This window comes from Rutidosis leptorrhynchoides, chromosome 2 (genome assembly GCF_046630445.1).
Source record: "Rutidosis leptorrhynchoides isolate AG116_Rl617_1_P2 chromosome 2, CSIRO_AGI_Rlap_v1, whole genome shotgun sequence".
Classification (NCBI taxonomy): Eukaryota; Viridiplantae; Streptophyta; class Magnoliopsida; order Asterales; family Asteraceae; genus Rutidosis; species Rutidosis leptorrhynchoides.
The window spans coordinates 358,692,177-358,764,265 of NC_092334.1; the positions used below are offsets into that span (position 1 = coordinate 358,692,177).

General features: G+C 32.3%; 4 protein-coding genes across 7 annotated transcripts in view; all 4 read right to left on the minus strand.

Annotated features, from left to right (window-relative positions):
* Window positions 1–1,501, minus strand: part of LOC139894442 (DEAD-box ATP-dependent RNA helicase 14-like) — a 6,390-nt gene extending 4,889 nt beyond the window's left edge. Inside the window, exons 1-2 of the mRNA XM_071877735.1 lie at window positions 1,459–1,501; window positions 557–910 (exon numbers count right to left, since the gene is read on the minus strand). Coding sequence (XP_071733836.1) covers window positions 557–886 — 330 coding nt within the window. The 5' untranslated portion in view covers window positions 887–910; window positions 1,459–1,501. The remainder of the gene's footprint in view (window positions 1–556; window positions 911–1,458) is intronic.
* An 18,543-nt stretch (window positions 1,502–20,044) lies between these two features.
* On the minus strand, window positions 20,045–24,108 carry LOC139891993 (pentatricopeptide repeat-containing protein At2g34400-like). Of its 3 annotated transcripts, none has more exons than XM_071875015.1 (5): window positions 23,191–24,108; window positions 22,148–23,111; window positions 21,881–22,003; window positions 21,515–21,752; window positions 20,045–20,484 (listed from the first exon to the last, which is right to left on the minus strand). In XM_071875015.1, the coding sequence occupies exons 1-3, from the start codon at window positions 24,075–24,077 to the stop codon at window positions 21,974–21,976; spliced, it is 1,881 nt and encodes a 626-aa protein (XP_071731116.1). In that variant the 5' UTR covers window positions 24,078–24,108; the 3' UTR covers window positions 20,045–20,484; window positions 21,515–21,752; window positions 21,881–21,973. The 3 variants fall into 3 exon arrangements, with proteins under 3 accessions (XP_071731116.1, XP_071731115.1, XP_071731117.1); XM_071875016.1 differs by having other exon boundaries at window positions 20,091–20,124; window positions 20,215–20,484; window positions 21,515–22,003; XM_071875014.1 differs by having other exon boundaries at window positions 21,515–22,003.
* A 1,720-nt stretch (window positions 24,109–25,828) lies between these two features.
* On the minus strand, window positions 25,829–33,804 carry LOC139891994 (mitochondrial outer membrane import complex protein METAXIN-like). The gene is made up of 6 exons (XM_071875017.1): window positions 33,648–33,804; window positions 27,848–28,182; window positions 27,197–27,273; window positions 27,006–27,066; window positions 26,645–26,798; window positions 25,829–26,246 (listed from the first exon to the last, which is right to left on the minus strand). Exons 1-6 carry the CDS (start codon window positions 33,802–33,804, stop codon window positions 26,065–26,067), a joined length of 966 nt encoding a protein of 321 aa, XP_071731118.1. The 3' UTR covers window positions 25,829–26,064.
* Window positions 33,805–42,936: 9,132 nt separating this feature from the next.
* LOC139891995 (shaggy-related protein kinase epsilon-like) lies at window positions 42,937–49,229 on the minus strand. 2 transcript variants are annotated; one of them, XM_071875018.1, is made up of 13 exons: window positions 49,037–49,229; window positions 46,427–46,597; window positions 46,234–46,326; window positions 46,007–46,066; window positions 45,632–45,904; window positions 45,455–45,526; window positions 45,315–45,371; window positions 44,553–44,693; window positions 44,411–44,461; window positions 44,208–44,303; window positions 44,039–44,122; window positions 43,390–43,492; window positions 42,937–43,267 (listed from the first exon to the last, which is right to left on the minus strand). In XM_071875018.1, the coding sequence occupies exons 2-13, from the start codon at window positions 46,544–46,546 to the stop codon at window positions 43,185–43,187; spliced, it is 1,233 nt and encodes a 410-aa protein (XP_071731119.1). In that variant the 5' UTR covers window positions 46,547–46,597; window positions 49,037–49,229; the 3' UTR covers window positions 42,937–43,184. The 2 variants fall into 2 exon arrangements, with proteins under 2 accessions (XP_071731119.1, XP_071731120.1); XM_071875019.1 differs by having other exon boundaries at window positions 46,427–46,611.
* Between the last annotated feature and the right edge of the window lie 22,860 nt (window positions 49,230–72,089).

A 72,089-nucleotide genomic window follows, 5' to 3' on the forward strand; every position in this document is an offset into this window, starting at 1 on the left:
ATAAAGTAATCAAATGGTAACTTAACATTATTTTCATAAAAATCCATATACAGTTCCTAGCTCGAAATACCGAGACTTGAGCTAATCACAAATTAATGTTCTTAACCGTATTCTACTTCCTTTTATTTAATTCAACCTTAGAGGCATTGTGCTATTATGCTTTGTGCTTAACAAAAATTAACTCAACCATCTGAAATGTGAATACCTGATACATCCCTAACTTTTCCTATTCTTTTGTAGTTGCAAATACAAAAATATAATGTACAAACACATATGACATGCAAATTGAAATTATATACACAAAAATCAAAAATTAAGTAGAGAAGCATTATATTATATAGCACGTTAACTGAGCATGAAGTACAAAAACAGAGTATCTAGCTAAATTGGAAACTAGTCAATTATATTAGCACACATTGGCATGATAACATAAAAACTTATCATTAAACTAAAAAATTATGATTAAACAAGAATGATTTTGATCAAACAAATGCAATAGAAGAGAACAAAAAAGAAACAATAGTGTAACAGAAAAAAGAGAGGTTAAAACACATACTTCATGACATCTTGTTCCAGAAGAATACTTAGATCCACCATTGTTGCTTCTACCATATCTATCGTCATCATCATTAAACCCATTCTCTTGTTGAGAAGTATGTTCAACCAAAACTGCAGAACTTATACCACCAGAAGAGGACTTTTTCGGTTGAGCAGAACCCTTAGGCCCCTCCGGCCGCTCATATTGCGTAACATTCGTATCCGGATTCCAATAATAAAGATACCCAGTCTTACCATCAACTAATCCTTTCCATGGTTTAGGAAGAGTAGGATCCTCTGGCGCATAACGAGGAGCCGCAGTCGTAGTTTCAGTAGCAGTAGCAACCATATCTACAAATCAATATCAAGCAACCTACACCAAATCAATTACATATTTATATATCTCAGTATTAAATTAAGCTCGTTATAAGTAACTAACCATGAATTCGTACCCTAATTAATACAAAATCAAACAAACTGTAATATAAAGTTTATATGAACTCATATATATGGAAGACATCGTACACGTTGTGTGAATCATGCATATAAAACCTTAATTAGCAAGTTACTGATGTGCATAATTAACCGACTTCAAATTAGAGTTTATTGAAAGCAACCTACACCAAATAAATTACATATTTAAATCTCAGTATTAAATTAAGCTCGTTATAAGTAACTAACCATTAATTCGTAACCTAATTAATACAAAATCAAACAAATTGTAATATATAGCTTATTGTGTGAATCATGCATCATGCATATAGAACCTTAATTAGCAAGTTACTGATTTGTATAATGAACCGAGTTCGAGTTAGGGTTTATTGAAATTGAAATATATGTAAACAAATACATCAGATCTGGTGCGTAATTAGGAACCCTAACTAACAATTAGAATGAAATAGAATTAAAGATGAATAATACCTGACGGCGAATAGAATCGAAATGAACAGATGTGATAATTAGGGAGTGTTAAAATTAGGTTAAAGTTTTCCTCTCTTGTTTTGGATGTATGAAAATACGTAGCGTAAGGAAGAGAGGAAAACACGCTTCGACCGGAAGCGTAGAGGAAAGAATCTAGAAAGGGAAGGTAAGATATTTATAGCCATAGGTTAAGGTCAAGACATCAAATCTCATAAGTTGATTAGCGTAATAACTAATGTAAAAGTATTGTACATTGTACAGTTAAATGCAAAAGTATTAATAAATTAATAAATTAATAATAATAATAATAATAATAATTATTATTATTATTATTATTATTATTATTATTATTATTATTTATCTGTTTTTTAATCAATATCTAATCCATCTCTACACTTGTGCCTTTTTAATTATTATTATTATTATTATTATTATTATTATTATTATTATTATTATTATTATATTATTATTATTATTATTATAAACTTAAAAGTATTAAAACTTACAAAAAATTAGTGGGGAGCCTAGAGACAATCTGGGCCCCCACACCTCTAGCAATAGCAAAACCTATCCTAGTAAAAATATGAGCAGCAGCATCGGCACCAATATCTTGCGCCATCGAACTCTTCTGAACCCGCTTTAGCAAAGAAACAGCATCCTTTTCTAATTCCCCAAGGGAAGAAAATGAGAAAGGAATGAAACCATAACCAATCGTCTGACAGCTAGATTCGTACTTGACCCGCTTCCGACGAGCAGCATCAACCACAGCACGTTCAGGGACAAAGTCATAAAGCCCAGACAATGTCAAAGGAGAAGACCCTGTCAAGTCAACACAAACATCGCGACCACAATCCCAGGAATAAAGTAACACATCTGCAGGTCTGAGGGCCCTATCGTTCCCTACAGACAACCCAATGTCAACCTCCTTTCTCGCTGAAATCCCAGATCGATAACAAACATCAACAAGGGAATCCCGAACAACATTATGTCGATGCTTAATACCCACCATACCAGCACAAGACACCGCGTGATCCCCGAAAATATCCCCAGTAAAAACCCTTGAACAGGCAGAGCATGCCGTCGAGATAGAGAACAAAGGAACACCCAACCGGTAGCACAACACACATCGGTAAGTCTTTGCGTTCATCGTCTGACCCAACCCCAAAATAGGGACTGCCCTTAGCCAAGCAGAGGTGTGATCACCCTGCTGCGATTTCCATAAGGCCGATTGTCGGGGAGATAACGAAAAAGTGGATTCTGCAGAAGCGGTAACCTTTGTGAAATAAACATCTGCCAATTTCTTCATGAGTATTGGGGCAGCGACCTCACTCGGATTACCTAAAATATCAAACCCAACTGTTTTATTAAACAGACCCAATGCATCTTCAAAAGCACGACCAAGACCAACAATACTCGCATGACGTAGTAGCTTGGTCTGCAATCCAGCAGACTGTAATCGAGAAGCCAGAAAAGCATAATGACGAACATCTCCCGCAGAATAAACACCAAGCCCTCCAAATGCAAATGGCAAGGTGGCAAGCCGCCACTGCCAATCACCAAACCCAGGCCCTGAAGCAGTAACAATACGCTCCAAGGAAGATCGAAGGGCTCCATCGAAAGCGCATTGAGCCGCCTCAACTATACTAGGAGGACAAGTACGCAAGGAAAAGTAGAGTTTAGAAACTCCCGTACATGCCCTAAGCAACAACAACTCACACTGAGGATCATCAAGCTTAGCAACCTTATCCATAAGCGCAATGGACTTGGTCACCCTTTGCATCACCAGTTCACTACTAAAACCAGGATCGGAACTTGCGGGGGCCCCAAGCAACTTAACACCATTTAAAGGCCGAGCAATATTAGGAGGAAAGACACCTACTTGCCTGCTGCGAGGGTCCTCCGTAGGCCAGAAAATTTCTGTTTTTTCAACGTTGAGATGCAGCCCAAAACGAGGCTCATCCTCCATAATCAAATGCAAAACCTTCCCCACCACCAAAGTGTCCCCAATAATAGTACCATCATCCAAATACCACGCCTGAAGACAAACCTCAAAATTATCTCTGATTTTAGAAACCAAGGGTTGTAGGACCATAGCAAAAAGCAGCGGACCAAGGGGATCACCCTGTTGCACCCCCTGAGAAGACCATAATGTGTGGTTCCCATAATACAATCTGGCTGGATTAGAGTAGCAAAATTCAACCCACCGAGAAAGGCTCGGACAAAGGCGGCGAACTTCACGTAACATGACCTTACGATCAACTAGATTGAAGGCATTTTGAAAATCAACTAATAACATAGAGAGACCAACATCAGAGCCACGATCCTCAATCAGCCGATTCACAGCATGAAGAATAGCCTCACCACCTGAAGAAACACCAACACCAAACTGAAGACCATCGAAGTAACTTCCCAAAGACTGGCCAACCATAGCAGCGCCAACCTTCGAAACAAGACGTCGCCAAACAGTACCCACAGCTATAGGACGAAGACCACCGCCGGGCTTGACAAGCGGTGTGAGGGGAGCACTAGAAAAAGTTTATGATTTGATTTTTTGTTGTAATTAAGATATATTTGCGAATCGTTTATTTTATGTTTTATTAAATGCGCTATTTTTTTCAATGAGCTATTTTAAAGTAAAGAAAATTTGTTATAGAGAGTAAATATTACGAAGTAAATTAGTTGCTATTTAATAATTATTTTATTGTTATTTAGAATAAGAGACAATATTTTTTAAACAAATAAAAATAATAAGATGGACAATTTTTTTTTTTGAAACAGATAGAGTATTTGAAATAATTAACCGGTAATTCATTGTCACATTGTTATTATTTATTATTTATTATACATTTAATAGAAAAGCTAAATGATTTTATTAAAGTCCTTTGGCTATTACATCAAAAGCCCAAAGTAATACACTCGAGATAATTTGTGACGACCCGGGAATTTTCGACCAAATTTAAACTTAATCTTTATATGAATTCGACACGATAAGTAAAGTTTGTAATGTTGAGTCTTAAAACTTTTGAAACTGTTTACATGAATTCATTTGACATGTGACTATTACCGACGATTCACGAACAATTGTGTATATATATATATATATATATATATATATATATATATATATATATATATATATATATATATATATACATGTGAAAGATAGGTATATATTTTAAAATTAATAAAGTATATTTTAACTAATAAGAATTAAAAATGTAAAATAATAAATAGAATAATTAAGATGTTATTAAAATAAATATATAAATAGATATAGGAATTCTATACGCAATTAATATAATATGAATGTTGTTATATATATAAAATATAAATGTTAAATATCCAAAATATGTTATTATATAGAATAAGTAATACATAAGTAATAAAATGTAAAGGTAATATATTATATGTAATTATTAAATATCATGTGATTAATAAACTACAACATTAATATATTAAATTACAAATTAAAATATAATGTCATATTAATAGTATCATATTCACTTTCATTATTAATATTAGTAATAATATTAATGTTAATATTAATATATGGTTATTTGATATTATATATAGAATTGATACATCAAATTTGTTATATCATTATAATTAGTAATAAAATTATAATTTTAAGTTATTATTTTTATTACTAAAAACTATCATTTTTATTTAAAAGTATTATTATCGTTATATTCTATTATTTTTTTTACCATTATTTTTATTGTTATTAGTATTATAGGATTTGATATTATTATTAATTAATAATAATATTATTATTATTAAGGTAATTATTAAATATTAAAATCTATTATAAAATATAAATATAGATATATACATCGCGTACCAGTTGTATTTTCCACTATTAGATATATATTTTTTTGTTACTTCTCTACCCGTGAAGCTCTCTGTCGACTTCCGTCCATAACAAAACAAAATTTTTTTTAATTATTGCTGCTAAGTCATACAATCCATTGGGTATTCATTCACTAACTGCATCTCGATTAAACATCATAAGAAAACAGAAAGATTAAAAAGAAATTCATTCGTCTCCTGTTCTTGTTAAATTTTTTACAAAAATTCGTTTTCGAAACAATCATCAAAATCTAATAATACAGGAGTGTTAGGAATCCTCCATTGAAGATTTCTGCAAAATTTCAATTCTTAATTCGCAATATCAAAGTCGAATTTACGAGTCAAACTCTTGTTTCAAAAAGTCAAATCGTATGGACAATAATCAAATTAGAATTATAGCTGCTATTTCTGATTAAATTGATGATTGGAATAGATTCTAGGATTGATTTGAAAGTTATTTCGTGTTTTAACATTTGTCTAATACGATCGCGTAATGGAAATCAATTTTTTTTTCTCTGCTATTAATTGTTATCATCGAGTATTTACCGTTTCTATGTTATATCAATTAATTAATGAGGTTAGGAATTGAGATGTTAGTCGATTGGGTTTGGGAAAGGAAGGAAGAAGATGAAGTCTGGAAGTATACGGGTTAAGTATAAACGGAGAGAGAGTTAAAACAGAAAAACAGACATGGTCCGATGGTTGAGGGTGCTAGTGTGTAGGAGGAGGTCGCGGGTTCGAGTCTCGTCCCGGGCAGTCTAAATTTTTTTAATACTACCAAGGTATAATTTGATATTATTATTATTATTATTATTATTATTTTTATTATTATGATTATTATTGTTATCACTATGATTATTATTATTATTATTATCATTGTTAAAAGTATTACTAACAAATATTATTATTATTATTATTATTATAAGTATTACTAGTGTTAGTATTATTAATATCCTATAGGATTAATATTAGTATTATAATTGTTAAGATTATTATTACTAAAATAGGTATTATGATAGAAAGTTCACTTATTATTATTAGGATTACAAGTACAAATATGATTTCTAATGTTGTTATTAATATAAATGTTATCGTTTAAAAATGTAATTTTATTATTTTAACTACTAGTATAAGTATTATCATAATTAGGATTATCATTATTATCATTACTATAAAAATAACGCAAACTAGTTTTATTATCAATAATATTAGTATTAGTATCCTTTTATAATTATTAGTATTATTATTATTATTATTATTATTATTATTATTTATCAAAATTTATAATATTAATAAAATTATCATATAGATTGTTATTAGTAACAATATTACTATAACAGTATTTCCTATATAAGAGTATACTTAATACACTACCATAACATTACATATAATCATATACATTAAGATTATTTATATAAATATTTACATATAACAAATTATGGATTTTTAATATATTATTAATCATATGTATATATATAACTATATAAATGTTAACTATTTTAATTATATACACGAATTAGAATATATATATATATATAATATAACATAAGTTATAATATATGAAATTGTTCAATTACGATTATATGTTTTAATATAAATATACAAATGATATAGGTTCGTGAATCCAAGGCCAACCCTGCATTGTTCAATGTCGTCATATGTATTTTTACTACAAAATACAGTATAGTGAGTTTCATTTACTCCCTTTTTAAATGCTTTTGCAATATATATTTTTGGGACTGAGAATACATGCGCTGCTTTTATAATTGTTTTACGAAATAGATACAAGTACGTGAAATTACATTCTATGGTTGAATTATCGAAATCGAATATGCCCCTTCTTATTAAGTCTGGTAATCTAAGAATTAGGGAACAGACACCCTAATTGACGCGAATCCTAAAGATAGATCTATCGGGCCCAAAAAGCCCGATCCAAAGTACCGGATGCTTTAGTACTTCGAAATTTATATCATGTCCGAAGGGGGATCCCGGAATGATGGGAATATTCTTATATGCATCTAGTTAATGTCGGTTACCAGGTGTTCAATCCATATGAATGATTATTTTTGTCTCTATGTATGGGACGTATATTTATGAGAAATAAAAATCTTGTGGTCTATTAAAATGATGAAATGATTATTTATGTTAAACTAATGAACTCACCAACCTTTTGGTTGACACTTTAAAGCATGTTTATTCTCAGGTACGAAAGAAATCTTCCGCTGTGCATTTGCTCATCTTAGAGATATTACTTGGAGTCATTCATGACATATTTCAAAAAATGTTGCATTCGAGTCGTTGAGTTCATCAAGATTATTATTAAGTCAATTATAGTAAGATATATTACGAAATGGTATGCATGTTGTCAACTTTCGATGTAATGAAAGATTGTCTTTTCAAAAACGAATGCAATGTTTGTAAAATGTATCATATAGAGGTCAAATACCTCGCGATGTAATCAACTGTTGTGAATCGTTTATAATCGATATAGACTTCGTCCGGATGGATTAGGACGGGTGTGATGACCCAGAAATTTCGACTAAATTTAAACTTAATCTTTGTATGATTAACATTTCTGACACGATAAGCAAAGTCTGTAAAACTTAATCTCAAAATTTTTGAATTACTTTTATATATTTAAATACCCTTCTGTTGTTTTCGACGATTCGCGAACAATTATATGTAAATAGATACATATATACTATAACATGAAAAGGTAACAATGTATTAATTGTTTGATACCGTACATTAAACTTATTGGTTTAAATATCTATTTGAATGTATATGATAAGTTGAAATATTTATTATTAAAATTTATTTATAAATAACTTCCAATGTGTATTTAAAACTGATTTATGTATATTAAAAAGATATATACATATATATAATAAACGATAGTAACATTCGTTTATTGATTCAATTGATATTTAGATAAGTTAACTAAAGCGTTTAAGATGAACCAGTTAAACACTAATTTGCTACAGTGTTTTCAAATTGCCACATTACTCAAAATGCTACAGTGTTTTCGAAAATCACTATTTGCTACAGTAAAATTTGACTTTGCTACAGTGAATTGCTACAGTAAACACTATTTCAAAATGAAAATGTATATATTATATATATATTAACAAATAGCGAGACGATGATTTATAGAAGTAAATGACCAAAACATTTGAAAGTTTAAGTTATACTATGAGTGGTATAGTTTATGAATAATTTAAGGCTATATTTTGACAAAGGTACGTGACACGAAACGTAAAATGTAAGTGTTCTAAAGGTACGAAAGGACATTCGAAAAACCGGAACCGGGACATAAGTCGAGTGATGACGTACGACTTATCGGAACAAAAATTACAAGTCAACTATGCACGTGAATTTAATATAATATATAATTAATTATATAAATTATATATATTATATTTATATTAATTTAATATTATGTCGACAAACAAGAAAACAAAAATTTGTGAGCTGGAATCTGAGGCCATGCGATCGCATGGCCACAAGCCTATAAATCCATGCGATCGCATGGAGGCAAAAGTCTGGCCTGATGCTATAAAATGGCATTTTGCTCGACACATTAACACACACACATACATATTACTCCGTATTTATTTTTTTTTTATTATTATTATTATTATTATTATTATTATTATTATTATTATTATTATTATTAATCTTATTATTATTATTAATTAGTATTATACATAAAATACTACGACGAGGTTATGAGCTTGTCACTTTCAAAATGGTTTCCAAGCGAGCTAGAGCTAAGAAAATTATGGGTTATTGCCAAAAAAATTATGGGTAATGTTCGGGGATATTTTTGTGAATCAAACCTCGTGTTTATCATCTCCGATGCGTCTACGTGCTTTCCTACAATATTGTATATCAATATTAAACAGTGAGTTTCATAAGATCCCTTTTACTCTCTACATTTTTGGGCTGAGAATACATGCAAATGCTTTATTAACCGATATACAATATTTATATGCGTGAGTTTCATAGGATCCCTTTTACTCTCTACATTTTTGGGCTGAGAATACATGCAAATGCTTTATTAACCGATATACAATATTTATATGCGTGAGTTTCATTGATCCCTTTTTAATTGCTTTTGCAATATATTTTTGGGCTGAGAATACATGCACTTTATTTTAAACGCAATGGATACAAGTACATACTAAATTCTACACTGAGTTTGAACCGAAAATCCCTTAGCTTTGGTAACTAGTAACTGCCAGTTATAAGAACTGGTGGGCGCGAGTAGTAGTATATGGATCCATAGGGCTTGATATCCCCGTCCGAGCTAGAGCACTAGCCTTTTAACGGACGTATGCTATTTGAGAAGCGTACACGTTGGTTTGCGTGTATTATTAAGATGATTATACAAAGGGTACAAATTATATAAACGTTAAAGTTTAGTTACCAGGGTGCTCAATTTTGTAGAACCGATTGATAAACGTTTCGGATGAAACAACTGAAATCTTGTGATCCACCTTTTATGTAAAACCTATTGATAAACGTTTTGAATAAAACAACTGAACTTTTGTAATCCACATTGATATACGGATTATGTGTAATATTAAAACTATGAACTCACCAACCTTTGTGTTGACACTTGAAGCATGTTTATTCTCAGGATTCTAGAAGTCTTCCGCTGTTTGCTTATACGTGATACAAGATATGTGCTTGGAGTCATACATGCTATATACAAGAAACTTGCATTCACCAAACCATTACCATGTATCTTATTTTGACTGTATTGTCAACAGATGTATTATTGTAAACCATTTAAATGGTGATTGTCTATACGTAGGAATCATCAGATGTTAAAAACCTGGAATTTATATATTCATTTATGAAATACCTTTTCAAACGAATACAATGTTACAAAATGTATCACATAGGGGTCAAATACCTCGCAATGAAATCAATGAATGACGTGTTCGTCCATATGGATTTGGAGCAATCGTCACAACGGGTCATCACAGTTGGTATCAGAGCAGTGGTCTTAGCAAACCAGGTCTTACATTAGAGTGTCTAACTAGTAGTAGTTTAGATGCATTAGTGAGTCTGGACTTCGACCGTGTCTGCATGTCAAAAGTTTTACTTATCATTTAGTGTCAAAAATTATTTTGCTTATCATCCTTAAAGTCTAGACACGTCTTACTGCCTCTATTGCATAGACAGTGTATAGATAAATTCATATCTTAGCGTATATGTTATTGTTACCTTTGTCTGACAGCTTCCGTAGATTCCTCCGTAACTTATAGGATTTTAGTATTATATATGCATATGTAAATTATGTATTACAGGGTACTAATCTACATCCTATAATCTATTTCTTATCAAAAAGTCCTTCATCTAATCGTACGATATGAATCCCTCAACCAGTTCGAATTCCTCGGATTCCGACAGCTATTCCGATATGGAGTTTCACCTATCAGCGTCACCGGAATGAATCAACCAATCAGTCATCCCCAATTCATCTGATGGGTTCGTAGTCGACTTAAGCAATGGAGATGCGAAAAAGGCGATCTCTTCCACCAACCGAATTTACCTCTTGGCATAGAACCTGAAGCACTTACCGGTGAACCAGTCCGAAATATCATTTTCACCCTCATTTTTTGAATATCTCATCATGATTACATAATATCTCAGATTATAAACCTTATTTATTCGCTCGTTCCAACCGACAACCATCCCGGAATAATAAAAGAAGTCAACAAACTTCGCGCTCGAAAAATAAATTTGGAGAATATGGTGCAAAATTTACCAGCTTCAGCAACATCACCGGCACCAATAGTACCATCATTAACAGCACCAGCACCATAAACAATCCATGCCTCAATATCACCATCTGTACTACAAGTATGATCTTCGTTCTACGTATCGTTCTACCTCATTTATCTTCGTTCGACATGGCGAATAAGTAATCTCTAAATTTTTAGAGATTATTTATTCTAGTTCCAACCAAAAACTAAATGAGTTCAATATCATGTTAACTCATTAAATCCATGATTACATCTGAAGAATATATATATATATATATATATATGTTTTCATAAAGATTGTAATTAAAAATTCTTTTGTACAAAATGTTAATGATGAAAATATTTTTAACAGGTAGGTAATACCCGAGGAATATTTAGATTTCACATTAATAAGTTACACTGTATATTCTTCGAATCTGATTCAACAGTCATTTACTATCTTATTTACATCCACATATATACATATCCGTTCATCGCAGAATAACCAATTTCATTCAATTTCATATTTAAATTTTGACCTATCAGAATCCAACAAGTGGCATAATGAAGAAATAATGGACACAATAAAAATTGATTAGAAACAGACTAACTAACAATATGAAATTTTGTTAAGAAACCACGCTAACAAGATCCTAGCTAACTGTTAATTCTGTATCACATTTTATTTTATCGCAATTTATTTATATCAGTTTATATTCTCGCAATTTTATTTATCGTTATTTAATTTCTGTTATTTACTTTATGCATTTTATTTATCGTCATTTAATTTCTGTATTTATTTTACGCACTTTAAATATCGAGACACGTATACAAGGTTTTGACATATCATATCGACGCATTTATATATATTATTTGGAATAACCATAGACACTCTATATGCAGTAATGATTGAGTTCTCTATACAGGGTTGAGGTTGATTCTACAATAATATATATAATTTGAGTTGTGATCGAGTCTGAGACGTATACGGGTCACGACACGTATTAATTAATTCGAATATTGTATATTAAACTATATATGAATTATTAGACTGTTACTGTGGACTATCGACTGTGGACTAATAACATTGGACAATTAAAATGAATTAAAATATTGATTATAACATATGAAACTAAACATTCTTCAAGTTTGCCACTTGAATTCATCTTAAACTTCATTTATATCTCGACGATTACAATATGCGTTCAAATCTTTCATGATTCTTGAAACCTCTCAATTAAGAAACAACTGAGAAGATGAACCAACCGCACTTCATCTGCAAAAGAAAGATTTATGCATATAGTTATGCACCTGAAAATACTCGAAACCTGAGTAAACGTTTAACGCGTATCTGTGCTAGTTCCTTTGGCATTGTTAATACCGAAAATAACTTGCAATCCCTTTTCAAAATTAGCAAATTTTGTCACAGCTTCAGCAAGACAACTTCGACTTTCATTCGGATTAACCTTACTATAACCTTGATATATATATGTGTGTGTTTTTTTTTATTGTTACCGGGAAACCTTTTATATTCTATCATATTACCAGCAGACGTACCAACAACCTCGTTGCTCCTTGGCTTAAATCTCTCTGATAAATCATTATATTTATTCATTGAAACCCTATCATATACTCATCCGCATCTTGTAACGAGAACTGCCATACCAATTACCGGGAATCAGTAATCAGTACTTTGAAAACTCACAGCATATCTACATCAACAGTTATATATATATAACATTTATCTCTTAGAATTATGATCTTTCATTCGGAAATTCTGAAAAGCACACAGTCTGCGAGTTAATGCTCTGAATTTTAAAAAGTTGAATGAAGCAACAAAAACTGTAAACGACCTTAATCGTCGGAAGTTTAATGATAAAGAATAGTATGTTGGAAAATCTCAGAAAATTTGGAACTGGAAAACGGATTGAGCTAACCACGAAGGAGACCAAAGACAAATACAAGGACCAAACTCTGTATTTAAAGAATCTGATGATTCTGTTTTTGATGAAATCTTTAGCGAATACCTTGCTTCTGAATCTAAATCCTTACGGATAAATCTTCTTCATCATCCATCGATATTAGAAATTCCAAGATATCATCGTATCTTTCATTATAAATATCCTCCATATTTCTGAAGATATTTTCATAACTGTTCTTATCTGAAATCATTAATCTCTTCGTGTCATCAGTGTTACGTCATATAGAAACTATTAGTTTCTATATTCTGTAAACTTTCGAGCTTAAAATATGAATGTTATTGAAGTAATGTTAGGAACTGATGCATGAGTTAGTATAATATAATGACACTTGATCAACGTGATTATATTACAGTAGGTCATGCTGAGTTTCTAATGGAACATGATGATTCACAGATCATAACGTCATCATGTGCCATGTTACATAACTCTTTCATTCTGCTTAACTTCAGAACTATTAAGAGAATATATTCTTGATAGTTCTATTCTCAGCGATTCGGGTAATTTGACAAATCAAAATCGTGCTATTACGTTCTTTCTTGTTTAGAACATTAAGTTCATTCGAAACTCCATACTTACGAATTCTGGACCATTCGAAACTCCATACTTACGAATTCTGGACCATTACTCGCTTTACTAGAGGTCGAGAGGATAATAAAAAGGCAAAGAGCTCTAAAATATAAGAGAAAATATAAAACCCAATAGCAACACGGAGGTTACAAACTGTGGATATTAATACGAATAGCAATATAAAGACACGGTAGAATTAAGAATAGTATCATCCCAAAGTAATAATAGAAGGAAACAGATTTTTCTAATAGAAGATTGAAAAGATGGATGATAGAAATGATAATTAGGAAAATATCAAGAATTAGAACTATATTAAGCATTTTCACAATCTTTTGGATGTATGAACTAAGAAAGAAAGTATAGAAATGGTGAGAATAATGGAACGGAAGAGCTTAATTTATAATGGAAATATCAGACAGTGTAATCGAGGCAGATCACCGTATTTAATTATAGAGATCTTAAATTTCTTACTCACCGAAGGATCAAATCTTTTTGATTTCGAAGATTTTCTATAAATCCCTTGAATTTCGAAATTCAACCAAGACGACGTCAAAAGTTAAGACGAACCTTATTTTCTATATTCAACCCTGACTCTGTCAAAAGTTAAGACGAATCTTTACTTTTCCTATTTCAATCTTTTGTGATAGCTTCACTCGCACGTTTCGAGTAATCAAATTGTTTTATCCATATTACTCAATGATGATAAAACTCTATTTACCAACTCAATTTTCGTCATGAAAACATTTTTATTGTTAACCATGACCACCTCACTCAAATTTCGGGACGAAATTTCTTTAACGGGTAGGTACTGTGACGACCCGGGAATTTTCGACCAAATTTAAACTTAATCTTTATATGAATTCGACACGATAAGTAAAGTTTGTAATGTTGAGTCTTAAAACTTTTGAAACTGTTTACATGAATTCATTTGACCTGTGACTATTACCGACGATTAACGAACAATTGTGTAATATATATATATATATATATATATATATATATATATATATATATATATATATATATATATATATATACATATATATATATACACATATATATATACATATATATATACATATATATATATATATATATATATATATATATATATATATATATATATATATATATATATATATATATATATATATATATATATATATACATGTGAAAGATAGGTATATATTTTAAAATTAATAAAGTATATTTTAACCAATAAGAATTAAAAATGTAAAATAATAAATAGAATAATTAAGATGTTATTAAAATAAATATATAAATAGATATAGGAAGTCTATACGCAATTAATATAATATGAATGTTGTTATATATATAAAATATAAATGTTAAATATCTAAAATATGTTATTATATAGAATAAGTAATACATAAGTAATAAAATGTAAAGGTAATATATTATATGTAATTATTAAATATCATGTGATTAATAAACTACAACATTAATATATTTAATTACAAATTAAAATATAATGTCATATTAATAGTATCATATTCACTTTCATTATTAATATTAGTATTAATATTAATGTTAATATTAATATATGGTTATTTGATATTATATATAGAATTGATACATCAAATTTGTTATATCATTATAATTAGTAATAAAGTTATAATTTTAAGTTATTATTATTATTACTAAAAACTATCATTTTTATTTAAAAGTATTATTATCGTTATATTCTATTATTTTTTTTACCATTATTTTTATTGTTATTAGTATTATAGGATTTGATATTATTATTAATTATTAATAATATTATTATTATTAAGGTAATTATTAAATATTAAAATCTATTATAAAATATAAATATAGATATATACACCGCGTACCAGTTGTATTTTTCACTATTAGATATATTTTTTTTTTGTTACTTCTCTACCCGTGAAGCTCTCTGTCGACTTCCTTCCACAACAAAACAAATTTTTTTTTTAATTATTGCTGCTAAGTCATACAATCCATTGGGTATTCATTAACTAACTGCATCTCGATTAAACATCATAAGAAAATAGAAAGATTAAAAAGAAATTCATTCGTCTCCTGTTCTTGTTAAATTTTTTACAAAAATTCGTTTTCGAAACAATCATCAAAATCTAATAATACATAAGTGTTAGGAATCCTCCATTGAAGATTTCTGCAAAATTTCAATTCTTAATTCACAATATCAAAGTCGAATTTACGAGTCAAACTCTTGTTTCAAAAAGTCAAATCGTATGAACAATAATCAAATTCGAATTCTAGCTGCTATTTCTGATTAAATTGATGATTGGAATAGATTCTAGGATTGATTTGAAAGTTATTTCGTGTTTTAACATTTGTCTAATACGATCGCGTAATGGAAATCAATTTTTTTTTCTCTGCTGTTAATTGTTATCATCGAGTATTTACCGTTTCTATGTTATATCAATTAATTAATGAGGTTAGGAATTGAGATGTTAGTCGATTGGGTTTGGGAAAGGAAGGAAGAAGATGAAGTCAGGAAGTATACGGGTTAAGTATAAACGGAAAGAGAGTTAAAACAGAAAAACAGACATGGTCCGATGGTTGAGGGTGCTATTGTGTAGGAGGAGGTCGCGGGTTCGAGTCTCGTCCCAGGCAGTCTAATTTTTTTTAATACTACCAAGGTATAATTTGATATTATTATTATTATTATTTTTATTATTATTATGATTATTATTGTTATCACTATGATTATTATTATTATTATTATTATTATTATTGTTAAAAGTATTACTAACAGATATTATTATTATTATTATTATTATTATAAGTATTACTAGTGTTAGTATTATTAATATCCTATAGGATTAATATTAGTATTATAATTGTTAAGATTATTATTACTAAAATAGGTATTATGATAGAAAGTTCACTTATTATTATTAGGATTACAAGTACAAATATGATTTCTAATGTTGTTATTAATATAAATGTTATCGTTTAAAAATGTAATTTTATTATTTTAACTACTAGTATAAGTATTATCATAATTAGGATTATCATTATTATCATTACTATAAAAATAACGCAAACTAGTTTTATTATCATTAATATTAGTATTAGTATCCTTTTATTATTATTATTATTATTATTATTATTATTATTATTATTATTATTATTATTATTATTATTATTTTTTTATCAAAACTTATAATATTAATAAAATTATCAAATAGATTGTTATTAGTAACAATATTACTATAACAGTATTTCCTATATAAGAGTATACTTAATACACTGCCATAACATTACATATAATCATATACATTAAGATTATTTATATAAATATTTACATATAACAAATTATGGATTTTTAATATATTATTAATCATATGTATATATATAACTATATAAATGTTAACTATTTTAATTATATACACGCATTAGAATATATATATATATATATATATATATATATATATATATATATATATATATATATATATATATATATATATATATATATATATATATATATAACATAAGTTATAATATATGAAATTATTCAATTACGATTATATGTTTTAATATAAATATACAAATGATATAGGTTCGTGAATCCAAGGCCAACCCTGCATTGTTCAATGTCGTCATATGTATTTTTACTACAAAATACATTATAGTGAGTTTCATTTGCTCCCCTTTTAAATGCTTTTGCAATATATATTTTTGGGACTGAGAGTACATGCGCTGCTTTTATAATTGTTTTACGAAATAGACATAAGTACGTGAAATTACATTCTATGGTTGAATTATCGAAATCGAATACGCCCCTTCTTATTAAGTCTGGTAATCTAAGAATTAGGGAACAGACACCCTAATTGACGCGAATCCTAAAGATAGATCTATCGGGCCCAACAAGCCCCATCCAAAGTACCAGATGCTTTAGTACTTCGAAATTTATATCATGTCCGAAGGAGGATCCCGGAATGATGGGGATATTCTTATATGCATCTAGTTAATGTCGGTTACCAGGTGTCAATCCATATGAATGATTATTTTTGTCTCTATGTATGGGACGTATATTTATGAGAAATAAAAATCTTGTGGTCTATTAAAATGATGAAATGATTATTTATGTTAAACTAATGAACTCACCAACCTTTTGGTTGACACTTTAAAGCATGTTTATTCTCAGGTACGAAAGAAATCTTCCGCTGTGCATTTGCTCATCTTAGAGATATTACTTGAAGTCATTCATGACATATTTCAAAAAACGTTGCATTCGAGTCGTTGAGTTCATCAAGATTATTACTAAGTCAATTATAGTAAGATATATTACGAAATGGTATGCATGTTGTCAACTTTCGATGTAATGAAAGATTGTCTTTTCAAAAACGAATGCAATGTTTGTAAAATGTATCATATAGAGGTCAAATACCTCGCGATGTAATCAACTGTTGTGAATCGTTTATAATCCATATGGACTTCATCGGATGGATTAGGACGGGTCATCACACAATTAATTAGAACCATCAAAAACCCGCGACTTGGTAAGTTGGTAACCACCTGAAAACACTTTAAACAACCTCAAAACCGACAAACTTAATCCACCTAACATTGCCAAGCCGAAACCACTCAAAACACAAACCAAAACAGTTGGATCTATCTAGGAACACCGACCAAATCCACATTAAATCATCAACCGAAGCCAATCACCCAGCCCATTTATAAAAACCGAGCTAACTACTTGAAGCCAACAAATCACCACGTAAAATCCATCAATGATAAGCCACTACCATAATGATTTGAAATCACTCACCAAACCAGCCTAAACAACCCAAAACGATTGAAACATTTCAATGCGAATCTATAATTATTTGCGGCTTTGTATGCTGGTCGTGAGTATCCGTTGGAACGACTTAGTTAATATGTACTTCCTCCGTCTCATCTTAACTGTCACTGTTGACTTTTCAAAGTCTTTCTTGGTCAACTTTGAACGTAAATATTTTTAATTGTGCTTTATAATATTTGATGAAAATTATATGAATGAATTGAGTTTTCAATGTGTTTTCATTCCATATAATGTTTATCAAATATTATATAACACAAATAAAAATATTTACGGTCAAAGTTGACAAAGAAAGTCTTTGAAAAGTCAACATTGGACACTTAAGATGGGACGGAGGGAATATCTTTTCTAAACCAGCGGGTTTGCCGCAGCTCGTAGGTATCCAGGGTTGCGATGGGTAAAAAGAATCATGACGGGCAAGTTTCGAGCATAAAGGATTAGTGCTTGTCGCCCGCGAGTGTTGACCCCGAGATATCCTGGACAAGTTTGAACGAAGAAATTTGTAAAATCTTAATGAAAATGCACAAAAAATGATTTGCGAGTTTGTTTGTGCAAGAAAAAGTTAAAACTGGTGACCCCGCCGTCTTATAGCTAACATGAGAGGGGAAAAAAATCACATAATTCATGGTTAGGCCACATGCAATGGTTCATGATTTTAACACAACTTTTATCCGCCATATCAGTGCCACATCAGCACAAACACTTTAACATTCCTTTCACATTCCTTTCACTAAACCCTCACCATTATACACTCCATTTCAAGCTTTAATCAATTTAAAATTATTATTTAAATACAATACATAAATATAAATAACATTTTTTTACATAAAATAAAAACATTACATTATTAAAAATAAAACATTACATTCGTTTGTTAAAATTGGACTTCGTTTGAGTTACCGAACGAGGTACGTAAGATTTCAGATAATAGTTAAATACCCGTGTGTTATCGGGTAAAGATTTTATCATTTATCTAAGTTAGCAAATATCAAAATTCTTTTATTTTTTCCCTGACTCGTTAGTCCCCTTCTCCCTCTCTGGTTCACGACCCAAAACACTCACACACATCCAAGAACCCTAGTTTTCAAATTGATGAAGATGATGATGAATTTAAGCTTTGCATTTCAGATTTCTTGCAACTCTAACATCTAGCAACAAGGATCGTTTCCCTAATTTCTTACAACAAAGTTTCGTTTTGGTTAAGCTTTGTTTCCCTAATTTCTTACAACTCTAAAATCTAGCGACAAGCTTTTCAAATTGATGAAGATGATGATGAATTTAAGATGATGATGAAAACCCGTTGCAAATTAAAAAAAAAAAAAAAAAAAAAATCTGTCACAAAGGGGGCCACCAAAGGACCGTTACCCTCGTTGCAGGCCAAACTGGCGGACCCGCTCACGATTTGTTGCCAACGGTGGTGAATGGGTGGCGGATCGTTACTGATGTGAGTGGCGGACCATTGCATCCGGCCTTAAAGGATCATGTGGCATAGATTTAACCCATGACATCAGCATTATTCTCCATGTCCCACAAGGGTTGTAACCTGTTTTATGCAATATATCGTTCGATTACAACATCCTTCCAAATTGATAAAACGTTTGCTAATCATTGTCACATATGAAAAATGCAATCTAAACCAAGAACATTATCAACTGTATAGAACTAGCTAGGTACTCAAAATCCAGGTAGATCTGACCTACAATATAAAACCATGAATGAATACATGATATACTTTTTTATATATGACACTAAAAAAACTATTATTTCAATGCATTCATGCTAATACCGCGTCACTGGCTGAATTGTCATATCTTGCCATCGTCATTATTCTTCATCTAGAAATTGTATTCCCATTTTGGCCAAGCAAAGGATTAAGTAACCAAGATGTTATTATTTCTAATTTCCCTTGTGTCTACCATAGTTGTCCATCTTCAAAGTTCTTCAGACCATTAATGGAAGCACAACTATATCTGTCTAAATTATCAACTATTCATTTGTTGAATAACTTCAAATGATGCATCAGATTGTTTTCTTAAGCTGATTCTCTCTCTTGTTACTGCAAAATAACCAAATTATATTAGTTTGGAGTAACATTATATTTATAATTAAATAACTTGTAATAACGATCTATTAACCATCAAGCACTAATTGTAATACATATATATTCCAGAACACCAACTTCTTTCGTATGCTTGTAAAAGGAAATAGTCGAACGATTAAAAAAAAAAAAAACTCTCAAAAGCAAATGTGTCGAAAGTCACCTATCCCGAATGCACAAAACCTTCTTATTATTAAAGTTAAATGATCTAAACCCAACCTAGTTGATATAAAAGTGAACATTAATGAAAAATTCAACAAAAGCAAGGGAAATAAAATCTTCTAATAAAATACTGTAATAATTAGTGAATGTACTTTATGGTATATTATGTTGGGATCGAACCCGCACACATATCACTTTCGAGATCGATCCCCATCACATTAAGAACCACACAACCATGTATAAGTAAATAATAAATCGACACAACATAAAAGTAATACACAAACAACATTTTACGTGGAAAACCTCTCAAGGGAGAGTAAAAACCACGGGACCAGCGGCCACTTAAATTCAACTATATACGAACAATATTACAAGAATGAACGCTCATTACAACACTCTTGAATATTATCACGTACCTCTCAACAACTCTCACAACGGTTGATTACAATAACGGAATTCGCTCCCATCGTTATTGAATCACCGAGACCACCAAACGGGACGGAGTTAGATGACTCTCATAAACTCTCTATTTTTATCTCTACCTCTTCCACCTTTCTTCTTACACAATGACTACATATTTATAGTCAAACATTCCCACCAAAATTCCCTCCACAAAACTCCCTCCAAAACAATTCCCACCAAAAAACTCCCACCAAAAACTTCCAACCAAAAAAACTCCCACCAATAACTTCCCACCAAAAAACTCTTACAATATTTAAATAATTTAATTCAATAAATAACATATTATGAAAGATCTGATACAATATATTATATATAATATCAATGACAAACAATTTATAACCTGAGATATGCAGCGAGAACTAACCAGGAAGCAGTTCGCTGAGGTTTAAAGTACAAGATCTTCGATTTGCCAAAGTTAGAATATCTACATCATTTGATGATACTTTGTGAGTCATAATAAGCAGGTAAGATAAGTCAATCTGCAACCCGTATGACGAGAATATACGATTGATGATAGCTCAATTCCTGTGTGTGTGAGACACCTCATACTTTTCTTTTTTTTTTCCTTCCAAATCTTCTCCCTTAATCATTTTTATCGATTCCTGCTTGACATGTTGAATTCTTGCAAACACATATTAGTACCGAGAAGGTGTTGTGAAAGATAGACTAGACAGGGTGTGTTTGTATATGCAGTTATACATACATTTTTGTACTATATAAAGTTACAAACCTGGTCAGGATGAAGTAACACCAGTCATATAGTCAACAAACTAGTTTTTTTGCTCAGAAGAATTAATCCTTCGGTTAAATTCATTTGCTTTCTTCAGAACATTTCCATTGAATTCTTCGGTATCTATCAAAGTTATCATATAGTTTCTTCAAACCGAAATAAAAGAAAAAAAAATGGGAAGCTACGAAAGTATGTTACATCACAACAACAACTAAATAAGAAAATGGGAAGTTAACCTCATATTTTACGAAAGAAAATATTACCCACCTTATAATTGCCTTCCGCAACGTTCTTATTTACCATTTTGCCCTTCAACTTCATCTCAGCATACAGAAAGTCAAGCAACTGATAAATGTCTTCTGAATATATATGTAACGAGTCGCCCACATGAAACTCGTGAACCCGAGCATCGATCTCAATCCAACTAGAACCAGGAACTTTAACGATACCGTTTCGTCTCATGAGTAATCTCATCTTAGCTGAATCATCCCACCTCTTCGAATTTGCATATATTTGTGACGAAATTACATAATTCCCGGAATTTGTAGGTTCAATCTCTAGCAAAAGCTGCATGACCTTTTCACTAACATCCAAATTACCAGCTTTCTGACACGCCCCAAGCAACGCGCCTAATGCAATCTCGTCGGGTTTTTCAGGCATTTTCTGAATAAAATCCCATGCTTCGTAAACGCGACCTGCTCTTGATAAAAGATCCACCATGCAAGAATAATGCTCGATTTTGGGCACCAATTTAAAGGATGCGCTCATTAAGTTAAAAAAGTGACGACCTTCATTGACCATTCCACCATGTACACATGCAGATAGCACTCCAACAAATGTTACATCATCAGGGGTAATATCGTCATTTTCTTCTGACATTTCTTCGAATAGTGATATAGCCTCATGAGCACGCCCGTTGAAAGCAAGGGCGGAAATCATTGCATTCCATGTGACCGTGTTCTTGCAAGGCATGTTTTTAAAAACTTTATACGCAAGGTCAACGGTCGCACATTTTGCGTACATGTCGATTAAAGCGGTTGCAACGTATATATCTTGTTGCAAACCTCGTTCTGATGCATATTCATCTATCGATCTCCCAACATCAAGAGCACCAACTGATGCACAAGCAGATAGCACTCCGCTTAATGTTATTCGATCTGCTTTTACACCTTCATCCTTCATGATATTGAACAAGGATATTGCTTCATCTGATAATCCACTTTGAGCATATCTATTATGTGAAAGTTAAAAAGATTAGAATAAGCAAAAAACAACAAATTTAGACAAGAAAAAAAAAATCAAGTACTTGCCCAGTAATCATGGCGTTCCACGTCACCAAATCTTTGTTAATCATTTTATCAAAGATCCCCCGTGCAGACACCAAATCACCACACTTTGCATACATACCAATCAAAGCCGAACCAATATACGAATTCATCTTCATCCTATTATCCATCACGTAACCCTCAACCAACTTCCCGAAACTCGAATCCCCCAACTCTGCACAAGCCCCAAGTACGCTAACAATCGTCATTTCATCTGGCTCAAATCCTTCACCTTTCATCTTCTCAAACAACTCCAAAGCATCCCTACAAAACCCCATCTTCGAATACCCAGAGATCATCGAATTCCACGACACCAAATCTCTGTCAGTAATTTCATCAAACACCTTGCGTGCATACAGTACCTCACCACATCTCGAATACATACTAATCAACGAATGTCTGACGTGTCCATCTACAATCAACCCACATTTCAGCACCATACAATGCCCTAACCTACCATGCTCAATCGCCTTAAGATTCGAACACGCGATAAATAAAAATGGGTACGTAAAGTTATTCGCCATTATACCTAAACCCTTCATCTTATAATAAAGCTGTAAAGTAAGATCGAATCTTTGCCACGTAGTCGATAGTCCACGGATCATAACATTGAAAGCGTAGTCATTTGGCTGGTCAATTGAATTGAATAAATTGTAAGAGTAATTGAAATCTTTTAAATCAATTAGTTTGGCTAGTAAGAAATTGGGTCTGTTTATAGAGTGTATAAGCATTTGTGTGTGAATTTGTTGAACTGTTTTGGTGGAAATACATTGTTTTAAGATGATTAAAAGTTGCTCTTTCACAGGCTGCTGCTGTTGTTGTTGGTTCTGGAAGTTGAAATGGCGGGAAAAAGTAGTAATCTTTTTAAGCATTTTTTTGTGTTGGTTTTTGTTCAACCCTGTGCGGTTGATCTGGAAGACAATGGACCGTGAACGAGAAATTTTAAATCACGATTAACTTTTAAGAACTATATGGAAAAATAAATACTACGTAGAAAAAAAAAAAAGAATTACACGAATAGTTATTACTAACTTATTACCTTTTTTTCTTTTCTTTTTTAGAACGGCTGAGATTTTATTAACGGGTAGCGAGAAGCTAAAGCCAAAAAAGCAAAACAAAAATGCTACAACAAAGACAAGGCACGAAACAAACTAACAAGCAAAAAAAAAAAAAAAAACCATTACATAGGATTACTTAGCCGGGATGTCCAGTTGGGAGCAAAATTGCTTCTTGCCGTTAGCCACGAGAAGGAAGAGAACCTTATGTTGTCGAAAAGCTCGCGTTCTTTGATTAGATTAGAGTCGTGTAAAGAGTCGTTCCTTAGTCTCCAAAGTCACCAAAGCACATCAGTAATAATACAATATAGACGAGTCTTACCGGAAATAGATCCAGTGAAGGAATCCATCCAAAAAAAAAAATGTCTTCGATGGTAATAATTGTTGGCTAGTCCAAGTTCGTCCAAATCTTAATGCACCTCCAAATCGAATTATTCATATATATACTTACTAATTATGAGAGGTTATATTACCTTTTTATCCCCGTGAATCAAGATACGAGTAATTAAATATAATAATCTCTTAGATTACGTTCTTACGAGTTAAAATACACGATTTAAAAGTAAACGATTAAAAAAAACGGTTACTAAATCGCAGCTACGAATTAAAAGATATAACAATTCAAAGTTCAGTTTTCGATACAACACCCATCACGTACTAAGCACCACGCGTGGGGCGTGGTGCTTGGTGTGTGTTGCATGTTGCGTCAGAAATGGGCTATCTCGATGATTATCTCAGTAACACCCATCACGCACACACCATCATGCATCCTGCCTGGTACGAGGAGTGGAGACATTTTTGCAATTACGATTTTTTTAACATATTGTTAAACACTTTCTAGAATAAAGACATTTTGACCAATTTCTCTTTAATAAACTTGCCTTTCAAAACAATACTTTTTGAGATTTAGATTTAAACAAAGAGTAACATGTAAACATATGAGGCTTTCCTTGTTGACTTTTATTCATATGCACGCAGTCTAACCGACTTATTCTGTCACCATTTTTAACCATGTTCATGACCACTCCAACATTTGTTGCTAGTGAGATTTGGAAAAACTCTTACAGGGATATCAAAACGTCCATCACTAAGCCATCCTTTGATGGTTTAAAAAAGGGGTCTTATGTGAAATGTTCTAATCATTAAAACATCATTGTCTCAGGTAATTACTAGATTTTAGTTATGATTTTACAACTACAATCACTTCTAGAAACGTACTAATATATCTCCCCTTTGACAAAGTCACAAAGAAATACTACATAATTTCAACAAATTGTATATACTCTCGAAGTAACCAAGGCTCGAATTTGAAACAGGTACCTACAAATTTTGTCAGGTGTAAGCGAATCACGTTTTAATCACATGATCAATTAATCAACATAGCTAAACACGAACACAAGCAAAAATACTGACAGATTAATTATTACAAGCGCTCACGAAAGCTCAAATGGTCAAGGCATAATGTATCTAAATTCAATCAAGACCGGGAGCGAACCCTAGTTATTATGTATATCATTTGTCAAGGCATAAAAAGATCGTAAACAGCTGTATCTGCAATTGTAAGACTGGTAAACTGGTTCATAAAACTATTGATGAAAACAAAATGATGGTATAGAATTGTGCACTAAATCCAACACATTTTGAATCTTGACTAGCTACGAAGGTTTCAGAACCAGGAAGCGAATCCTGGTTCAGATTTATCTCGTCTATTTTAAACTCAGATCAATGAAGTTGTATATTTGCACCGTGCACGTCTTCAAAAATTTCACATACAGGGAAACGAACAAAGGAAAATTTTTTGTTTTCAATTATCGTAATCGATACCCTCATCAGCATCCACTTCGGTATCATCAGACCCACCAAGAAGACTGAGAAAAACAAGAACCGCAACCATCTGAGTTACCAAGAAATATTTCGCTTTTCTTCTGAAATTTTTCTCTTCCTGCGTTCTTTCCCTCTTAGGAGGTTGACTCTTGGGTTTGGAACCTACATAAAGGTAATCCATTGTTTTATTATGTTACATAATAATAATTCATGTATAAAAACCTTAGGCACAAACATTGCTGTAAAAGTCGGCGGACAAGTCAGTTTGCTCGCCCTGACTCGTTAAAAACGCCTTAAAGTCGGTCAACGCTAGAAAATCGGCTTGAAGTCAGGCTGAGTCGGCCAAGTCAGGTCTGAGTCAGTCAAAGTCGGTTAAAGTCAAAGTTAGGTCAGAATTTTTTTTTTTTTTTTCAAATTATTAGATTATGTGCCATATATCTATGTTTGAAATATTTATGTTTTATGTTTGATATATTTATGTGTAATACATATAAGTTTAATTTATTTATTACTAAAAGTCAAAGTTGGTCAACGCCTGACTCGTCCTTAAAAAAGCTTACTCCAGTTTGAAGGGCCTCGTTTAGGTGCAGATGAGGATGATGATGATGGATTTGAAGATGATGATCCAACATCTAAAAGCTCCGCTTTATGTTTGTCAGCATACTTCACAAGATTAGCTTGTTCCAAGAGTTTTCCACGAAGAACTGATGTTTCCTAAAAGAAATTAGCCAAAAAAAAGGGTAACAAATTAAGATAACTGATTTAATATTAAAAACATGGAAGCTTAACAATACCTATAGATAACTGATCTTTTAAATAATGGCATGTTTAAGTCATATTAATTAATAATTTTCTCATTATACTCGGACTCGAACATCATTCAACCTTTTACCCTTAAAAGACTTATCTATATATACTTACCGGTAACGCATAAAGTGTGATAAGTGCATGCCCAAGAAATATAGCATCCAAACTAGTCGGCCTGCATTACACAAGGCAAGGATAGCAGTTAAGCCATTAGCTAGAGGACAACACAGCCAATGACATCACTATTATCTTGGTGAGTAATTGAATGAGAAAATTTTAAACAAAAGTAGGATGTAAAGACATGCCTGTTATCAGAGAAAAACGAGTCTTCGCCTAACCTAGTTGACAAAACTTGGTAGACCAAAGTAGCTCTCCTATAGATCTGTATTGACATAAGTTCATCAAAGTCGAGCATTAGCAACATAATGACATGCTCACTGGGTAGACAAAGTAAAAAAAAAAAAAAAAAAAAGAATAATCAGATATAAGTAGAGGTGGTAACTTTATCCCATTTACTTGAAAATGAAATGAATTTTACATTTAACATGTCAAATAGGTGACTTTAGAAACATTTAAAAGAACAGGTCGAAAGTGACTCTCTAAGTGTAAAACATAATGAATTAAGTATACAATGAAAATCAATAACACAAAAAGAAGACAAAATTCTTAGTCAATCCGACCCGGCCCACTTTTATCTGTACGGAAAATTAACCGTTCTGACCAATCTACCCAAGTTGCCCACCTCTGGAGAATTTTCTCAATCACTTCATTCCCTCTATGAGTGTGTGCATGCATGCATGCATGCATGCAAACTTGTTTGACCGTATTGTTAATGTAAATCATTAAGTGAACAGATAATAACATGATTTTTTAAGTATAGCATTCAAACTAAGATCACTACTAAAAAGATGGATTAGAAAACATGCAGAACACATTAAAATTATATAAATCAATACCTCATCTTCCCTTCTTTCAGCATTATCTTTCGATATCCCAAGTAAATGTTTCACATTGTGTACTTGCTTCAAATATAAGAGCTTTCCTATTGGCCATGGAAGGTCAGAATAATAGATCTTGTGTGCACAACTTCCATCTGAACCTACCCATAATTCATACAAGATTGCATCCGAAAGCCACGAAGTAATCATTGCGACTGTCGATACCCATTCAGGAACACTTTCGACTCCAGAGTCCAAATTAACTATGTTATCTTCTTTTAAACTTTCAATTACACCACCCCTCTCATTGTTGTAAGCAACATACGTATCCGAATCGACATAAGGAATTTGATCTGAAAAAACAAAGTCAACACTCATGTTAAAGATATTACAACAATCAACACCGAACCGATACTGGATTCAATTATTTAAAATGCAACAATTGTCTCAAAGGTGTAGGCTTCGGTATTTAAGCCCAATAAATCGGCCTGGAGTTTACTTGGTGACCAAGTCAGGGTCTGGCCAACCCTAATTGGTTGGGCCGACTTTATTGTTCTTTTCTTAGTCTATATATAGTCTCTCATTGTACATGCTTTGTATCACCTCCAAAATCAATAATAATACTCTCTAGTTCCAAAGTGGATGTAGGTTTCACCTAGAAACCGAACCACTATAATTCTCGTGTTCTTTTATTCTGTGTTTATATTTTCGGTTATTGCTTGTTTGTGATTGCTATTCGATTAGGATTCTACTCTGATAAGAGGCAGATTCTAGCCTTAACAACTGGTATCAGAGCTCAGGTTCTAACCCTAGCCGTCAATCATAGCTGTTGCTGTTACAGATCCAGTCGCTGCTGCTGTTGTTGCTGTTTTTACAGATCAGATTGCAGATGCTAAACCCTAGCCGCCACCAGACTCTGCTGATCAACCCTAGCCGCCACCAGACTCTGCTGTTACAGATCTAATCCAGATCAACCCTAGCCGCCACCGGACTCTGATGTTACAGATCTATTGCAACTGTTACAGATCAAATTGTTGTTGTCCTCAGATCCAATAAATTTTTTTTTAATGGCAGAAGAAGGAAGGATCAAAATCGACAAGTTTGATGGGTAAGATTTTGGGTGGTGGAAGATGCAAGTTGAAGATTTGTTATGTCAGAAGGATCTGATCGATGCCATGAATGAGAATAAACCAGAAGGAATGAAAGACGACGAGTGGAAAACACTTGACAGGAAAGCCCTAGCAGTTGTCAAACTCACGTTGACAAAAAGTGTTGCCTTTAACATTGTGAACGAAACCACGACACATGGTTTGATGAAGACCTTAGCAAATATGTATGAGAAGCCGTCTGCTTCTAACAAGGTGTTTTTGATCAGACAGTTGGTAAATACCAGGTTGAAAGAAGGTGCTTCAGTAACAAATCATGTTAATAACTTCAACAATATTATCTCTCGGTTACTGTCAGTTGATATCAAGTTCGATGACGAAGTCAAAGCTCTTCTATTATTATCTTCGTTACCTGAAAGCTGGTCAGGTTCAGTCACAGCTATCAGTGGGTCCACAGAGTCCTCAAAGCTCAAGTTTGAGAGCATTCGTGATTTTATTCTTGGGGAAGATATAAGAAGAAAGAGCTCAGGAGAACCATCAGGAAACTTGCTGAGCACAGAAGAGAGGGGTAGGAGAAAAGGTAGAAGTAACACCACCAGGGGCAGGTCAAAGTCAAGAAGGAGGAGTGTGTCGAGAACGAGAAATGATATTAAATGTTGGAATTGTCAGGAGACTGGGCACTTCAGAAACCAGTGCACTAAGCCAGTAACATCATCAAAGCCAAAGGAAGTTAATGTTGCAGATGCAACAGATGATTATGATAACGTCCTTGTTTGTTGCATTGAGAATACAATTGATGCGTGGGTTATGGATTTAGGAGCATCGTTTCATGCTACTCCAAGTCCACATTTGATGAAAAATCTACGAACAGGTAATCTTGGTAAAGTTCGTTTGGCTAATGATCATTGTCTTGACATTACAGGGATTGGAGACTTAGAGCTGAAGACCTCTTTGGGCACTAATTGGACCTTGAAAAATGTCCGAGTTATTCCTGGCCTAAAGAAGAAACTAATCTCTGTTGGACAGCTTGATGATCAAGGATATAGTGTGCTATTTGGTGAAGGTCAGTGGAAAGTAATAAAGGGGAACTTAGTAATAGCCAAGGGTAAGAAGAGAGGCACTCTTTATATGGTAGAAGTTCCAGCTAATGAAGTAAATGCAGTTTCCAATGATCGTAGCTTAACCAGTCAGTGGCACCAACGTTTAGGTCACATGAGTGACAAAGGAATGAAAATGCTAGTGTCTAATGGTAAAATTCCTGGTCTAAAGAGAGTTGAATCGGACTTTTGCGAGTCATGTCTTCTAGGAAAGAAGAAGAAGGTCACAGCAGGCAGAACTTTAAAGGCTCAGAAGTTGGAGCTAGTACACAGGAATGTGTTCGGGCCTACTCCTGTTTCTTCATTGGGAGGAGCACGCTATTATGTTACTTTCATCGATGATTCAACACGCAAGGTAAAATGCTTGAAGTCGGATAATGGAGGAGAATACATCAGCACCAAATTCTTTAACTATTGTGCTGATCATGGCATTCGGATGATCAAGACGGTTCCAGGTACTCCACAACAAAACGGAGTTGCAGAAAGAATGAATCGTACTTTAAATGAGAGAGCACGTAGCATGAGACTTAATTGTGGGCTACCAAAGACTCTATGGGCTAATGCAGTAAGCACTGCCGCTTATTTGATCAACCGTTCTCCATCAGCTCCGCTTGATTTCAAAATACCCGAAGAAGAATGGAGAGGTAAAGCAATCAGTTATGAGCATCTAAAAATCTTTGGGTGCAGTGCATATGATATTAATAAAGATGGTGACAAACTCGATGCAAAAGCAAAGAAGTACGTGTTCATTGGTTATGGGGGAGATGACATGGGTTACAGGTTATAAGATAACAAGGGAAAACATGTTATCAGAAGTAAACATGCCACCTTCAATGAAGCATAATTGTACAAGGATTTCAACTCAACACCAAAAGAAAAAGAATCAGTTGAATTTGAGGTTGACACAGAGACAACTAGAGAAGATGAAAGGGAAACTCCAGAGTATGAAACTGAAGTTCCAGTGGGAGTTCCTAACAGTGAAAGCTCGGAATCTGATCACGAGCAGACTTCAGATAGTGGGAGCTCAGATTCCTGATGATGAGCAGACCCCACAGCCCCCACCACAATCTGACCAGTCCAATTGGGTCAGGAGATCTACACGAGTCACAAGACAGCGAGAGAGGTTTAGTCCAACAGTTAACTATCTTCTTTTGACAGAAAATGGGGAACCAGAAAGTTATTCTGAGGCAATGAAGGTAAAAGATTCGTTCCAGTGGGAGCAGGCTATGAAAAACGAGATGGAATCTTTATTGAAAAATCAAACTTGGAGGTTAACAAGTTACCACCAGGAAAAAGGGTCTTACAGAATAAATGGGTTTTCAGAGTCAAAGATGAAGCGGGTGGTTCTAAACGATACAAAGCAAGATTAGTTGTCAAAGGATTTCAACAAAAGAAAGGAGTCGACTATGCTGAAATCTTTTCTCCAGTAGTGAAGATGACGACTATCAGATTGGTTCTAAGTATGGTGGCAACCGAGAAGTTACACTTAGAACAGTTGGATGTTAAAACAACCTTCCTGCATGGCAACATTGAAGAAGACATTTACATGTCTCAACCAGAGGGGTTTTGTGTCAAAGGAAAGGAGAATCTTGTGTGTAATCTAAAGAGAAGCTTGTATGGTTTGAAACAAGCTACCAGACAGTGGTACTTGAAATTTGATAATTTCATGGAGAAGACAGGATTCGTGAGAAGTTCTACAGATCTTGCTGTTATTTGAAGAAGTTCAAGAGCTCCTATATTATATTGCTTCTTTATGTCGATGATATGTTAATTGCAGGTTCTGATATGGTTGAAATACGCAATTTGAAGAAGCAATTATCTAGAGAATTTGAAATGAAGGATCTCGGGCCAGCTAAGCAGATTCTCGGTATGAGTATATGCAGGAATAAAGATGGGTCAGTTTCTTTATCTCAAGAAAAGTATATTCGCAAGGTTCTTGAAAAGTTCATAATGAATGGTGAGTCTACAAAGCCAAGAAACACACCGTTGGGAAGTCATCTAAAGCTTTCTAAACATCAGTCTCCTAAAACTGAAGTAGAAAAAGCAGAAATGGCTAAGGTTCCTTATGCATCCGCAGTGGGTAGTCTAATGTACGCTATGGTGTGTACAAGACCTGATATAGCACATGCAGTTGGGATGGTTAGTCGCTTTATGTCAGCTCCGGGGAAAGAACATTGGGAAGCAGTGAAGTGGATACTGCGGTATTTAAAGGGTACTCCCAAAGTTGGGTTATGTTTCAAGGGCAGGGATACTACTCTCAGGGGTTATTCTGATGCAGATCTGGGTAGATGCAATAATACCTTCAAGAGCACCACCGGGTATGTATTCACTATAGGAGGAACAGCAGTGAGTTGGATGTCTAGGCTTCAAAAGAGCGTGGCTCTATCTACTACTGAAGCAGAATACATGGCCTTGACTGAAGCCAGTAAAGAACTAGTGTGGTTGAAGACATTCATGAAAGAACTGGGCAGCAAACAGACAGAATTTGTCTTGTATTGTGATAATGAGAGCGCAATCAAGTTAGCAAAGAATCCAGTCTATCATGCTAAGACGAAGCACATTGGCATGAAGTATCACTTTATCAGAGAACGGATAAGCAATGGAACATTTAATCTGGAGAGCATTCCAGGTTCAAAGAATCCAGCAGATATGTTCACCAAACCAGTAACGCTAGATAAGTTGAAGCTGTGCATAGCTTCAACTGGCCTTCAGGAACTTTGAAGAGAAGGCAGGAACTAGAGAAAGAAGAGATGAGCTGAGTCTTATATTGCAGAAGTACAAGAGTGCAGATCGATGTTATTCGAAGCCTCCAAGTGGGAGATTGTTGAGGTGTAGGCTTCGTTATTTAAGCCCAATAAATCAGCCTGGAGTGTTTACTTGGTGACCAAGTCAGGGTCTGGCCAACCCTAATTGGTTGGGCCAACTTTATTGTTCTTTTCTTAGTCTATATATAGTCTCTCATTGTACATGCTCTGTATCACCTCCAAAATCAACAATAATACTCTCTAGTTCCAAAGTGGATGTAGGTTTCACCTAGAAACCGAACCACTATAATTCTCGTGTTCTTTTATTCTGTGTTTATATTTTTGGTTATTGCTTGTTTGTGATTGCTATTCGATTAGGGTTCTACTCTGATAAGAGGTAGATTCTAGCCTTAACACAGGTACTTCATGGAAAAGCTAAAATTCAATTACTTAAAATCTCATTCAATAATGACAAAATATGAAAATTTAAAATATCGTATCCCTAACTCTATGCAACGATTCGAGTGAAGCATTCCAAAATCAAATGGCAAACATTACGTTAATCTCAAATTCGAAATAACAGTAGTTGACCTAAAAACACAACAATCGGTATATAACTTCCAATTGCAAACTTAACATCATGCAACACAAAAAACAGCATCATTAACTAGACCTATATATATACCAATTCTTAAGGGAGACCCTAAATATCATGCCAAACAACAACAAAAATAAAATTAAACATATTTCGCCAAAAAAAAAAAAAAAAAAAAAAAAAAAAAAAACAATCATCTTTTAATTAAATAAAACTAAAACAACTAAAATTAGTACAACAACAAACTCAGATTCAAATGCAGATAAATATTGGTACCAGAATCAGGAAAAGTGAGATTGTAAGCCAAATGGAAAGGAATATTAGCGAATTTGAGATAAATGTAAACAGGCAAACACCAAGGACAAGCTGTTGGTAATCCAAAACATGATTTTCTTGTGACTAAAGTTAGGCGATTTTGAATCTGTTCGTCCATCAGTAACACGAAGAGAGCAATGTGTAAAACCCTAGGAGTATAATAAGATTTCTGACATGAACCAATAAAATATTATATGAACCCCTAAGAAAATAGTTATAGCATTTTCGACCCTCTTGTTAGTTTGGTTTGTTTTAGATTAAACTACTCGATCGTATGGTATATGGTACGAGGGTCCGCGTTATGTTGTGGAATTGTGTAATTGTTCTTTTAGAAAAATGACACGTGAATAAAAAAATTATTATAAAAAAATAAATGCATTTTCTCTTTTACTTAGTACTTTATTATTTAAAATTGCATAGTCATTATTTGAAATTGAATAATTAATTGAAATAGCATGATTATTTAAGATTACATAACCATTATTTGAATTGCATAGCTATTACTCAAAATTATGTAACCATTATTCGAAATTAAATAACCATTAATAATAATGATAATAATATTAACTAATTATATTAACGTAATTTTGAATAATGTCTATGAAATTCGAATAATGACTATACAGTTTTAAAATCAAATAATCACTTAAAAATAAATTTCATAAACATTATGTCATTATTTAAAATTGCATAACCATTATTTGAATTTGGATAGCCAATATTTGAAATCTATATCTATCTATTTATCTATCTATCTATCTATCTATACTATAAAAGAAAAGAAAAATTGAGTTATATTGAATTTGAACCCTTAGATCAAAAAAATTGACCTCCATTGCCCTTACTTGATAACCATTGGATCAAACTATAATCTTATAACTAATTGCATTAACACAAGACTTCCCATAATACCCTGAATAAAATTACTGAGGGCCTGTTTACTTGGGCCTTAATTGGGATTATTGTCCTGGAAAGATTATTCGGTCACCAGAAGACTTGTTTACTTGGGACTTATTTTATGGACTGAAGTGAACTAACAGCTGTATCGGTCACCCCAAAAATAGCTCTTGTCCCCATCTAGCTGACCTCTTCTCAATATTACCCCTTCCTCTCCATCCACTACCATCTCACTTTTTCTTTCTCTCGCACTTCTTTTATTATACCATAGCTCCAAAATCTAAAGTTCACCATCAAAGAACACCATGAACTAAGGCAACACCTACCTCCATAGCAAATCGATTCTACCAAAAAACCCAGAAAAAGAGGGATGCTTCGAATCGAAAATAAAATGGGTTTTAGATGTTGTAAAGATTATTGGCTTCTTTTGGGTTTTTGACTAAAGAAATTGTTAATAGGTTGAAATCGAATAAGTAGATTGCGTTGATTTTTGGGATGATTTTGGGGTCGTCGGCCTTTTTAATTATTAGTGGATTAAATTAATGGATTTGGTGCAAGTAGCAAATTGGTTGTAGGGGTTACAGGTATGTTTTATTTTAATAGGTTCTTTAGTTTTGAGAGTTTTTTCTACTACTATTAAACTTTGACAATGGTATATTGATTTGGTATATTTCTTCAAAACTACTGAGCAAATGTATATTGAAAGAGGTGGAAGAGGATGTCAAGAACGATCCATGAGTTCAGTATGAACAGTTGAACAATGGATATTTTAGATAGTATTTCTATTTTAGTTTTTAGATGAACCGAAATCGATTGATAAATACAATGTGTTTATGAGTTCGATTATATATTTGTGCAAGTTATTTTATTGTGCAAACTTAAAGTCCGCTAACTTCTAATACGGAGTAATGAAAAATTTAGTTATTTTATATGACGAGGTTAAAATGGTCATTTATCGTTATTGAGACCATTCATTCAGCATAAAAAGTAAACAGATATTTACGCTATCAACTTACTGCATATATCTAATCATTATTCATTTTGCCATATATATCTATACGGGACTTAATGATAAAATAAGTAAACGGGCCCTGAGTATTGCATCTGAATAGGGGTCAAATGTTCTCATCCATTTACGCCCTTTACATCATCAACCCTAATCTACTCCCGAAACAAAATGATTTCTCTCTTCAAGAACATACATTAATCGTTTCCTAATCTCAATGGTTTCTCTCTTCAAATTGCTAAAGAACGAAGATTGCAGGAGGCCTTCAATTTCGAACAGATGGTTTCTCTCTTCCTAATCTCAATTTCGAACGGATATCTATTAAAGAAGAAACACCATTACAGGAGGCCTTCAATTGGATCGAAATAAAACCATCTTCGTAATTTGTAAGTTTCACTTAGTGTTTTGCGCAATCTGTAATTTTATTAGGGTTTTGTTAATGAACATCCGATGTGTTTGCTAGAACTAAATTAGTCTGTATTCAGCTTTAAAACTCTATCTGCTTGCGTGAATTAAATTCGTCCGTGAAAATTCAATTTAATTAGTTCTTTCTTTTGATTAACATCTCGCAAAAGATTTGATAGTAGAAATACGAAATTAGGGTTTAATCTTGTGATTGTATTTCGCTAGGGTTTAATTCTAGGGTTCTTATTTCATCAGGGTTTGAATATTTCATTAGTGTCTCACGAAAAATCAATTAGGGTTCGTTGATTTGAGTGATTAATGAGGATACGAATCCATTGAATTATATGAATGATTAATGCGGATTCGATGGTTCATCTCGTTACTCAATTTGATCTGTGAAATATTATATTAGGTATGCTACTAGCATTTTCTATGTTAGTGTATCAAGTGATTCGATTTGACTTTCATATTTTTCTATTTTCCAACAAAGAATCTTCCATAATGATTATCTTTGATGTATAATCATGAGTTTATGTACTTGAATTAGTCAAGTAGATATAGATTTTCATATGCTGCTCTGAGTGTCTCAAGTTACGTTATAATACTATTAAAATTATTCAATGGATTTTGATATTGATCAACAGATTTGAAGAACGAAATCCAGTCAAGTTCAATCACGATGATTGTCAACATGAATTATGAAAATCGGCAACGACAGGTTATTCTATTGATTTAATATTTTTCCTCTGTTCTTATTGCAAAATATATGCACATCACGCATAATCTTCATTCCAATTCCTACATTCGATATTTTATCTTTTGTTTCATATAATTAAATAACTTTATAACTAATGCAGAATATTCTCTAAAATGTATGATAATCTTTATATTTGATATTTTTTGATTTTTTATTTCCCTGTTTTAGGATAGCTAAATAAAGCAACGATATGTTTGATATCTTATTTAAGGAAATTATTCACACGGTTATAATCATAATTCATAATCATCATTTAAATATGATTATAATCTAAAATGTTATCTTAAAATAACCTCAAACAAATTCCCCTAAATTAAGGGATTTTAAATTGGTCAAACCAATTAAGGGTTGTATATGTTAATGACAAATCAATTATCCATATTTATTTGTGATTTTGTTCCTCTGTTTTCACTATTTAAACTGTTACCCTTTCACAATTCATCTCACATTCAATCAAAACACAGAAGCAGAACTACAACAAGAAGTAATATCACAAGAATGTCTGGATTAGAAGCCTTCACTTCTCTGAATCAAATCACCAAAGGGAGAGATGACCAGAAGGTGAGAGTCAAGGTGCATTATATCTGGAAGAAATTCTGGGTCAACAACCCATCTCAAGTGTCCTCAATAGAGATGTTCTTTGATGGTAAACCATTAACACAACGGCCGCTTGAACAACCACCGTTTGCACCAACAAAGGTTGATTAATTTTATGCTTTTGTTCATATATTTGAATCGTTAATATTAATTTATTCATATTCATATTTTTCATCGTACTGCAATATAAATAATTTGATCCTTTTGTGGCTTTTGTATTGATCATGTCGTTAAAGAATTTTGATTTGAAATGCAATATAAATAACTTTGTTTTGCATTTGTTCATATATTTGCAGTTTGCTATTTGCAAATGTCCAACGTCATATCACGTAAGATGATTGCTATCAAATATATTATGTATCTTCCTTATATTTTAAGTTATTAAAATATTAAAATATAGGTGTCAGAAGATGCTACGATGAAACGAAAAAGAACAGTTGAAATTATACATAAATCTGTTGCTTGATTTTATATATAAATCTTAGCCTCATTTATTTTGTTTTTTCTTTCTTAATTTTTATTGTGTTAGATAATTTTCCTTACAGTCGTAGATATTCTCAATATCATAAAACAATATTTTTTCAGTTTGGCTACCCCGTGTCTCTAGGGTTAGAGTTTATCTATGTCTGCTATCATTGTTACTATGGAATTACAAATTGTATATGTGGTGACTGTGGTTCTTCAGTTCGGGTCTGAATGTTAATATGGGTTGGAATTGCCACTATAGTAGTGATATGGTTCAAAATTTTTGCATTGTCCCAATCTGGGAGAAAATTACCACTGCAGAGATGGTTTGGGTTGAAATTGCCACTACACAAGGTTTGGGTCAACTTTACTATTGTGCAACTTTTATGGGTCAGTTTTACTTCTTGCTCTGTGATATGTGTTAGATGTATTTAGTTAGATTATACTTGAGTCAACATTACTGCCATGAGACTCTTTTAGGTCGAAAGTACATCTATGTTAATGAACTGGGTCAAGATGGCCACTTTATAATTGAAATGGGGCATAGGTCAAGATGACCACTTTATAATGTACGGAGTACTTAGTGATGAGTGGTTTTTTTTTTTTTACAACAACAACAAAAAAAATTGTATGTTTCATCATTACATTGTAATGATTTGTTGCTAACTTGCTACTGAGTTTTCTTTTTTTCTAATCTTTTGCAGGTATATAACTATGACAATTTATTAAGTTGATGCTACTATTTGAGGTGTGTTATTTCTTCGATGTGGCGATCTGGCTATATTTTGTTGGAACTGTGATGTGGATTCTATTGTCCAATGGTGAGTGAATATTCGAATAAATCATATATATAATCGGTTATATTGTCACCCATGACTAATCAGATGTTCCTGATTAATCCTTTCTAATCCCGACTGATCTCCGTTGACTTAGGGTTGACCGATTATTGTACCGACACTGATGATTTTGAAGTTTAAAATATCATAACCTTATACTCAACTTTATTTACTTTTTTGACTGAGATTTAATGAAGATTTTCGTGCAGTTTTACATTTTTATCATGCGAGTTTGCATCAATGGATGTGAGTGATGTATTGGAAACGGCTGGCACAATTCTTCTTAACTTGATTCCTTGATGTTCTTTTTAAAAGTGCTTTCCAAGTGCGCGAAAGTGGAGGAATCGCAAAAGGTAGGTGTTTACTGTTTCAATAATTTGTTGTCATGTTAGAGGAAATTATTTAGACTCGAATTGACTCTTTCATAAACAAATCTTTGAAATTTTCATCGCTAGCATCGATATGTGTGTTGTTTCTAGTGGATTTTGCATGCTAATAATGGACAACAACTAGAGAGAATAACATGAATAATAGCTACTCAAGATACTATCCACTTAGTTCCAGTCCGTATTGTACATCGTAAGTAACAAATAAAATAGTTCTCACACATTTTTATATATTTATAGTAAGTAGGAATTGTGACCCATTGACTTATGAATAGGTCGTTTTGGGTGATATTTATCTCCAACGAGTCAACAAATCGGTCTTGCAACATGTGCATAAGTAGTTACTATAATGTTACTCACGTGTTTTCACAATATGCTGATGACATAATAAAGCAACAAATATTAATTCTGCTATTAATAATATAGCACTACTCAAAAAGAATTATACTTCTAAATATTTTATATCTTCAAGTGCAATGTTGAATTCGTTAATACACAGTTACTTTTTCCAGTTTCCGGTACTGCGTCACCCGAAGTTAGTTCAACTGAGCACTCCACAATGAGGTTAATTTCTTACAAAAATGTGTTTTTCAAATTAATGAGTATATTTGTAAAATGTTAATAACCATCAACGTTGAGATTTTGTGAAATTAAAGTTCGAGCCTCTGTGAATAATTTTTATTTTTATGTGTGTAGGTCTCTATTGGATGAAAATTAACGAATTTTGTTGGGAGGGTGATTTGGAGCATATATATATATATATATATATATATATATATATATATATATATATATATATACACACACACACACACATAATTATTTGACATACAGTTTTTTATTGTTTCATCTATATCAAATATGACATGTTACATTTTCTGTTATTCTGAAATGCACAGTGGCAAAAAATCAATTGTACTTTCCGGGGTCTTCATGCATCCCAGTTGGCGAACTTAGTGACATTTACTCTTCAAATGCTAATCCGAATGTCATTTTGATACACAACGACAGATTTACAGAATCACATGGTAACCGGATAGAGTCTTTATAAAGTCACATATTGTAGCTTACCTTCAATACAGTACTTATTTCTGAATTTTAACAGAAATGCCAGAAGTCGGGAATCAGCTTTATAAAGACTGGGGCCTATTCATGAACAACGAGATGGAACAAATGTTGGCATTCAGGTCAGCGTTAATATCAATCTAGACAAGTGATTATAAAGGAGTCAATATATTTTACAAGGATGTTTCCATCTTATATTTGTATCACATGCAGTATAATTAATCATTTTCCAAAATTATTGGCTCCAAATGTGTTCGTATTGGCTGCACATTGGTCCTTGATGAGTTATATTAGTCTACTAACGTTCCTATCATGGTAGGCTGTCACTTTGATGCAATTTGATGTGCTATTTTTTTTTGTCATAGTAGTTAATAATCGTTTATCATTCCTAATGAATTTGTTGTGTTGTTAACAAAATAGTTTGTGTCACTGCTTATTGATTTTTCCTATGCTTCTAATATTTTATATTGGAGATGATAAATATGCGTATAGACAGTTGGGTCCCAAATTAGCTTGATCTTACGAGGTGTTGTTTCAGGATGCTTGGAACTTCAGAAAATGGACGGAACATCTGATTGGAGGTGTTGATGTCAATGTGAATGCAGGTACTGATTAGTAACACGTTTTTAAATCACCAATTGATCCCACCTGGCAATAATAATCATGTCTCTGAATGGTTCTTTAATTGATATTGATGTTATTGATCTTTTTATATATTGTTTTTTTCCGTTCTTTTGTTAATACCAACAGAGGTGGTTCTATTAACCCATTTACGTATAGATGGGTCAATTCGGGGCTTGGTTTATTTCTAACGTTGCAAATCACCACAAGATTTAAAAACGAAAATAGGTCAAATAGGCCTAAAGTTAGCATGTTGTTACAAGCAACAAAGTTGGTGACATCAAGCCTGTCACAAAAGGTATATACAAATCCATCTTATTTCACATTCTTAAGTGGGTATTAAGAGGTGGAAATTCTAACCCATTTAATCTATGAATGGAAGTTTGAATTTCGTTATCTATAATGTAGTCAAATAAACAAATTTTGGAGGTGCCGATCTTGAAAATACGGTTGCAAACAGTGAAATGGGTTGAAAATCCAAATTTAGTGAAAGGCTTAAGAAATGGCATTAAAGTGTTAGCAGGTTATTTAACTGTAGTCTGTACACATAACTACTTGCAATTTGGTCGGACAAATTAACAGAATATATTCTTATTTTCAGAGGCATTGCTTTATCAGTTCTATTACAGCTGCTCCTTTAAGTTTATGTGTTAGTACATTAAGCTACCTTGTGATTGACGTTATACAACTGACTAGCTCGCAATATGCATGTCATCGTTTTCGTCCTATTACTTTCTCGGTGACTTAATAGCAAAGCTTTATCAGCAAAGCATTTTTGTTGTTACCCTTGCTACCTCTAAAGGCTCAGCAACCGAATAGAAGCTCAAGGCTGCAGCAACAATCTAACTACCTCTTCCTTTAATCTTTCAATTCAAAGTGCACATAATCAGTTCATGGGCTCATATAAAAAGTTTCTATCTAGTGCATTGTCCCAAGTAAAAGTGTGCTGCATATATATCCGCGACTACAATAAAAATAAATCAATGTCATTTTAGACAATAATTAGAGAATGACATCCTCCCACAAACATGAGAAGTGGATAGAAATCACAACTAAGATTGTCAAATTAATAGCCTTTTGACCATTTACTTATTTAATGTTTGTTTTATACTTATACTTATATTTATATATCTCATATTTTGTTTAACTACATTCTTTGCCTTCTTTTGTTTATTATACATAATAATTTGTGGCAAATTTTTACGCTAGCGAACACATAATTTATCATATTTAAAAATTGCATTTCCTAAACCCGCGAATTCGCGGGTCTTAAGCTAGTTAACCTTTATTCAATATGGGTACAAGCGAAGGACCAACAGAGCAAAAAAGTCCATTATATTTATATGTTCGAAAACCTTTAATTATTTCATTTTTAGCTTTTTCCGTAATTTAAAAGCGTCACCCACTTAAAGTAGCATGACTTATAATAATATATCGCAATTGTAGTTGATTTCGAATTATCTCAGTGAGCTTTTGATTGTCGAAGTGGTTGAACAGAAGCCCTTGCTGAAGGACAAACCTTGTAAAATCTAACTGAAGAGTTTCGTGATTGTATGATGTTGCAAACATTGATCCGGTATGCGATTCAAATGATAACATTGATCCGGTTCGATCCAGATCGGATCTCCAAAAGCAAATCAGATTTTTTCAGTTCGATTCTTTGTTTTGATTTCGGATCGGATCCGGATCTTTGGATCGGATCTTTTGCCCATCTTTAACTCCCGGTGCTCTTATAAGACCCACTTATATAAAAATAAATGTGGAACCATCTTGGTATGAAGCCGCGTCGTTCGATTGGCATTGGCTGACTTCCTTGGCGTCTGCTTTTTATAATTGTCTGTTCCTTTTTTCTTTTTCTTTTTTTATCAAACTGAAACACTCGAGTCTAACACTCTAACCAGGTTTAGGCTTAGCCATATCATGCCCTATATATGCTACTCCAGGCAAGCTTTGTGTCAAGTTTCTAAAGCCTAAGCATCAATGTAACCACTTCCACCATGCCCAGTTTTTTAATCATGGTTTCAGGTTGAAGCTGAGCTAAAGACTGGACCCAATCTTGGAATCATTTAAGCGTACCTAATCCAACTAGTCACACACTCGGTTTTGGTCCTAGCTACCTCTACACCACCAGTTGAGCAAGAAATACAAAACTATACACACGATTGTATTGAAAGCAATTATAAATTCAGTCATGCCAAAATATATATAAAATATATCTAGGAATCCACAACTGATTTTGCATAGATTAGATAGCAATACAACAGCCGTACAAAGCTACAAACATGCATCACTTTGCAGCATTTTGCGCACTAAATCAAACGACAAATAAACACAAATAGTAAGAAGATTCATATCTTTCGCGAATAATCTAGCAAACAAGCAAAGGAGGTAAGACACTTGCCAAAGTCTTAAGTGAAAGATACAATACAATAATCTGGTGCGTGCTTTGATAACATATCTTAATTAACTGGCAACCATGGGACACTGTTTCCGAGCATGCTCTGGTATCAGTTTAGCCAAAAGTTCAACCGACGCTCCTTTTAGCTCTGTAATGAAGCATTACGCAAACAATAAATAAATCGGCAAAAGAACGATAATTGATAAAAATTTAAAGACGAAAAACACTGGATAATAATATTAAAATAATATAAGAAGATAAGAAGTTAACCTTGAGGCTTGAAATTGAATAGGGGTGGCAAAGGACGTCCATTTGGTAGACGAGTGTTTGGATCACGAAGCTCGTTGAAGAATGGGTGGATACAGGCTTCCAACTGTAAAAAAGATATAACACGCAACGTTGAAGCAACTTGGTATCTATTTAGCATCTGTCGCTCTTCAAATAAATGACAAAACAGGAGGGAAATTTTCATTTTAACGTTTTCATCTCCAATTATGTATACTTTACTTGATTGACAATTGCGACCCACCGACTACCATGCGAGTTGATATGATTATAGAAGGTTCTGAATGTCGTCATAAGCATTATTCGAATAATAGATTATTGGTTAAATACTATAATTTTTCTAATCAAGATTGATAAATTAACGGCCCAACTCAAACCACAGATAAAACTCTCCTTACAAGTTTTGACTGAACCCAACTAACTCAACCTGTCTATTTTAAAATTTACCTCCTCTAATTCTATTACTATTCATCTATGTCATCGAATAAAGGGTAGCAAAACACAACTTCTCGCAAAGCTAAAATGCACAACGTTAACGGGCCACCCAACAAACTTAAGAAACAATTACAAAATGAATAGAAACATAATCGATTCTGAATATGTAAAGACCTAAGAGATGGTGGCAGTCACTTACCGCAGTGCACCTCAAGTTTGGAGAATATTGGAGGAGTCTTGAAACAAGATCTACAGCTTCCGGGGGCATCCGCTTGTGAAAAATCTTGTTCACATTGTAGTGTGTCAGACAGCTATATACTTAAAATCTTTAGAGGATAAGCATTACCACTTCGAATATTTAAACTTACTTTGTGCCAGGGGTGAGCCTTGATTTGTGGGAACTTAAACTCTGTGTAGTTTGGGTTCATGCATTTTATTTCTTCACGAGTTGGGGTACCAAGGACCTACATCAATAATGCAAGATACGAATAAATAAATATACACCAGAAATAATAAAACGTAAATAGACTGAAATTTGTATATGAATATCATAAAATGCTCATGAACTTACCTTGATAATCTCGACAAGCTGGTCGACACCACTCTCACCTGGGAAAAGAGGCTGAGTACAGAATTGCAACAAAGGGTACGTAAAGAAAACATAAACTTGTATCTGATAGCTACATATAAAAGGATTATGTTGTGCAAAGAACCTGTCCAAGTAGCAGTTCAGCAAGAACACAACCAACTGACCAGATATCAATTGCAGTCGTGTACTCAGTTGCCCCAAAAATGAGTTCAGGTGCACGGTAGTATCGAGAACAGATGTAAGATATGTTAGCTTCCCCTTTGACCTGTTAAAAATAAGAGACTGAAATCATTGGACGGGTAAATTACTTTTTATAATTATGATACCTAAGGTAAAATTACCATTAAGCTATTAGTTTCAACTAAGATTGGAGGCAGCAGTAAGGGCGAGCTGTGTAATGGAAACAAAACAGGTTTCTATGTAACGGAGGGACTTTAGCACTAGTAAAATACCTCACTCACAAACACTTGTCTATTATTTTCATTCACACACACAAACAAACAAAATTCTATATATACTTGAGGTAATAGATCAATTAACGAACAATATAGATACATTTTTTACCTTATTTTTAAATAATAAGATTATGGAGGTTTTACACATTTAGAGGAGACAATGAACTAATCTAAACTGGTTTGATCTATTCCCCCGTACCACAAACTTTTAATTTCCTTAGTCTGAGATTAAACGCAACTTGAAACGACACATTTATAAGTAAATGGCAACTTGCCACTTCTATCTAACCAATATTATTACGTTGTAAAAACAACTTAATCCATTAAGCTATTGGTAGTAAAATAACAAAGGGACCTATTCAGATCTCAGAAAAATTGTAGTAGGCATACTTTGACCTTCTAATAAACGTGAAAGCAGGCAAACATATTACCAGAACTTTTGCGCTCCCAAAGTCACAGAGTTTGAGTTGGTGAGAATGAGGATTCACCTGCACAGCAAATTGTGTACAATGTGAGACAATGTAACAACAAAACTTTTTATTAGGGTGAGAGATAAGTTTTGGATGTGTACCAAAAGATTTTGGGGCTTAATGTCTCTGTGGCAAACCCCAATAGCATGAATATATGCCAAGGATCTAAAAATCTGGCATAGAGTCAAGGTCACTTTATTAGCCTCGTGACTCAACAAGCTTTATAAATGGAAGATAAAGGTTAAACTAAAAAAGGCCTTTCGCATGAATAAACAGACCTGATAAGTATAAAGTTTGACATATATCATAGGCATCCTCTGATTTGCCTTACTGTAGTGTCTTGCTACACGATAGGCTGTTTCTGGAACATACTCGAGAACCAGATTGAGATACAGCTCATCTTTGTCAGTGGTCGAGAAGAAGCAGTGTTTGAGTGAAACAACGTTAGGATGATCAAGAAGCCGCATGGTTTGCAATTCACGGTTCTTGTATCGTTTATCTTGCAACACTTTTTTAATAGCAACAGCTTCTCCAGTTTCCAAGCACTTTGCCTGCACAAGTCTACATCTCAAACCTCTGCTAGATAACATATATGTGGGTAGTACCCATCCATTAGATGGTAACTATTCCAAAGAATATTCTTTAATAATTACCTGAAAAACGATTCCAAAAGAACCTTGACCAACTACACGTTCTGCCATATAACTTATTGTCTGCAGTTGATAATTATGCAAAGATAAATCAAACATTATCATAAGCTACAATAGTTAAGACACTTCAAGAGCAACTATATAAACTCTGTCAAATTCAAAATAGTTTAATGCCCGCAAAGTGTATCCTTTTTGGGTAAGCTTATATTTCAACAATGATCAAAGATTACCTGTTTAGGTTGACCATTTCTACCTCCAATAGTAGTTACAATGATGTGGCCAGTTTCAGTACCATGACCATCAACTACTGTTGCCTCCATTTCCTGAAAGAAAGTAGCATTTAGCAACAACTGCACTATTAACACACCAAATAAATAGCTTAAAAATGTTTAGAAAGATTTATGCTGGAGTCAAAAAGTCAACCTTTTCAACCTTGTCATCTTTAATTGTCATTTCATTGATCTCCCCGGGAAGTTTTTCAACAAACATAGAATTCCCTCCAATCTTTTCAACAGCAGTAGGAACCATCCCAGAAGACGCCATAATAGAAGAGACTTGTTATTATAACTTAGGCAGAAGCCATCATGCAAGTATCTGTGTAAGCAAAACTATAGAAGTTCAATGTAAGTACTAAATATACCCCACAATAGCTGCTATTTCTTTCACATATTCCACTTCCAAACAAGATGAAGTGCCCATACAACAGATATCAAAGTACTAATCAACGATCAAATGCATGACCATGCTTTTACAGCAACCTTCTTAAAACTCAAACTTCTAAAGACACATGACGCTTATGGCACTTTTTTAGTTTAGGCTAGCATATCAATCCCTTTAGACATCAGTGTTTTAGGGTACACATTTAAGGGTATGGCTACTTACTTATTTCTTTTTTTAAAGAAACATAGAATGTACAATTGAACAATATACATATACAATAAATATTAATCCAGCACAGTGAAGCACAGTGCATGCTGTTGCGTATTGGCCCACAGCAAACACTACATTAGCTCAACACATGCTATTGTGTACTAAATTCATATTTTATCTTAGTTTCCTTTTTAAAAAAATATTTTATTTTATAGTATAAAATAGAATTATAGATAAAAGTTCAGATACGATTATTTTGAATTTCTTGTTTACAAGTGTGTACCTGTTCATAACCATTTTGTATTTTGATTTTGTGATCTATGTGTCTCAGTACCCGGATTGATGGTAATTCACTAATTGCTATATACTAACATCCAACATTAGATTTTGTTGGTACACTGAAGATCGATATTTAATTTTAATACAAATAATCAATGATTAATAATCTAAAGCATGTAACACAATACAAAGTACTAAATGACTTTTTCAACATACAAAGAACTTAACATCAAAGGGGCTAGCTACCACCATTCCTTTTCTCTAACGAGATACATACTCATACACCCTAGTCTAGATTGGGACTTGAACCCCCAACCACTTGTAGTGTTATGACATCTGACCGCAACATTTGAGTACTACAGTTAAGAAAGCTATGCCTTTGGCTACCAAACTGCCTGGCTATTCAGATTTCAGGGAGCATTATAAGTTTGTCCTTGTTCAGTAACAATTCCCGTGGTAAGTAGTTTTTCAAACCTTTTTACTTGACATAAAATTAATAGGTACCAGACTGCCTATTAGATGTATACTCCGTAATTGTTTTTAGTATCACGAGTAACAGATATGGATTCTCATCAATGTATTCATGAGTGATCAAATTCTAGATTAGTGGTTGTGCAGTTTATGCAGTCTAGTAGTCTACAATAGCAATTGAGCTTCTCTCCCAAACTAACATTATAAAAGCTAAAAAACATAGTGTGTCATTAAAAGAAGTTAACAGGAGAATAAATTCATTTAGAGAATATGCTAAGATCAACAAACGGTACATACGTGATCAAGGAAAAATTAAAATTGGAAATTTGTTGTAGGCTACACGGGGTTCACCTGCAGCCTTACAATGAGTTATATGATCAATTGACCGTATATACGAGTAGATATGCATTAGTGCATCTGGCAATCAGAAATCTACGAGTTGTCAACCTAAATGGTTGTTGATAGCCTTTCAAGACAACAAAGACTCGTGTAGATGCATCCTATTTGGTGATGTCATCTCAGAAAAGGTCAACCTAGAGAGACTATTTACTAAACCAACATCTCATCTACCAGACACAGTTGTCTGCATGAAATTTCGAACACAACTAATTTTTCAGGGCCTCATATGATTCTCCTAGTAATAATTATAAAAATATCTTATAACTAGCAAATCAGTTTGACCGTCCTAAAAACTAATACTAACTGTTAGGAGATCTTGGAATAAAAATGAAAATAGGTACACTGGCAAAAACAAGCATTACCATTTCCATAGCTAGTTGCTTACAAACAGTCCCAGCAAGCGGAAACTCAACGACATGTCTAATCGTAACTCTCAACTCTCCTTTAAAAAAATCCCACACGTTTAACCGTACAACTACAAGCGCAAGCGCCACTAATTTATCCTTCCAAATTAAAACATCAACACATCTGCAAACCGGAGCCAGCAGAAGCGTTCAATATGGTATAATTTCCGCATACTTGATAATTAGGAGTTCTATTCGTAAACATTAAAGTATTAAACTCTACAAAACTCTCACGAAATATACAGATATGTACCTAAATAGCCCACCTTAAGTGATCTATTCTGTTTATAATGATAATATATCATATTAATCATATTAATAACTTCAGTTCAAGACACGCAAATCATGATCATTGATGTTACAAATTAGCAATACACGAGATGCATCTTAAAGATATTTAGATCTTCAGGCTTTTTACTTCCTGCACGCAATTTCATTACTATTAAAAAATACCTAAATTTATTACGTAACCTAGACTAGATGATAAAGCATGATGACTTCTATGCATAATCTACGAATCATTGGGACTAACCACAAATTTTTATTGGCTTCTAATCATCATTTTAACAGAATACAAAAAATTAGGGCAAATATGAACAGAAACATTTACCTGAACGCTGCAGCTGAATTAGCTCAAAATTTATAAAAATATCGTTAAAAACAAGCAACAAAATCACAATCAAAATGTTGAAATCGTTGTTAGGTGAAAGTATGCAGGGAGTATACGATGTTTCAGAGATCTTTCTAACAAGCTTTGACCATGTGAGACTATTAAGCCGATGAATTATTTAACTAAAATTTTTTTTTATTTTATTTTTGTTGATGAGCGGATTTGAAATGTTTTATGAATTTGGTTTAGGAATGGATTTGAAGTCCGGAGACCAGGGAGGAACGGGAGAAGGGTGCCACGTGGAATTTAATAAATGGGGATCTCAATTATATTGCTGGGTTGTTAACGTACAGCTACAAAAAATTAAATTAAAATTAAAATTATAAAAAATGGAAGTACAGCTAAAGCTACGGTTGGTGGGGTTTGTATCTTTGTTACGCGGTGTTGTGTTGTAACCGTATGCATTTATGGTTAAGATTTTAATATAAGCTGATTTTGTTGGAGAACCAGATCAGATACTAGTAGAAAGATGTTAATCTCTTAAGATTAAAAGGAGCGCCCTTAAGTTACTTTGCAACGGGTTGATGATTTTAAACTTGTTCAAAAGCAAGTTTGGATGGAGGAATTACACAACAAATCTATTGACGAACATATGTGTCTTTAGTACATGTACGAAGTATGTAATCGAACATGGCTTCAAATTTTTAATGGGCCTCAAATTTTAAAAAACCTATATAATATTTATTTATTTATATATCGTAACAGAATATCCTACTTGCAGTTCATGTCACTAGAAAAACTTAATAGACTGACGTTTATATGTATGTATTAAAAAAAAATACTATAATAAGTGTATCGATTATAGAGTTGACCAATAACTTCGCTACAAAAAAAGTTTGGATGATAATTTTATTAAAAAAACAGTTTAGTTATAACGGGTTGACAACTATTTGAGAATGACACATTACTACGGTTAATGATTACAAAGGCTTAATAACGTCCACTCCTCCATGCAATGTTCTATATCCACCCGAATTTTCTGAACGCATTGCTAATCAGTAATCACCATAGGATTAGTCTTTCTAGCATTGTTTCCAATGTAAACAGTTGAAAAGCTTTTCGCCTGTCTTTTAGAGTGGTCCTGTTTTTTAGAATACCAATCCTCCCGTTCTTTATATTTACCTTGGTCCTTACTCTTAGAGTTACTTACATCCTTACTCTTTGTGACCCGAGACGAGCTGTTTCTAACCACCACATTTGCATAAGACTGAGAACGTGATTGTGAAAGGTTTGTGGTTGTTGGTAATGAATTTGAAGGAAATTTAGTAAGATTGGAAAAGAAAATGGGAGCGTTGTAAAGGTTGGGTTGTGAGTTTGAAATTGAAGAGGTGGAAACGGTACGGAGAGAAATAATTAGAAGAGGTGTTTTGATATTAATTGTATGTTCCATTTAATTTATATATATCTAGAACAAAAAGATTTTGGGTAAAATTGTAAATTTAAGAAATAGTGATCTCAATTTTGATTCTCCATTTTTATTTAACCGTTAAACATGTATGTTCGCATTCAGATTTAGGTTGTCTCAAATTTAATTCTACACTTTTGTTTATTATTAACTATACGCTCCATTTAATTTATACATCTAGAATAGAAAGATTTTGGGTAAGGTCGTAGATTTAAGAATTAGTAGTTGATTCACATGGAAATTTTGTAACAAAAAAAAATCAAATATTGTACTCCGTAATACTGTAAGTCCATACCCAATAACGCGCGACACACCTATATCTAGTTCATATTATTACTCAAGTCATGCATTCTAATCATAAATTTCACGACATGTATCTGTGTTTTTTATTTTCTTAATGTAAATTATAGGTCCGACTCAAAAGGGGAGCAATATGATCAACTGCTCGGGACCCGATGTTTCTAGGGGACTAATTTTTTTAGAGGCCCAATTTTTCACGTAATAACGATTAAAAGGTTTTAACATATTAGGTTAGTATCTGGTCTCAATTGATTAAGACGTTTGTTGATAAATCGAAGGTCACGAGTTCGACCCTCAGCAACAACAACCATGTTGATGTGACGACCCGGAAATTTCCGACCAAATTTAAACTTTATCTTTATATAATTCCGACACGATAAGCAAAGTCTATTAAAGCAAGTCTCAAAATTTTTGAACTGTTTACATGGATTCAGTTAACTTTTGACTATGTCCGACGATTCACGAACAACTGTGTGAAAATAAATGTGTAAACATATAAATATAAATATAAATATAAGCGTATATATATAATATTCTAAATTAATAATGTACACTTTAATCATTTGAATTAAAATGTAAAATAATAAATAAAATAATTAAGTTACTATCATATGAATATATATAAATCTATATGTGATATTATTATAAACCTATATATATGATTTCTATACATAAAAATTATTATATGTATAATGTATTTGATGTTATGCGAGGTGTATATGAAATAGTATTAATTTAAATACGAAATACGACGAAATATTACACAAGTTTTAATTATTTATTTACAAAATGGATATACCTAAACCTTGCTACAACACTATAGGCAGTGTACCTAATCGTAGAGTAGTATAGTTTTTAGTAAGTCCGGTTCGTTCCACAGGGAGACGGTTACACTATATTTTTATATAATTACATTTGTACAAAAATATATATATATATATAATAATATATAAAAGGGGGGTTTACCGTTTAATGACCGGTTTGTCGATTTTATATTTTAAGTGAAGCGTAAAGTAAATTTAATTAACAAAATAAAATAAATAACAAAAAATATAAATGACAAATAATTAAAGGTGCGATGAAATATAAAATAAAATAATTATGCTTATTTAAACTTCCGTAATCATGATGTTTGATGTGTTGATTTTAGTTTTATGCCCATGGGTTAATTGTCCTTTGTCCTGGATTATTTAATATGTCCGTCTGGTTTTTGTCCATAACAGTCCATCAGTCATAAATATAAAGTGCGAGTGTCCTCGTCAAATTATCCTTATACCCGAAGTCAAATATTCCAACTAATTGGGGACTTAAACTGTAACAAGGTTTTAATACTTTGTTTAATAATTACACCAGGTTATCGACTGCGTGTAACCCAAGGTTTTAATACTTTGTTATCAATTATGCCAAGTGTCCTTGTACATAATTTCACCCCTGTTTTAATAATTCTAGTGACTATTAATCCATTCCCGTGTCCGGTTAAATGAACTATTATTCGTACATATAAATTCCCCGCCCATCGTGTCCGATCGAGTGTATATGGTTATTTATAGGGACGTCCAATTGTAAATCTTTATATTAAAATTAACAAACTATCATTTAGTTAAACAAATATAAAGCCCATTAATAGTCCATAGTCTAATTTTCACAAGTGTCGTTCTTTTGTCCAAACCCCAATTATGGTACAAAGCCCAATTACCCAATTTTAGATATTTTTAGCCCAACATCATGATTACTTCGGTTCAAATAAGCATAATAACAACTTAGTTACGAGACATTAATTTAAAAAGGGAGAACATAACTTACATTGATTATTTAACGCGTAGTGTTACACGGACAGAGTTCCGGCTTAAAAACCCGTAAATAACCGTTACATAACCCAAACTAACTAATATAAAACTACCCTATACTATATATATATATATATATATATATATATATATATATATATATATATATATATATATATATATTATATTTATTTATTATTTATTACAGAGTATTATTATTATTTTTTATGTTCTTTAAACTCGGCAGAATGCATGGCCTTTTATAGGCATTTCTGATTTTTGCAGCTCCGCGAGTTGCGGCATTTTAAGCCTGCAAACTCCGCGAGTAGCGGAATTTAAAAATCCAGCTCACACAATTTTGGAACCTTGCTTGTCGACATAATTTATATATAAATATAAAATATAAATAATTAATATAATTATTTATATATTATATTATATTCTTGTGCATAGTAGACTTATAATTTTTGGTCCATTGCGTCGGGCATTGATAGTTGGCTCGGGTACCGGTTCCGGATTTTCGAACGCCTTTTCGTATAATTTAATATCTTGTACTTTGCGTTCCGCAACTTGTACTTTTGTCATTTTTAGACGTTTCTTATCAATAAGTTAAACCACTTGGATTGTATCTTGTACATTTGAGCTTTTTGGACGTTTTTTTCTTCAAATCGTCGTTTTCGCCTTTTGTCTTCGCACTTATTTAATATAAACAATTACAACTTAAAATAGAACAATTACAACTAAATAATTTACATATTGGGAGGATATTGCTACAAAATATATGTTCATTTGGAGCACTATCAGTATTATATATAAAATGTATAAATATTAAATATTCAATAGATGTTATTATAAAAAATATTATATAATTATTAAATATGACATGATCAATAATATATAATATTAATATTAATATATTAAATTTAATTACAAGTTTAAAAATAATTGTTATACTAATATTATTACTACTTTCATTAATATTAATATTAATATTAATATCAGTATTAGTTATATTATTATTTTCAATATATAATATATAGATATGAAATTGATACATTTAATTTGTCATATTATTATTATTATTAATATTATTACTATCATTATTAATATTAATGTTATTATAATTAGTATTATTAATATTATTATCATTAATAATAATATTATTATCATTTTCATTATTATTATTGTTACTTATTATTATTGTTATTATTATTATTAATTAGTATTATTATTAATTATTAATATTAATTATTTTTAAGAACAATGACAGGAAACAGAAATTGTTTTTATCTCACCTGCTTTATATATTTTTAGTCGTAATTCGATTTCCTGTATGATCTTGTTAAAATTTGATACCAATAATCACTACAGACAACCAGCAATCAATTCTTGTTCCTGTATCCATAGTGTACTCACCCTTTTATATAATCTATTACTGCAATTCGCTAATGGGAACAAAAATCAAAAGAACTGAACCGTTTACCTCTGTTCTTACCCCATTTTTACAAAACTCGATTTTTCAATAAATTTCAAAATCTATAAATGAGATTGTGTTAGGAATCCTTTCTTTAATCTTTCTGCAAAGTCTCCGATTCCAATTCTTTATATCAAGCACGAATTTTTGAGTCAAAGATTGATTGTCAAAAGTCAAACGTTTTCGTTCTTGACAAAATTCGAGTTTTTTTTGAGTTTATGGATCAATTGATGAATCAGATAGTTTACTTGAACAATTTAGAAACTTTTTCATGAAGAAATCTGTAACTAAAACGCGTTTAAAATCAAAATCATAAATTTTTTTTGTTGTGTTCATCGTCGCTGCACAGGTCTTTTTTTTTGTTTTATTTAATTGCCTGTTTTGTTTGAGTTAATAAATCCCTAATGGTTTCTGTATATTTTGAAAATCCTAAAAATTAATTAAAATAAACTTTTGGTTGATGGTTTATTCCCTGGTCGATTTAGTTATTGGTTTGAAGAAGAAAATGTAAACAGGCGAGTAAATGGTTTAAATAAATGAAACTGTGTTTTAATCTAGATAAACAGAAATGGTACAGTGGTTAAGGGGGTGTTTGGGTTAGCGAGTGGTCACGGGTTCGAGCCCGGTCTCGTGCAATTCTTTTTAGGAAGCTCTCTTTTGTAATGACCCGGAAATTTCTGACCAAATTTAAACCTCGATCTTTGTATATTTCTGACACGATAAGCAAAATCTTTAATGTTGAGTCTAGAAAGTTTGAAATCTATATTCAGATAATTAAATACCCTTTGACCATGCCTGACGATTCACGAACAATTATTAAAATATATATATATATATATATATATATATATATATATATATATATATATATATATATATATATATATATATATATATATATATATATATATATATAAATATTTAATATCTAATGAATGTTTTTATAAGATATATAATATAAATAATAAATGTTACATGGATGATAAGATATAATTTCTACATATTAAATTTACATACAAGTTAAAATATTATAGATATATTGGTAGTACTTATATTAAGATAAATGGTAATATCTAAAAATCAGTATTTATTTATTTTTAATAATTCTCTTTTGTTTCTTTCTCCTTGCCAACTGTTTACTCGTGGGATCCTGTCTAATAAAATTCGGAATACAAACACATTAAAACAATTTAGGTTTCAGCATCAATCAACCACTACAACTATTTTACTGTGTATAATTGGTACGAACTTTTGTTTTCTTTTATATCTATCTCTCTCTTATATACATACTAATAATGAGTTATATCAAGCATCTTTATCTATCTCCTTCATTCTCTCTTGTATAAACTGAACCACTATCACTTTGATCACCAACACATAACCACCATCTTCTTCTTTATCCGGGAACCACGACCACCTTCCACTACCATTGAACAACTTAGAACACCAAACCATAATGATCCTAGTCCATTATGAAACCAATATGTTCCTATCCAATGATTATAACCAAAACAAAAATCATCTGAGCACTTTTATTGATTCGGTTAATGATCAATATTATCATTACTTACTTTGTTCGATTGTAACCCACAAACCAAAACTCACCACTTGAAACCATTATTACCACCTTCACAATTCTTTCTCTTTTCCCTCTCTTTCGATATCTCTCTCATCTTAGTGATCGTAAACCACCACCACAGAATCCCTACAGCAACTATTAACTGTCTCTATTGCTATTCGCTGCTCAACAAAACCCAAACCTATCGAATATATACTGCAAATCTCTGCAGTTGCTACTTGTTATTTTTCTTCCGTTTCCATTCAAATCACAAGCAGACTACACAAACCAATACCATCGAAAACCATCACACTCCACTTTCAACAACCACCATCGAAACCCTACAGCTACTATTTGTTTTATTGCTGCTGCTATACCTGCGTCTGTTCCTGTGTAAACCGAAATCCAAAAACCACACCCATTAATCACCTTCAACCCGAGAACCACCACCACCTGCAATCGTTACATTCCCAAACCACCAAGCAACCATCACCTGTAACTGCTAATACCTTCTGTGTTCCTGAAGAGTTAAACCGAAGAACCAGGCACCTTAATATATTTTTTTCATTTCTACTTCCTGCTAGAACCATGATTTGCCAATACTAGTTTATTGTGATTATTCTGTTCCAAATATATCACTGACTGACAAAATTGAGTGAATTAGCTGGGATGACACGATTACATCTACTTTACATATATTTGTTTCCTTTTTAGAACCCACTCAAAAATCGGGTATAAAATATTATGAAGTATTAGTTTATTATTATTATTATTTTTGGAACGTGTCCTAGTTTTTTTTTTAACATTCAGCCGACAATATAGGGAAGTTGGTAAAGATCATGTTGATGGATGGTGGGTATTGGGTGTCCTGTAGTCGATTAAGAGTTTAAAGAAGGAGGGGGACAGAAAATAATACGGAATATATACATATAATTCGGGTACTAGGACAGAAGAGAGGAATTGGAAGAATGGTTAAGAGTGTGGGTGTTTAATCAAGAGGTCATGGGTTCGAAACTAGGCTAAAGCAAATTTTTATATATATATATAGAAGATGCTATGAACAGTGGGCTGAGACATACCATTGGTCCGAGACATGGGCATTTACTGTTGGGCCGTAAATAATTTAATGAGTTGGGCCGAGTTCTTGTAATTTCGTTGGGCTGTGTCACAAGTTGGTTGGACTGAATTCGGTTTAAACAAATTAAGTGTAAGAGATAATTCCAACAAGTAATCAATAGTGGGATGGTTAGGCGTGTGTGTGGTTAACGATAGGTTGCGGGTTCGAGCCTTGTCTATGGCATTCTTTTCCTTTTTAAAGCCTACTTACATGAGGTAGTATTTTCATTAATATTATTATTATTATTATTATTATTATTATTATTATTATTATTATTATTATTATTATTATTATTTTCATTATCTTCATTATTTATATCATTATTATTATCTTTATGAGTATTACTAATATTTTCACAAAATTTCTATTATTATTATCATTAATATTTTAACATTAAAATTATTATATTTAATATCATTATTTGTATTACTAATATCACTACTAGTATTATTATTGTTATTACTATTATTATCATTAGTATTATCACTAAAATTATCATTTTTTAAAATTATTATTATTAACGAAAGTATTTTTATTAAAAATTATCATTTTTATTATTATTATAAGTATTATCAAAACTATTAATAGCAGTATCATTACTAAATCTAATTACTTTTAGTATTATTATTATTATCATAAAAAGATACAAATTTTTAATTATTATTATTGATATTATTTTAACAAATAAATAACTATATAAGAATATATTTAAAACATATCGCATAACAACATTAATATTTTCATAATAAATACTAATTATTTATCTAAGGTATATAAAATAAATATAGTTAAAATAGTTACCAATGAAACATACAAGTTACTGAAATAACAATTATTAATAATATCTAAACTTGTTCGATTACAAGTATATGTTTTAATAAATATATGAATAATATAGGTTCGTGAATCCAAGGCCAACCCTATACTTGTTAAATGACGTTATATGTATTTTTACTACAAAATACAGTATGGTGAGTTTCATTTGCTCCCTTTTTAATTGCTTTTGCAATATATACTTTTGGGCTGAGAATACATGCGCTGCTTTTATAAATGTTTACGAAATAGACACAAGTACTTAAAAATATATTCTACGTTGAGTTGTACCACTGGCATACTTCCCTGTAGCTTGGTAACTACTATTTACATGTGGTATTGTAAACGCGAATCCTGTTGATAGATCTATCGGGCCTGACAACCCCAACCGGGCTGGACGACCAGTATTCAACGGTTGCACAGTACTTCGTTTCGGTGACTACACTTGGTACGGTGTAGTGAGATTTCATAATAAAGGGAATATGCGACGTGATTAAATGTTAAGTATGGTTGCCAAGTGCTCAACCACTTAGAATGCTTTACATACACTTGCGAGTGTATTATGTTTATGATTATGAAATCTTGTGGTCTATTAAAATATTGAAATGATTGTTATGATAAAGCTATGAACTCACCAACCTTTTGGTTGACACTTTAAAGCATGTTTATTCTCAGGTACGAATTAAGTCTTCCGCTGCGCATTTGCTCAATTTAAGGACATTACTTGGAGTCGATCATCGCAATGGGACCAAATGTTAATGACTTCGTCCAGGTGGATAAGGACGGGTCGCTACAGGTGGTATCAGAGCGGTGGTCTTAGCGAACCAGGTCTTGCATTAGTATGTCTAACTGATAGTTGTTAGGATACATTAGCGAGTCTGGACTTCGACCTTAGCTACATATTATAAGTATTGTATATCATTCCTAGTGGAAAAATTACATGCTAATCATTCCTAAGTCTAGACACGACTTCCTGCACTTATTTGATAGATAGGGTACAAATAAATTCATATCTTAGCGTATCTGTTACTGTAGACTTTATCTGACACGTTTTCTTAATTCTCTTCGTAATCTACGAGATCTTCTGTACTATATATAGATATTCTATGTAATTAGAATATCATCTGATATCCGAAATTCATTTCATACCAAAAACTCTTTATCTAACCGAGCAAAATGGAACTCACCACTAGTTTAAGCCCCTCGGATTCCGATATTGAGTCCCATTCAAGCTCCGAAAGCAGTATGACCGGAATGGTCCAACCAATTCATCGGATGGGTTCGTAGTCGACTTAACCAATGGAGACGCGAAGAAGGCGATCCCTTCCACCAACCCGCACCCTCGGCGAAGAACCTGAATCACTTACCGATGAGCCTATCCGAAACACCATTTTAGCCTCATCTCCAGGGTAGCTTGTCACGATTATCTTCTATCTAAAATTCTAAATCTTATTTATCCGCTCGTTCCAACCGACACTCATCCCGGAATAATAGATGAAGTCAACGAACTTCGCGCGCGAATTGTAGCTTTGGAAAATATGGTGCAAAACCTACCAGCTTCAGCAACATCACCGGCACCAGCAGTACCACCAGCATCGGCACCAATATCACCAATAACACCAGTCTCAGCATCACACGCCTCAATATCACCATCCGTACTTCAAATATGATCTCCGTTCTACATATCGTTCTACACCGACTATCTTCATTCTACATATTGTTCTATATCAATTACCTTTGTTCTACATGACGATTATGTAATCTCTAATGTTTTAGAGATTATATATTCTTGATCTAACAGTAAATCAAATGAGATTAATATCATATTAACTCATTAAATCCATGATTACATCTGAAGAAAATATATATGCAAGTATATTTTCATAAAGATTGTAATTAAAAATTCATTTGTACAAACTGTTAATGGTGAAAATATTTTAATTGGTAGGTAATACCCGAGGAATATTTAGATTCCACATTAATAAGTTGCACTGTACTTTCTTCGACTCTGATTCAACAGTCAGTCATTATTCTACTTATATCCATAGATATACGTATCCGTTCATCACAGAATCCATTTTCGTTCAATTTCATATTTGGATTTTGACCTATCAGAATCCAACAAGTGGCATAATGAAGAAAACAACGGACAAAGTAAAATTTGTTAGAAACAAACGAACTAACTAATTGAAATATTGTTAAGAATCCACGCTAACTGTTCCTAGCTAAGTGTTCCTAGCTAACTGGTTACATTTTATTTATCGCAATTTAATTATCGCAATTTACATTCTCGCAATTTTATTTATCATCATTTAATTTCTGTATTTATTTTACGCACTTTAAATAACGGGACACGTAAACAAGGTTTCGACATATCATATTGACCCATCTATATATTTATCTTGGAACAACCATAGACACTCTATATGCAAATGACGGAGTTAGCTATACAGGGTTGAGGTTGATTCCAAAATATATACATAGTTTGAGTTGTGATCAATACTGAGACCGGTACACGGGTCACGATACTAATTCGAATGCTATATATTAAACTATATATGAACTATTGGACTGTTAAATGTGGACTATCGACTGTGGACGAATAATATTGGACAATTAAAATGAATTAAAATAATGATTATAACATATGAAACTAAATAATTCTTCAAGTTTGCCACTTGATTTCATCTTAAACCTCATTCGTATCTTGACGATTACAATCTGCGTTCAAATCTTTCATGATTCTTGAAAACACCTCAATCGAGAGGATGAACCAACCGCACTTCATCTACGGAAGAAAAGATTGATGCATATAGTTATGCACCTAAAAAAAAAAAACCCTCGGAAACTGAGTAAAACGTTTAACACGTAGCTGTGCTAATTCCTTTAGTGTTATTATTACCCAAAATAATTTGGTAATCCCTTTCAAAGTAACCAATTTTGTCACAGCTTCAGCAAGCTAACTTCGACTTCTCAGTAAAACTAGTCTTATTATAACCTCGATATATATACGTTGCCCTTTCACCGTCGTTACCGGAGAACCTTTTATATTCTACCATATTACCATCAGCATTTAATCATCTAAAAACACAATTCTCCTGAAATCACCTCAGTTTGATAACCGATTACCCAGATCCGTTAACTTTGAAAATGCTGACGAAGCAGCATGTTGTAGATGATCTTAATGGTCAAAAGTTGATGATAAAGAAGGAAGTGTTAGGAACACTCAATAGAAAATTTAGCACCGAAAAGTGGATTATGCGAAACTATGAAGGAAGCCGTGAACAAATCACAAAGAATAAGTTTGACTTCAAAGGATCCAAATGATTCAGTACCTGCTGAAACCGTTAGTAAGAACCCCACTCCTTATTCTAAACCTTTCTAGATGATATTCAACATCATCATCTTATCTTAGATATTATAAGATATCTTCATATCTTCCGTTATACATATTCTTCATATTTCTGGAGATATTTTCACAACTATTCTTATCTGAGATCATGTATCTCTCCGTAATATATGCGTTACAACATAAAAGAAACTGTGTTAGTTTCTAATTTCTGAAACCACCGAATTTAAAATATGAATGTTTTGAAGTAGTGTTGGGAACTGAAGCATGAATTAGTATAATATAATGACACTTGATCAACGTCATTATATTACAGTAAGTCATGTTGAGTTTCTAATGGAATGTGATGATTCACAGTACCATCATCATGTGCCATGTTACACGGCTCTTACATTCTACCTAATCTCTAAACATATCAAGAAAATATTTTCTTGATAACTCGGTCTTTTCCAGGATATTTTGGTAATTTGACAAATCAAAATCGTGCCATTACCATTTCTTTCTGAAAGCATTAGCTATGTTCATTCCAAATTTCATACCTACGAAAATCCGAACAATTGCTCGCTTGACTCGAGGACGGGAAGATTAAAAACACTATAATCCCAAGATAATAGTAGAAGAAAATAAAATCCTCCGGTGATAGATGAAAGAGAAGAATGACGGATGTGAAAATTAGGAGTATATCAAGAATCAGAATTGGATGGAGCATATTGACGAATGTCTTAAAGTAGGAATTAAGAAGAAAGAGTAGAAGATGTGAGTGGTGGAAAATAAGGAAACGAAGGGGTGGATTTATAGTGAAATATCCGACAGAAGAATCGAAACAGGTTGTCGTATTAAATCAAAGAAGATCCTGATCGCCGAAGAACCAAATCTTATTACGTAAGATTTTCTTTAAATCCCTTAAATCCCGGAAGTCAATGGTAACTACGTCATCGGTTAAAACGAGTATATTTTTACTCATCCCACTCTTTTGCGATAACTTCATTTATATCCTTCGCGTAATCGAATCGTTTTATCTAGATTACTCAATAATGATAAAACTCCATTATTTCCTCATATTCGTCATGAAAACATTCCTATTGTTATCCATGACGACCTCTATCAAATTTCGGGGACGAAATTTCTTTAACGGGTAGGTACTGTAATGATCCGAAAATTTCTGACCAAATTTAAACCTCGATCTTTGTATATTTCCGACACGATAAGCAAAATCTTTAATGTTGAGTCTAGAAAGTTTGAAATCTATATTCAGATAATTAAATACCCTTTGACCATGCCTGACGATTCACGAACAATTATTAATATATATATATATATATATATATATATATATATATATATATATATATATATATATATATATATATATGTCACGACCCGGAAAATTTCGACTAATTTTAAACCAAATTCTCGGCACGATTTAATATTCTTGACACAATAAGCAAAGTTTGTTATGTTAAGTCTCAAAATTTTTGAAATGTATTATATATTCATTTGACTTTCGACCATTCCCGACGATTCACGAACAACTATTTGTAAATGGTTACATATATATTAAATATATATATATATGTATATAAATATTTGTTGTAAATATATAAAATTATAATAAATTTAATTGTTTAAAAATATATAATATATTTACTTTAGTAGTTAAACTACCTTTTAAAAACTGTTTATATATAGAACGAGATTATATTAAAAATAAATGATTTCAAACTTAAATAGTAAACAATTGGGATACCCGGTTGGCATTTCATTAATATTCATATAGATCTAATACGAGTTTATGAAAGATTAAGATAAAAGTTAGAATGTAAATTGATTACGAAGATATTAGATTTGTTAAAAATATTTTTACATTTTTAAGATTAAATACTAGTACTCCGTACATATAAATTGGAACAGAAAATAAATAATTATCCAATCTTTTTTTTATCAGGTTTCAAACAGTAAATGAGTGAAATAATTAAATATATTTAACCTAAAAATTTAGGATTTTTAGGTACACTTTCATACGTCAACTGTTTAGCAATGGACACGATATAGCACTCCGCGAACTAAAAATATCTAGTGTCGGCACAATAATAAAAGGGTAACTGTGGCTTCACACGTTTTTTTTACTTAGAATACATTAGTATATTATTTATTATTATTATATTATTATTAATTTGTGATTTGGAAATCACTGTTTTTGTCTTGTTTTCCTTGCACTCTATAATTTACAGAAGTATTATATGTAAACATTACACATACATATTAACACTAACACAAACCACACCTTCCTTAGTTCTTTTTCGTAATCACTGTAACTACCACCTTGTGTACTCATCACCAACATAAAACCATCATCTATCTAGCTTCTATATTGATCACACTAAAACCCATGGGTACTGCCATTTTATATTTCTGTTTTAGTACCCATCGAACCATGACCAACTTATTGACTCGTTTCGTTATTCGATCAACACCACGACGGGACAATCACAACCACCACCTTGATAACCTCCTGTCACCATCGTGAAACATCAATCTGATCACCACCATTGGTTACCACCGTAGAACTACACTACAACCGTTACCATCATTTAGAACTCCACCACTTCACCTCAAACATCACTCGCCACCACTTCCACTGTGAGCCACCCGACCCTAACCACCACCTTTCTTTTGTTATGTTTTTCTATCAAATCAACCGTCACCACCTTCATCTATCTCTCATCTTCATATATGAACCCACTTCTACAAATGATAACTCGTGTTCCTTGTTTGTTTGATAATCGATAAGCCTCACCACACCATCAAAACACCTTGATAACCACCAACTAAACCCACTTATTTTCTGTTTTATCACCTGTCCGATTACTATTGTGCAACATGGTTCTTCTTCTTCCTGTTCAAATGAAAATCCCACCCAAACCACCATACACGATCACCAATTACTGTTGTTACTAGATTTCTGTTTCTGTTTCGTTTTTTTTTTTTATCGATGAGATGAAGAAGATGATGAATAATGATGATGGTGGAGGACGATGAATATGATGTTATGAGTGATTTAATGATGATGACGATTAAGATGGAATTTGGTATAAGAATAATGATAATGATCGTTACAGTGAAGAGGGTATAAAATAAGAATGTTGATGATGTATTATATTAAAGATGATCATGATTGTGTTTTTTTTTTTACTGCCATTCGAAGAACCATTTACCAAAACGAAACCCTTAAAAATGGCAGTTGGATCGGACTTGTTCATGGACTTGTATTACAACTTGGGCCAAGGTTAAATATGGGTTGAAATAATAGACTTGGGCCGAGAGTAAATATGGACCAAAATAAATGAATTTTTGGGTTAAATACATTTAGGCTATGGATTAAATCAGATAAGTAATGGTAGAGGAGTGGTTTGGTGTTACGTGTGGATAATTGGAGGTCGCGGGTTTGAGCCTAGTCTAGGACATTTTTTTTTTGAGAAAACTCTTTAAGGTAGTATTTAATTTCTATTTTTATTTATTATTATCATTTTTATTATTACCATTATTATTATTATTATTATTATTATTATTATTATTATTATTACTAACATTATATCTTTTATTATTATTATTATTATTATTATTATTATTATTATCATTATTAGAAAATTATCACTTTTTATCAAAATTATTATTATTATTATTAGTATTATTAATTATTAATATATATCAAATAAAGATTTTCTAAATAAAAAAAATATATTTATGACATAAAACAACTATATTAATATTTTTGTAATAAATTTTAATTATCTATTTGAAGTATATAAGAATAAATATATCTAATTAAATTATTAATGAAACATATAATTTATCAAAATAACAATTATATCACTAATAATATATAATTTTGTTCGATTACAACTATATGTGTTAATATATATTAAATGATATAGGTTCGTGAATCTGATGCCAACCTTGCATTGTTCAGTATCGTCGTATGCATATTTTTACTACAAAATATCGTACTGTGAGTTTCATTTGCTCCCTTTTATATATATTTTTGGGACTGAGAATACATGCGCTGTTTTTATAAATGTTTTACGAAATAGGCACAAGTATTAAAACTAATTCTACGTGGGTTTAAACCAGAAATATACCCTTAGCTTAGTAACATTAAACTACTTGTCTATGTACGGTAGGCGCGAATCCTAAAGATAGATCTATTGGGCTTGACAAACCCCATCCTGACTATGGGGTGCTTTAGTACTTCGAGGCTATTTTTAAACACACCAGATCTGGTGTACTTCAGAGGGTGAAACATGAACGTTAAGGCTTGTTACCGGGTGCCTACAACTTATAGAATACTTTTATACACTTGCGAGTGTACATATATTTATAAACGGAAATCTTGTGGTCTATTAATATATATTGATATGATTATCATGATAAACCTATGAACTCACCAACCTTTTGGTTGACACTTTTAAGCATGTTTATTCTCAGGTACGAATTAAGTCTTCCGCTGTGCATTTGCTCATTTTAAGGACATTACTTGGAGTCGATCATCGCAATGGGACCAAATGTTGATGACTTCGTCCAGGAGGATTAGGACGGGTCGTTACAGGTGGTATCAGAGTGGTGGTCTTAGCGAAACAGGTCTTACATTAATGTGTCTAACTGATAGTTGTTTAGATGCATTAGTGGATCTGGACTTCGACCGTGTCTGCATGTCAAAAGTTTTGGCTTATCATTTTTGTCGAAAATCATCTGCTTATCATCTTTAGGAAATTACCTGCTCATTATTCTTAGTCTAGACACATCTTACTGCATTGACTGCATGATTAGTGTATAGACAAAACTCATATCTTAGCGTATCTGCTAAATCATATCTTAGCACATCTATTACGATAGACTTTGCTTGATATCTTCCGTAAATTTCTCCGTAATTTAAGGGATCCTGGTACTATATATATCTATGCATATTATGCATTGAGAATACCATCCAACTATCATTTGCTGTCACTAAGCTTTTCATACCAAAAATCTTTTCTGTGATCGCGTACGATGGCCTCTGTGAATCGACCAAGTTCTTCTGACTTCGAAGATAGCGTGACGGGAGCGCACCAACCGCTCAACTACCGTGATTTCTTTAGAAAGTGGGGATGGGTTCGTGAAATACTTACCCTATGGAGAAATGAAGAAGGTACTCCATATCACGAGCCGAACTTACCACCTAACGTCGGAGTGCTCGACCCGCTCACCGGCGAACCTGTTCGCAACACTGTTTATACCCTTTTTGCAAGAATTTTTCGTCTTGAGGCTACCATTAACGGAACTAGAGAAGATATTCGACCTTTACCTCACACTGATAACCAACCAGGGTTAGTAGAAGAAGTTAAAGAACTCCGAGCTCGAGTGTTAACTTTAGAGAGCACGGTACACAATTTGCAAGCACCAGCAGTATCACCAACACCAGTAACATCACCAGCTTCAGCACCAACGGTACCAGTACCACCAATAACCCAAGTTTTAACAATCCATGCCTCACCATCTCATTCTGTACCTCGAGTATAATCATCGTTCTACGAATCGTTCTACATCGATTATCTTCGCTCGACATGGCGATTATGTAATTTCTAAAGTTTTAGAGATTATGTAATCTAGTATTAACGGTAAATCAAATGAGTTTAATATCTTATTGACTCATTAAATCCATGATTACATCTGAAGAAAATATATATGCAAGTATATTTTCATAAAGATTGTAATTAAAATTCTTTTGTACAAACTGTTAATGGTGAAAATATTTTAACGGGTAGGTAATACCCGAGGAATATTTAGATTTCACATTAATCAGTTACACGGTACATTCTTCGACTCTGATTCAACAGTCAGTCACTATCCTACTTGTATCCGTAGATATACGTATCCGTTCACCACAGAATCCATTTTCGTTCAATTTCATATTTGGATTCTGATCTATCAAAATCCAACAAGTGGCATAATGAAGAAAACATCGGACAAAGTAAAATTTGTTAGAAACAAACGAACTAACTAATTGAAATATTGTTAAGAATCCACGCTAACAGTTCCTAGCTAACTGGTTACATTTTATTTATCGCAATTTAATTATCGTAATTTACATTCTCGCAATTTTATTTATCGTCATTTAATTTCTGTATTTATTTTACGCACTTTAAATAACGGGACACGTATACAAGGTTTCGACATATCATATTGACCCATCTATATATTTATCTTGGAACAACCATAGACACTCTATATGCAAATGATGGAGTTAGCTATACAGGGTTGAGGTTGATTCCAAAATATATATATAGTTTGAGTTGTGATCGATACTGAGACCGGTACACGGGTCACGATACGTATTAATTAATTCGAATGTTATATATTAAACTATATATGAACTATTGGACTGTTATATGTGGACTATAGACTGTGGACTAATAATATTGGACAATTAAAATGAATTAAAATATTGATTATAACATATGAAACTAAACATTTCTTCAAGTTTGCCACTTGATTTCATTTTAAACCTCATTTGTATCTTGACGATTACAATCTGCGTTCGAACCTTCCATGATTCTTGAAAACACCTCAATCGAGAAGATGAACCAACCACACTTCATCTACGGAAGAAAAGATTTATGCATATAGTTATGCACCTGAAAAACTCTTGGAACCTGAGTAAAGGTTTAACACGTATATGCGTTAGCTCCTTTGGCGATGTTACTACCGAAAATCACTTTGCAATCCCTTTTCAAAATAGCCAAATTTTGTCACAGCTCCAGCAAGACAGCTTCGACTTTTCACTCAAAACAACCTTATTAAAACCTTTATATATATATGCGTACCCTTTTATTATTACCGGAGAACCTTTCATATTCCACCATACTACCATCAGCATTTAATCATCTCAAAACGCAATTCTCCTGAAAACCCCTCGGTTTAATAACCAATGACCCAGATCCGTTAACTTTGAAAATGCTGACAAAGCAGCATGTTGTAGATGGCCTTAATGGCCAAAAGTTGATGATAAAGAAGGAAGTGTTTGGAACACTCAATAGAAAACTGGTACTGGAAATCGGATTGAGCACATCATGAAGGAGACCAAGGATAAATACAAGTACTAAACCCTATATTCAAAGAATCCAGGTAATTTTGGACCCGGTGGAATCTTTAGAGAATATCTTGTTCCGAAGTCATGTTAAAATCTTGCGGAAAATCTTTTCCATCAATCTTCGAACTTAGAAATTCCAAAATATCATCATAAAATATCTTCGATATTTTTGAGGATATTTTCATAAATATTCCTGTCCGAAATTATCTATCTTCTCGTGCTATCTATGTTATCTCATAAAAATAACTGTTTCAGTTTCTATCCTTCTATGAAATTTGAGTTTAAATTATGGATGATTTTTGGAGAAGTGTAGGGAATTGAAGCATGATTTAGTATAATATAATGACGCCGGGCCAACGTGGTTATATTACAGTAAGTCATGCTAAATTTCTAATGAAACGTGATGATGGTTCACAGATCTTACCCTCATCATGTGCCATGTTACACGATTCTTTAATTCTACTTAATCTCTAAGCATATCACATAAATATTTCTTTGATATTTCTGTTCTTCCGTAATTCAAACAAATTGCTAATAAATTGTACCATTACATTTTCTTTCTGATTAGATGATTTTCTTTAAAAAAAAAATTTTTATTCCGGAAATCCACCGTGACTACGCCAAAAAGTTTAATCTCTATCTCAATCTTTTGTGATAGCTTTACTCGTACGCTTCATATCATCGAATCGTTTTATCTATATTAATCAATAATGATAAAACTCTAGTTATCAACTCTTATTGTCATGAAAAAAAAAACATTCTTAAGGTTATCCATGACAATCTCGATCAAATTTCGGGGACGAAATTTCTTTAACGGGTAGGTACTGTCACGACCCGGAAAATTTCGACTAATTTTAAACCAAATTCTCGGCACGATTTAATATTCTTGACACAATAAGCAAAGTTTGTTATGTTAAGTCTCAAAATTTTTGAAATGTATTATATATTCATTTGACTTTCGACCATTCCCGACGATTCACGAACAACTATTTGTAAATGGTTACATATATATTAAATATATATATATATATATATATATATATATATATATATATATATATATATATATATGTATATAAATATTTGTTGTAAATATATAAAATTATAATAAATTTAATTGTTTAAAAATATATAATATATTTACTTTAGTAGTTAAACTGCCTTTTAAAAACTGTTTATATATAGAACGAGATTATATTAAAAATAAATGATTTCAAACTTAAATAGTAAACAATTGGGATACCCGGTTGGCATTTCATTAATATTCATATAGATCTAATACGAGTTTATGAAAGATTAAGATAAAAGTTAGAATGTAAATTGATTACGAAGATATTAGATTTGTTAAAAATATTTTTACATTTTTAAGATTAAATACTAGTACTCCGTACATATAAATTGGAACAGAAAATAAATAATTATCCAATCTTTTTTTATCAGGTTTCAAACAGTAAATGAGTGAAGTAATTAAATATATTTAACCTAAAAATTTAGGATTTTTAGGTACACTTTCATACGTCAACTGTTTAGCAATGGACACGATATAGCACTCCGCGAACTAAAAATATCTAGTGTCGGCACAATAATAAAAGGGTAACTGTGGCTTCACACGTTTTTTTTTACTTAGAATACATTAGTATATTATTTATTATTATTATATTATTATTAATTTGTGATTTGGAAATCACTGTTTTTGTTTTGTTTTCCTTGCACTCTATAATTTACAGAAGTATTATATGTAAACATTACACATACATATTAACACTAACACAAACCACACCTTCCTTAGTTCTTTTTTGTAATCACTGTAACTACCACCTTGTGTACTCATCACCAACATAAAACCATCATCTATCTAGCTTCTATATTGATCACACTAAAACCCATGGGTACTGCCATTTTATTTTTCTGTTTTAGTACCCATCGAACCATGACCAACTTATTGACTCGTTTCGTTATTCGATCAACACCACGACGGGACAATCACAACCACCACCTTGATAACCTCCTGTCACCATCGTGAAACATCAATCCGATCACCACCAACGGTTACCACCGTAGAACTACACTACAACCATTACCATCATTTAGAACTCCACCACTTCACCTCAAACATCACTCGCCACCACTTCCACTGTGAGCCACCCGACCCTAACCACCACCTTTCTTTTGTTATGTTTTTCTATCGAATCAACCGTCACCACCTTCATCTATCTCTCATCTTCATATATGAACCCACTTCTACAAATGATAACTCGTGTTCCTTGTTTGTTTGATAATCGATAAGCCTCACCACACCATCAAAACACCTTGATAACCACCAACTAAACCCACTTATTTTCTGTTTTATCACCTGTCCGATTACTATTGTGCAACGTGGTTCTTCTTCTTCCTGTTCAAATGAAAATCCCACCCAAACCACCATACACGATCACCAATTACTGTTGTTACTAGATTTCTGTTTCTGTTTCATTTTTTTTTTTTATTGATGAGATGAAGAAGATGATGAATAATGATGATGGTGGAGGACGATGAATATGATGTTATGAGTGATTTAATGATGATGACGATTAAGATGGAATTTGGTATAAGAATAATGATAATGATCGTTACAGTGAAGAGGGTATAAAATAAGAATGTTGATGATGTATTATATTAAAGATGATCATGATTGTGTTTTTTTTTTTACTGCCATTCGAAGAACCATTTACCAAAACGAAACCCTTAAAAATGGCAGTTGGATCGGGCTTGTTCATGGACTTGTATTACAACTTGGGCCAAGGTTAAATATGGGTTGAAATAATAGACTTGGGCCGAGAGTAAATATGGACCAAAATAAATGAATTTTTGGGTTAAATACATTTAGGCTATGGATTAAATCAGATAAGTAATGGTAGAGGAGTGGTTTGGTGTTACGTGTGGATAATTGGAGGTCGCGGGTTCGAGCCTAGTCTAGGACATTTTTTTTTGAGAAAACTCTTTAAGGTAGTATTTAATTTCTATTTTTATTTATTATTATCATTTTTATTATTACCATTATTATTATTATTATTATTATTATTACTAACATTATATCTTTTATTATTATTATTATTATTATTATCATCATTATTAGAAAATTATCACTTTTTATCAAAATTATTATTATTATTATTAGTATTATTAATTATTAATATATATCAAATAAAGATTTTCTAAATAAAAAAAATATATTTATGACATAAAACAACTATATTAATATTTTTGTAATAAATTTTAATTATCTATTTGAAGTATATAAGAATAAATATATCTAATTAAATTATTAATGAAACATATAATTTATCAAAATAACAATTATATCACTAATAATATATAATTTTGTTCGATTACAACTATATGTGTTAATATATATTAAATGATATAGGTTCGTGAATCTGATGCCAACCTTGCATTGTTCAGTATCGTCGTATGCATATTTTTACTACAAAATATCGTACTGTGAGTTTCATTTGCTCCCTTTTATATATATTTTTGGGACTGAGAATACATGCGCTGTTTTTATAAATGTTTTACGAAATAGGCACAAGTATTAAAACTAATTCTACGTGGGTTTAAACCATAAATATACCCTTAGCTTGGTAACATTAAACTACTTGTCTATGTACGGTAGGCGCGAATCCTAAAGATAGATCTATTGGGCTTGACAAACCCCATCCTGACTATGGGGTGCTTTAGTACTTCGAGGCTATTTTTAAACACACCAGATCTGGTGTACTTCAGAGGGTGAAACATGAACGTTAAGGCTTGTTACCGGATGCCTACAACTTATAGAATACTTTTATACATTTGCGAGTGTACATATATTTATAAACGGAAATCTTGTGGTCTATTAATATATATTGATATGATTATCATGATAAACCTATGAACTCACCAACCTTTTGGTTGACACTTTTAAGCATGTTTATTCTCAGGTACGAATTAAGTCTTCCGATGTGCATTTGCTTATTTTAAGGACATTACTTGGAGTCAATCATCGCAATGGGACCAAATGTTGATGACTTCGTCCAGGAGGATTAGGA

Excerpts from the sequence above, each read along its gene's own strand:
- LOC139891995 (XM_071875018.1), bottom strand. The coding sequence starts at position 46,546 with ATGGCGTCTTCTGGGATGGTTCCTACTGCTGTTGAAAAGATTGGAGGG. Across the intron at positions 45,372-45,454 it reads TTAAGCCCCAAAATCTTTTG|GTGAATCCTCATTCTCACCA; the intron begins GTACACATCCAA and ends TTTGCTGTGCAG. Across the intron at positions 43,268-43,389 it reads ATTCAATTTCAAGCCTCAAG|AGCTAAAAGGAGCGTCGGTT; the intron begins GTTAACTTCTTA and ends GCTTCATTACAG.
- LOC139891993 (XM_071875015.1), bottom strand. The coding sequence starts at position 24,077 with ATGCTTAAAAAGATTACTACTTTTTCCCGCCATTTCAACTTCCAGAAC. Across the intron at positions 23,112-23,190 it reads TGGAACGCCATGATTACTGG|ATATGCTCAAAGTGGATTAT; the intron begins GCAAGTACTTGA and ends TTCACATAATAG. Across the intron at positions 22,004-22,147 it reads TTGCGGAAGGCAATTATAAG|ATACCGAAGAATTCAATGGA; the intron begins GTGGGTAATATT and ends TAACTTTGATAG.
- LOC139891994 (XM_071875017.1), bottom strand. The coding sequence starts at position 33,804 with ATGGACGAACAGATTCAAAATCGCCTAACTTTAGTCACAAGAAAATCA. Across the intron at positions 28,183-33,647 it reads TCTCACTTTTCCTGATTCTG|ATCAAATTCCTTATGTCGAT; the intron begins GTACCAATATTT and ends TTGTTTTTTCAG. Across the intron at positions 27,274-27,847 it reads CTGAAAGAAGGGAAGATGAG|ATCTATAGGAGAGCTACTTT; the intron begins GTATTGATTTAT and ends ATGTCAATACAG.